General features: G+C 46.0%; 3 protein-coding genes across 5 annotated transcripts in view; 1 reads left to right on the top strand and 2 right to left on the bottom strand.

Moving 5' to 3' along the window:
* Window positions 1-10,870: 10,870 nt before the first annotated feature.
* LOC129380104 (retinaldehyde-binding protein 1-like) lies at window positions 10,871-30,325 on the bottom strand. Of its 2 annotated transcripts, none has more exons than XM_055070910.1 (5): window positions 26,414-30,325; window positions 19,734-19,973; window positions 18,519-18,712; window positions 11,681-11,791; window positions 10,871-11,118 (listed from the first exon to the last, which is right to left on the bottom strand). In XM_055070910.1, the coding sequence occupies exons 1-5, from the start codon at window positions 26,568-26,570 to the stop codon at window positions 10,990-10,992; spliced, it is 831 nt and encodes a 276-aa protein (XP_054926885.1). In that variant the 5' UTR covers window positions 26,571-30,325; the 3' UTR covers window positions 10,871-10,989. The 2 variants fall into 2 exon arrangements, with proteins under 2 accessions (XP_054926885.1, XP_050034338.2); XM_050178381.3 differs by having other exon boundaries at window positions 10,996-11,118; window positions 11,677-11,791.
* Window positions 30,326-30,382: 57 nt separating this feature from the next.
* On the bottom strand, window positions 30,383-37,976 carry LOC126531020 (clavesin-2-like). Of its 2 annotated transcripts, XM_050178383.3 has the most exons (5): window positions 37,732-37,974; window positions 34,800-35,039; window positions 33,740-33,933; window positions 31,175-31,285; window positions 30,383-30,647 (listed from the first exon to the last, which is right to left on the bottom strand). In XM_050178383.3, exons 1-5 carry the CDS (start codon window positions 37,883-37,885, stop codon window positions 30,420-30,422), a joined length of 927 nt encoding a protein of 308 aa, XP_050034340.1. In that variant the 5' UTR covers window positions 37,886-37,974; the 3' UTR covers window positions 30,383-30,419. The 2 variants fall into 2 exon arrangements, with proteins under 2 accessions (XP_050034340.1, XP_054926884.1); XM_055070909.2 differs by lacking the exon at window positions 34,800-35,039 and having other exon boundaries at window positions 37,732-37,976.
* Window positions 37,977-50,664: 12,688 nt separating this feature from the next.
* Window positions 50,665-68,552, top strand: part of LOC126532039 (uncharacterized) — a 20,777-nt gene continuing 2,889 nt past the window's right edge. Inside the window, exons 1-5 of the mRNA XM_050179736.2 lie at window positions 50,665-50,669; window positions 53,085-53,461; window positions 58,458-58,681; window positions 61,097-61,377; window positions 67,237-67,509. Of these exons, the coding sequence (XP_050035693.1) occupies window positions 50,665-50,669; window positions 53,085-53,461; window positions 58,458-58,681; window positions 61,097-61,377; window positions 67,237-67,509 (1,160 nt within the window). The remainder of the gene's footprint in view (window positions 50,670-53,084; window positions 53,462-58,457; window positions 58,682-61,096; window positions 61,378-67,236; window positions 67,510-68,552) is intronic.

The following is a 68,552-nucleotide window of genomic DNA, read 5'->3' as shown; positions in this document are numbered from 1 at the left end:
TTCGATTGAAGTTCACGGAAATGCATAGCGATTTCGAGGTCAGGTGCGTGCTTTGTGACCTCTACAAAGGATACGTCACAGTCTATCACCTGCCACTCCCAGGGCGGTAATAGCTTAACTGGAGGCATTAGGCGATGTTCGAGAACAGGGACATCCATTTCCGTGCTAAGTGCTCTTGCACGCAGTGAGAAAGGAAGTCTCATCGAGGGTTTATTATGAAAAAGTGTTTCACACGTCAAGTCATTGACAGTTTTGAAACACGGATGTTCTTTATTGGAGCGCACATTGAGAAAATAGGTAAAGCTGATGCACGTTCTCTGAAAATGTAGTGACCACTCGTCTGACTCTGCATATAGACTTTCCGCCGGGCTTGTTCTAAATGCGCCAGTGGCCACGCGGATACCCAGATGATGAACGGGGTCTAACATCTTTAGCGCACTCGGTGCAGCAGAGTGATATACTACGGCACCATAACCTAATCGTGATCTAACTAGGCTCATGTTAAGATTTAAGAGGCACCTCCTGTCGCTACCCCATGTAGTGTGGGATAGAACTTTACGTAAGTTCATGGTTTTTAAACATTTTTCTTTAAGATATTTTATGTGTGAAATGAAAGTGAGCCTGGAGTCGAGAATAACACCTAAAAATTTGTGCTCTTTCTTGAAGGGAATTTGTAGTCCACCCAGTTCTATACAGGGATCAGGTACCAGGCCTCTCTTTCTTGGGAAGAGAACACAAGAGCTTTTGTGCGGGTTTATTTTAAATCCATTTTGGTCTGCCCACTTGGACACCTTGTTTAAGCCCTGCTGTACCTGTCTTTCACACACTGTAAGGTTGCAGGATTTGAAACCTATGTGTATGTCATCTACGTAGACGGAATAAAAAATGGCCGGTGGCAGTGAAGAACGAAGTGTGTTCATTTTAACGATAAAGAGAGTGCAACTGAGTACTCCTCCCTGGGGTACACCTGTTTCCTGTATAAAGGGTCGCGACAATACGTTGCCGATTTTCACGCGGAAGCTACGATCCGACAAATAGCTTTCAATTATGTTCAGCATATTTCCACGGATGCGCATCTCCGACAGGTCTCGTAAGATCCCGTAACGCCATGCCGTGTCATACGCTTTTTCCATGTCAAGGAATATCGATAGGAAATACTGTCCATGTATAAATGCATCGCGGATATTTCCTTCAATGCGCACCAGATGATCGGTTGTCGACCGCCCTTCTCTGAAGCCACACTGATAAGGATCGAGCATATTGTTGAGCTCAAGGAAATGTATAAGTCTGCGATTTATCATTTTTTCAAAAATCTTACACATACAATTTGTTAGAGCTATCGGACGATGACTTGTTGCCAAGGAAGGGTCTTTTCCCTCCTTTAGAAGAGGAACCACAATCGCTTCTTTCCATGTGGATGGGAGGTATCCCGAAGCCCAAATAGTTTTGAATAGTGTAAGAAGTGTAACTTGTGCGTCACTATGCAGGTTTCTGATCATGTCATACATGACTCTGTCAGGTCCCGGTGCAGTGCTTTTGCACGTGTTCAAGGCAGCTCTCAACTCGGCAATACCGAAAGGCCGGTTGTACGGTTCATTCTGCCTGGGTTTTCGTATGATTGGCTTACGCTCTACTATTTCTGTTTAAGAAAGGATTGGGAATAGTGCGTTGAGCTCGACACTCGCTCAAAGTGCTCCCCAAGTGAGTCTGCCTGGCCTTTCAGTGTATCGCCCTGTGTGTTTACCAGGGGGAGTGAATATGTTTGTCGCCCTCTCATCCTATTAACCATGTTCCAGACTTTGGCCTCATCTCTATAGGAGTTTATGCTTGATAAAAACTTCTCCCAACTTTCTCTTCTAGCCTGTCGGCGGGTTCTCCTGCCTTAGGACTTTACTTTCTTAAAGTTAATAAGATTCTCCGCAGTGGGAGAGGCGCGTAGCAACCCCCACGCTTTGTTCTGTTTTTTACGAGCGATCCTACAATCGTCATTCCACCACGGGACACGCCGTTTGCATGCCAGGCCATTTACTTCTGATATGCATTTTGATGCGGCATCTATGATAAAGGCTCTAAAATACTCAACAGCAACATCGATTCCTAACGAGGACATGTCATCCCATGATATACTAGTTAGGGTTCGGAATTTCTCCCAGTCAGCTGTGTCAGTCTTCCACCTAGGAGCCTGTGGTGGATATTCGTTTTCTTTAGGTGATCTTAGCAGTATGGGGAAGTGGTCACTTCCGTAAGGATTGTTGTTAACTTCCCATTCAAGTTCAGGCTGTAGTGACGGGGAAACTAGGCTAAGATCAATTGAAGAAAACTTTTTGTTTGCAAGACAGTAATATGTGGGTGCCTTCTTATTAAGCAGACACGCACCGGAAAAAAAAGGAACTGTTCAACGAGACGACCTCACGCATCGATACGAGAGTCTCCCCACAGGCTGCTGTGTGCATTGAAATCACCCAGAACAACATAAGGTTCTGGCAATTGATCTATAAAGGACTGAAATTCATGTTTGCTTAGTTTGTAATGGGTGGGTATATATAGCGAGCAAATATTGATAAGTTTGTTTAGCAGAACAACTCGAACCACCAGTGCTTCAAGGGGCGTTTGTGGCTGTAAACGCTGACAGGAAATACATTTATGAATAAAAATGGCAACACCGCCTGATGATACGACAGCATCATCGCGATCTTTGCGAAACTTGACATACGGTCGGAAAAAGTTTGTGTGTTGTGGTTTTAAGTGTGTTTCCTGTAGACACAGCACTTTTGGATTGTGTTTTTGGATAAGTTCTTGCACGTCATCAAGGTTCCTAAGAAGACCTCTGACGTTCCATTGAATTATTTGTGTATCCATATTTGAAGTAAATAGGTGCTGTGTATACGGAAACAGAAGTATTAATTCCAGAGATTTCAGAGATTAGAATACAGAGTTCTTTGGAGGCCCTGTACCCGGGGTTTTGCCCTTTTTGAAGCGTTCGAGGGAGCCTCGCCGCTCCTTAGGCACTTGGTGCGCCTTCAGGATAGGTGTAGTGTCCATTGCCTCGTGTGAGGCGCCGGACGCGTGCTCTTGCGAGCGAGAAGTTTCCCGAGAGAGTGCCGCCTTGGAGGGCAAGACCCCTGCGCCCACCAGCCCGGAGGTCGATGGTGCTCTTTGAGGTATTTGGCTGCACCTGCTGTTGCCAGCGCTGGAAGAGGCCGGGGAGGTTGGTTGGTTGATACTCCCTTCTGCTCGGTTGGTAGAGCAGCGCTAGCTGCGACCACTGGGGAGAGCAGATGGCGTAACTGCCGACTGACTGCTTGTGGGTCGGACAGCCGCCGGAGGCCGTTGTGACGCTGCCCCCTGACGCGCCACTTCGGCAAAGTTTTTCTTTGGCAGGTATGCTACCCACCTTCGTGCCTCTTTGAACGATATATTCTCTTTTACTTTTATTGTTACAATTTCTTTTTCCTTCTTCCAGGAGGGGCAAGACCGCGAGTACGCGGCGTGATCCCCGTTACAGTTTACACAGTGGAGAGAGTTCTTACAAGCTTCAGTGGCATGTTCAAGGGCACTTCATTTCGCACATGTTTGGCGGCCCCGGCAGCTCTGCGAACTGGGGCCGAAACGCTGGCATTTGAAACATCTTAGGGGATTCGGCACATATGGTTTGACACGGAGCTTGATGTACCCGGCCTCTACAGACTCGGGCAGAATACTTGAGCCAACTGTGAGTATTATGTGCTTCGTTTGAATTTCTTTTCCATCCCTTCTCATCTTAATTCTTCTCACATTGACAACATTCTGCTCGCTGAAGCCCTCCAGGAGCTCGGCCTCTGTCAGCTGGAGCAAATCATCATCCGAGACAACGCCGCGGGTGGTGTTCAGAGTGCAGTGTGGAGTTACTGTCAATGGAACATCCCCAAATGATACTAGACTGGGCAACTTTTCGTATTGTTTCTGATCATGCAGCTCTAACAGGAGATCACCACTTGCCTGCCTTGATACCTTGTAGCCTGGACCAAGGACGTCAGTTAAGGACTTGGAAACTAGAAAAGGGGAAATGTTTCGTACTTGTTTATCGGATTTTTCTTAATGGATCACATGGTACCGTGGGAAGTTCGGGCTTTGGCGTCCAAAGAACTGGAAAATATCTTCGGTGCGCCCTCTTTTCTGAGGGCGATCGGAAAGGCGAGGAACGGAGCTAGCCATACACAAATTTAAATTTCGGCAATAACGCCAGCCACTCACCATGGAGCCCTACAAGGGGACGCTACAGGTACTGTATGTACACGTCCTGTAAACGCCAGCTGTACGTTATCACTATAACCAAATATGAAATAACCTAGGTTGGCTATTCACACGAGGTTAACCCTTGCTGCATAGAAAATTGGAAGTAAAAAGAAGCCAGGAGAAGACAGGAAAGGTGGAAAGTGAGAGAAAGACGAAGGCTGGAGGGAGAGAAAGACAGGAAAAGGCAAATACCGATTTCCCCCGGGTGGGTCAGTCCGGGGCTGCCGTCTATGTGAAGCAGAGGCCAAATGGGTGTGTTGCCTCTGCCGGGGGGCCTTAAAGGTCCAAACACCCAGCATCAGCTCAGCCCCCCGGATCCCCCTTTCCCCAAACACGGCTAAGCAGCGCACGGCTACACGCGGGAGGGTCCAACCCTCGTGTGCTCGGGTACGTGGTGTCGCAACACACCAAGCGCCTGCTGACGCAGACGCCCCTGCGGGGTTCAAACAAACATGGTAATTGCGACAGATGCATCACAATGTGAAGAAAAGTAAAGTGTAGGAATATTTTTCCCCCTTCTTGATAGGACATTTTCTCTTCGGCTGCCAGATTTCATATCGATCTTTTTAGGCGAATTTATGGCAGTGGTGCTGGCATTACGCAAATTAGCACCATCAATTACGTCAGCCGTAATAATCACTTATTCGTTATCTTTGTGCTCATCTCTTACTGCTTCTCGTGATTCTTGCGTGATGAGGCCGTTTCAATCTTTGGTACCTGGGTACTTGAGAAGCGTGCGTTTGATTTGGGTGCCTGGCCATAAAGGACAAATAATAAATTATATTGCAGACTCTCTAGCCACGGCATCGATAATTGGCCTGATTCTCCCTTATTGCCCTTTGACTGCTCATGTTACTGCTGCTATATTTTGCAGGAGTGTCATTATGCAGGCAGTATAAGGCTCCGCAGTTACCAACTCTGTGGAGTACCGACATCGCCTATGCCATTGGCACAGAGATTTTTGCCAAACACGGAAAATTGAAGTGTATATAACGAGGCTGCGCTGCCGTATACCTGCGTTGAACCTCTATCTCCACAAGTCTGGTCTGGTCCCCTCACCATAATGCTCATTCTGTGGCGAAGCGGAGACAGTAGACCATTTCTTGTTCTCTTGCAGGCGTTTTTTCTGTTATAAGAAAACGACTACTCGAAATCTCGTTTCGCAATATTGGCGCAAATTTATCAGTGCCTGTGATCCTACCTTTTGGAGCCTCCATTATTGGATTCAGTCACAGAAATGTTCGCTTGGAAATCTAAAATTACCTAATCGAAACCAATCGATTACCATGTTAGACTGATCGTTCTCCCTCCCCACCTTAGCTTTCTTTTATTTCTTATCTATTACTAAAATTTTCATTGTTTTCTTCCTCTTTTTTGATACCCCATTTTCTTCTCATTTTTTTTCTCCACACACAAAACGTTTACTTTTTTAACTCCAACGTTCAAATAGTTAACTCCCTTGTTCTTACACACCTATTTTCCCCACCCGATTCATGGCCAATCCCCCATTGTGGGTATGTGCCACGGCCAGTCAGGACAAGAACAATAACATGGTTTAAGCTGTCGGCTTGGGCCGTGTGTGTTCGCGCCTGCGCTCATAAACAGCACTTGCCTTGGGCTTGTTTACGCTTCGCAACAATATCATTTATCTTGCTTATCATTATTTGGATCTTACCATTTCATAAAGCTGACATTTCGGTTGCGCACACGAAGCAGTAGCGAGTGCAGTGTTCCGGCTTTTGAGTTTGCCCATAGGAATTAGCGTTTTCTTTCGACTTATTGTTGGCCGTTACGTGGAACGTGCTTTTGAGGTTGAGCGCATGAATAAACAAGCATGTAACAAAGGAACTGTGCGTCGTGTAGAAGTATTTCCCGCCGAACTGTAGGATTTTCCGCGTGTGTCTGTTCGTCGATATTTAGTGGCCGCAAGATAAAAGGAACCTAACTGTCTGTTTTACGGTCACAACCTGTGGGTCGTACAGCCGCAACCACGTATGAAGTGGCAGTCTGTTCGGATCTTCTTACCAAGGCTTATTTTCGTACCAATGCGGGCGGCTAACCACATCATCGAGCGTAATCATACTCAAACTTCACATGAATTTGGCCACCGCGACCGGAATCAAACTGCTGGTCAATAGCATTATCTGATGCCCCGCAGCATCACGTCATATAACCGTTAAGCCACCATCTCAGACACTGTTGCACTACTGTCTCTATCTCACCGCTTTCTCACTCGAAGAGGTATGCTCCTATCTTTTGCTACAGTGGACATCACACAGGGCTCCAGCACTATTTTCGTTTGCAACCCGTTCCCATAACCTGTGATGCTGCTCCAAGGGGAATGCCTTGGCAGTGTAGAAGCAATCGAGGACGTGAAAGTTGTAGACGTGCCCAAAGACCGTTACTGTACTAGTTCCAGTGCACTCAGTGCTGTTCCTTCCTGTGACCTATCGCCCATTGATGTGTTCGGTTCTTCTATTGCCGATGACCTTAAACCGGTCCGGCGGTTTCAGCTTTCCTGCCTCTTAGAACAATTTCGTTGGTTCGATGTAGGGCAACCTTCCCTGGGCCGGACGTCAACTGTTACTCATTGGATTGACACTGACTCGCAACCGCCATTGTGGCAATGTCCGTATCGTGTATATCCTGCAGAACGTCGTCTAATCAACAAACAAGTCGACGACATGCTTCCCCGCCAAGTGATACGACCTTCCAACAGCCCATAGGCATCCCCTGTCATCCTTATTACGATGAAATATGGCTGTGTGTGGTGTGGACTACCGGTACCTCAACAGGATCACCCGCAAGAACATTTACTCTCTCCCGCGTATAGAAGACGCGATTGACTGTCTACAAGGCGCAGAATTCTTTTCATCTCTAAATTTGCACTCACGGTACTGGCAAGTGCCCATGGCAGATGCCGATCGGCCGAAGATAGCTTTAGTCACACCCGACGACTTATACGAATTTAACGTAATGCCATTTGCACTTCGTAATGCACCGGAAACTTTCGAGCGCATGATGAACACAGTTCTACGCGGCTTCAAGTGGTACACATGCTTGTGCTATCTTGACGACGGTGTGGTTTTTGCTCCCGACTTCACCACTAACCTTTAAAGGCGTGCTTTGATGTGTTTAACAAGCGCTGGCCTACAACCAGACCTAAAGAAGGGCCGATCTGCAGCTCGGCAGCTGACAATTCTAGGTTACGTCGTATCCAAGGATGGAATACTCCCCAATCCAGCCACACTTAGCGCCGTCACCGAATTCCCTAAGCCAACGTCCGTGAAATAATTGCGCAGCATCGTAGGTCTCTGCTCTTACTTCAGGCGATCCATCCGCAATTTCGCCGCCATCATATCACCCCTGACAAAGCTACTTAGAAGCGACGAACCCCTCACTGCATGGACGTCCGAGTGCGACGAGGCCTTCACAAAGCTCCGTCGTTGTGAGCTTTGTGAAGGCCTCGTCATAATTTTGCTCCATTATGACCCGACAGCCCCTACCGAGGTGCACAAAGATGGCAGTGGTGTTGGCGTCCGCGCTGTGCTTGCCCAGCGCAAACAAGGGTTTCCTGAGTATGCCGTGGCTTTTGTAAGTCATGCACTTAAGGAAGCTGAAACAAATTACACTGTGACGGAAAAAGAATGCCTGGCCACTATCTGGACTCTTACTAAGTTCCGACCTTATTTGTATGGCCGTCCATTTCATGTAGTCATGGACCACCATGCACTATGTTGGCTGTCGTCGTTGAAAGATTCCTCAGGCCGTCTTGCCCGATGGGCAGTTCGCCTGCAGGTCTGCGATATCCGGGTGCTGTACCGCAGCGGACGGCCGCGTTCTGATGCCGACGCCCTATGGCACTCTCCTTTACTTGACGACAATGCCTGCTGCTCACTGTCCCAATTTACCGTTTCTTCGCTCAACCTTACAACCATCGCTTCTGGTCAGGACCATTGGATCGCCTCCCTTATAGACTTGCTTTCTGGTTCATCAGCCAAGCCAACCACTCATACGTTGGGTCGCCAAGCTCACCATTTCGCCATTCGCGACAACCTGTTTCATCGACGCAATTGTAACCTCGACGGGTGTCAGTGGTTGTTAGCAGTACTTGCTACTAACACGCCAGCTTTCCACGCCGATCTAGTCTGCACGCTCAGGAGTTTTCAAAACATACGAGCGCCTACTACAGCAGTACTACTGGCGAGGGATGTGCAGCTGCGCTCAGAAGTTTGTTCGCTCTTGCTCCAATTGTCAGTGCCGGAAATCTTTATCCTGCCTCTCGCGAGCCATTTTACAACCTTTACCTTGCCCTACCCTGCCGTTTGGGCGCTTCGGCATTGATCTGTGTGGGTCCTTCGCCTGACATTGGCTGGAAACCACTGAGCCATTGTGGCAGTCGACCACCTCACGCGGTACGCCGAAACTGCCGCCCTCGCGGCAGCTACAGCGCGCGGTGTTGCCTCCTTCCTGCTTCGTCGATTCATCCTGCTTCATAGGCCACCTGAAGAACTGCTCAGTAATCGCGGACGTGTCTTGCTGTCCGAAGTAGTTCAATCCATTTTTAAAGAATGCCACGCGGTTCATCGTACAACTATAGCGTACCATCCTCAAGCCAATGGTCTTACTAAGCGCTCGGCGACATGCTTGCCATGTACATCGCCTCCGACCATACAAATTGGGACGTCTTTCTGCCCTTCGTGACCTACGCATACAACACTCCTACTCAGAGCACCACCGGCTTTTCACCCTTTTTCTTACTGTATGGTCGGCACCCGTCGCACACCATTGACACAGTTCTACCATACCGATCGGATACATCTGAATGTGCTCCCATTCCTGCCACGGCAAAACATGCTGAAGAGTGTCGCGATCTCACTCGGACCTTTTGTCTCCAATGACCAAGAGCGCCCGAATAGCACTCACGGCGGCACCACTTCTGCCCCCACCTTCCTTCCTTGAACCGTCTTCGGACATGCCCCGTCGTGGACGAGACATTGTCAACGTCGACCGCCTCAAGACCTACGATGACCCACTCATAGTGACAAGCTGTTAGGACGCCGAGTGGCTCCCTTTTCCTTCCTAGGGGTAACTGTAAAGAAGGGTTAGAACAGTATAGTGGGTTGTTCTCTGCTGCGCTTTCTAGTGTCTCGTTCAACTCAGCGCACTAACTCGGGAAACAGTGCTCGTGCTGGGAGTCCGTGCCCTGCTCTAATGATCGGTCTGAAACAACGGTGACTATTAAACGCCTTCACACTATATATATATATATATAGAGAGAGAGAGAGAGGGCGCTTCAGCGAACACTTTCATGAATCTTTAAAGGTAGCCTGTGGCTCAAATCGCAATTCTAATTGATGAGCTGGTCTACTGGAAGTGGCAGACCATACTTGCACAGCAAATTGAAATGCACAGTCGAAGAATTATAAAAATGCACTAATTACCTTTTTAGTTAATTATTTTATTATCCCTATTGCAATCTACAAATTCTAGCAGTGGACTTCGCAAGGCGGATCCACTTGGAATGAATTCTCAGGACGACACCAGTTTCAAGATATAAATTCCCGAACTTTGAAGAGAAATGCATGGGCGTTGCAGTTAATTTGTTAACAAAACGTCGTTCCTTGCACTGAAGCACACAAGTAACTGGAACGCCAATGCATTTTTCCGCAAAGTTCGGAAATTTATATCTCGAAACTGATGTCGTCCTGAGTAGTTGTTCCAAGTGGATCCGCCTTGCGAAGTCCACTGCTAGAATTTGTAGATTGCAATATGGGTCATAATATAGTTAGCTAAAAAGATAATTAGTGAATTGTTGTAAATCAATTGATTTTGCATTTCAAATTTTTGTGCAAGTAGTGTCCGCCGCTTCGAGTAGACCACCTCATGAACTAGAATTGAGCTATCTGCCACAGCCTTTAAACAATTTTGAAAGAGTTTGGTGAAACACCCTGCCCTGTGTATTGTATATATATATATATATATATATATATATATATATATATATATATGTGAAGGGTCTTGCACATTTCGCAGCGAATGTTCGAAATCAGCTGAGCACAGCGTGCGCGTGATTGCGACATGTCGTCAGCAATCACGCACGCACTAGGCACGCCTGTAGTAAGCCAGATACGTGGAGTAACTTGTAAGAAAAAAAACGAAAGAGCAGCTGTCGCTGCAGAGATACGTGCTTATGTCGCAGTTTAGAGGTCCGGGTCCGATTCCCACCCAGATTGAAAATGTAATAAGCTTTCGTTTTCAAAGCCACAAATTCTGTTTTATTTCTTCTTACAATAACCTCCCTGAGAAGTGTGACGTCAATCCGAGCATTCTTGGCGCGTTGTTACTCTTTGCGGTGTCGGCCCTTTTCCGTCACGGCACAGTTCCGCCAACGTCACCCGCCAACATAAACACCTAAGACTTTATCCTGAAAATTTCACAAGAGAGAAACAGAGTCCGCTTACCTTGGTATTTTTGCGCCGTGACAGTGTCGTCATCCCTAAATGCAGTTTCCAAACACGAATATCTTGATCGCGCTACTTAGCGACCATAGCATCCAAAAAAAAAAAAAAAACGTCTTTCGTATTCTCCATACTCCTGTTTGCTGTATCTTTATTACAGAAACGTGACTTCATTTTGAATTTCCGCATCCGTGACAAAATGGCAGTTATTCGTGATGTAGCCACACTTGCTGTTCTCCTTACACTCGTCCAGCTAGCTCTCAAGCCTGCTCCAGAATTCCGTAAAGTCTAATGGAGGTGCGTCTCCACCGTACTCCTTAGGTAAGACGTGAGGGTCTACATGCTTGTGGAGTTCTTCAAAGTTTTCTCCGTACGGATGAAACTGCACAACAGGGAGAAAGCACGGTAGAATTGTGATATCAATCATATCATCACAACAGGACACCAGACTATGCTAGAAAACAGAGAGATAAATATTTCCGCCCACTACAAGCACTCCCTCTGTTGCAAAAGTGTTAATGTCAAAACTCTTGCATCAAGACTGGAAATACGACCATGCGACTGCGCTGATTCAGCACGCGCGGCTGCTCAAACACCGCATAGCATTTATTTAGCGGCCTTCTGAATGTGTTCAACATGACAAACAGCGCAGACACTGGAACAGGAGACGTAGGAGCAGAACAGATGCACTTTTCTTGCCGTCGTCTCAGCTCACCATGTTGCGCTTAAATCTACTAGTCCAGCTCAGAAAACTACTACATATGGTTAATACCGCTGGCTTTCTGCTCATTGCAGAAATATCATTCGTTCATTGCAATATCGCAATTAATCTTTTACTTGTGTGTAAGTTCTAAAATTAAAATAAATCTATTCTCTTTGATAGCAAAATAAGTTCTTTCACTTTTATTCAGTACCGACGGAAGGCTTCGAGAACACCCACCTACCCTTTCGGTAAGCTTGTTCTTGAGGAATGGCCGCACCAACGCGTAGATCATGTCGAATGCAAACCCCTCTCGTACGGCGTACAGGGCCTTCAGGCGCATGGGCATGCAATCCTGCAGAAAAAGAAAGCTTCAGAGCCCTTCCACTATGTGAAGGTGTTAGACCACCGAAGCACTATTGCTCAATAGATATATTAAGTTCTGTGTTGTGGTTGTGCAGGATTGACTGAATCAAGGTGCAAACACATAACTTCGTTGTTTGTTTCGTCTTCTTATCTTTTCTTTACATTTATTTTCTTATTTTCTGTGTTTCTTATTACTTTTTAACTTTTTTCTTTTTGTTTTGATTTTATGCATATGCCGTGATGTTTCGACACGCATCGTCATAGACTAGCGCTTGGGAAACAGCGTCATTTTTTCCCTGTTCTTATTTTCATTTTTTTTATCTTTTACTTTTCATTTATTTATACATTATTATTATTATTATTATTATTATTATTATTATTATTATTATTATTATTATTATTATTATTATTATTTTACTTTATAGCTATACACTCACGTTTAGACACGCATCGTCCCAGCGTAATGAGCCCACAGGGGTATGGGCCACTGAGCTTGGACCTTTTGAGGACTAGCACCAGGATCGACCAACATGATGGCTTGTTTTTGTCAACATCTTGGACGCATTTTTTTTTTTTCCAGATCGCAGCCATAGACAGCTTCGCTGTTAAAATTGGCTGGGGTACAACGTGGCTTGAATCTAGTTATACGAGCGAAAGCTCTGTTAAGCATGGTTAGACACAGTTCTTCAGTGCTTCTTCCCGGTGAGCTATATCGGCAAGGTGCTCAGACTAAGCCTGGCGCCTGCGGCGAAGAGCTGACGCGCTAACACCGGCGCCTGCTTCATGCATGGCGAGACTGAGCGACCAAGCGCCGGCCAAGCGGCCGCTAAATGCGCGTTTATTAATACAGTCCAACGTTATCAGCGCGCGGGCGAGCGTCGCTCGATGTCGGGCGCGTCGGAGCGCGTTGGCAACGTTCGGTTGCGTTGGCTGCGCAGGTGCGTCGAACCATAGACCATATTGGTCGAACCATAGACGCTGTTGTCGCCAACGTGACGTAACGTGCGCACGCGCTCACCCTACGTCAGGCTATATTTAGTCCTTTAAACCCTGCCCTAGTCACGTGGTACACAGCGGCGAGGCTCGAGCGAGCGCAGCGGCGACACCTCTCCGCAGCGGATCACGTGACGCGACATCACACCTTCACGCGTGCGCGCCGGCTGCTGAAGGTCAAACGCGCGCCGAGTTTGACCTTAGGATTTGTACCTGGAGGACGGATGGAAAAAACTTTAATGGGAAAAGGACCTGCGAGGTTGCCAGCCCAGGCTCAGGCCACCCGGGCATTATGTGCTGTGAGGCATAGCCTTTCCATAGATGCCCGGGCCCGCTGGATAGCCCATAGTTGATCGTCTAGTTCCGACCTAGTCAGAGCGCTTAGCCACCGCTTTTCAAGAAGGTCCGGTTCTATGTTGTCCTCTACATATATTGATCTGATCTCTGCGCATTTCCATAAGATGTTTGCCATGTCTGCGTGTTAGTGCTTGCAGAGCTTGCAGCTCGCCTCTGGGTATTGTGTTGAATTTACTCTGTTTAAGTGTACTGGGTTCGGAACGTTCTGATTTGCAGCCTTCTCCAATCTGTTTCTTGAGACCTGTCGAGTTGTTTGTGGGGTTGTGGGTATGCTTCTCTTTGTTTCGTGTAGTGTGTCAGCATGTCGTGGTACGTGACCAGTCTGTCCCTGTCGTCTTTTATCGCTCTTTCGGAGTAGAGTTATTGCTCTGAAGTAACATGCCACGGATCACTGCGCAAATATAAACTTTTGGCACACACACGCAAAAATTCGAAACGCGGCGAACGCTTATGTGGTAAATATAACGGTGCACGAATTGCTACTGATGCTGGTGATTGAATTACACCATAGGCGAAGCATTCTATAGACCCGCTTTTTTGATGGTATCCGCAGTACTGCGTAAGCACTGGCTCCGTCTATTAGCTGTATGCATTCCGATTTGGGCGACCGCTATGTGTTGCATGCCAGGTGTGCGCTTAGCAGCAGTTGCTTGAGGACGTTTTTTTCTACTCGCGAACATCCACTTGGCGTGACGTAGTGTCTTCTACAATGAAAACGAAATGTGAGATGCACTGCAGTGATTTAACTTGGTATGGCCGTAGTTTTTGTTGCCAGTGAAGCCGACAGAGCACTCAGTTACGATGTGTAGGGCGTTTTATCCTACCTCAGCATGGGATATCAGTTGCGCATTTCTAAAGATTTGTTTCACGAATATAGTCTTACTGAAACATTCTTGCTGCAATTCGAAGCTGTCGGTTAGCAGCAATTAGTAGTTAGGAAACAAGCAACAGTCGTGAAAGCATGGGTACCCGTTCTACGACGGAATAAGTTCTGCCGTTTACATTGAAAAGCGTTCAAACTGTGGTCTATAGATACATTGCGCGGCTACCTCTCTTGCTTATTGCGGTCTACGCCCACGAATAAAATAGTTTTGGTTAGTAATAATATCATACCGTACAGTATGCATCACACTTGTGGGGCCTTGGAGCGGCCTAGAACAAACAGTGCGATAGTACAAGCCGTGAAAGCTGCTGGATTCTATATCGGTTCTAAACCGCATGTGGCAAAAATACGGAATTACCAGGCATGTTCTTATTCAGCGTTAGCCCATTCATATTTTGCGTTTTCTTTTTCGCGAGGAAAGATTCGCTGATTGATCACTCATGCGGGATTTAAACATCAATCACAACCCGCAAGGGAATGGAATCAATTTTTTTTTGTTGGCTCTTCGCCGCGTCTTCTAGGACCAACCCACCTGCTTTGCGGAAATAGTGTCTGCGCAAATAACCCGTGCTTTTCTTTTATTGCGAACAACAAGCGCATTTCTGCCGTCGGCGTCGCCGTGAGGTTAGTATAAAGTTCAAGACCGATGAAATTGTCGCCGGGCGCCGTGTGCTCTATGTGCGAGTGAAGGCGTGCGAGATTGAGCCGGCGAACGCAGCTCGTTCTCGCGTGCGCGAGCGAGGAAGGCATACCGTAAGCGCGTCCTCTCATGTCGCGCGCGAAACACGGGGGTGAGGCGAGGGAGGCAAGCGGTAGTTCTCCGCCGGGTGCTGCTTACGGCGCGCGGTGCGGGTGCCTTATCTTCAAAGCGATCTGCGACGTGGACGATCTGCGACGTGGCCCCATCTTCTAAGCTATCGGCGATGTTTGCAAAGTGCGCGTAGTGCCGGTAGCTTCGTATGCGCTGTGCTGTCGACGTGTCGTTCAAGTTGAAGCGAGAGATGCATAAAGGTCAATTATAGCATTGCTGCCGTCGCGATTCCTCACTCTAGCATTTTGACAGCGAGTTTCCGCGCTCATAGAGCGAGATGTGTTCATGCTTACCTAGCACGCATGGCACCGTGCTTGTTTATTTAGATAAAAGATGTTGGTGGACTAGTTGTTTGAAATCTATGATAGAATGTGTAAGCGCGACGGTACGAGGACGTAGAAAGACACATAGAGGCAGCGCTGTATCTTTGTGTCTGTTTATACGTCCTCGTTCAGTCGCGTTTACAAATTATATCACTGTTAATTATGTTAGTAAGCTAATGTACACAAATTTACGAGGCCGATAAAATTACTATCCTTTCAATGTATAGCTATTGACTAATTTGCTATCGCAATCTGTGCTTCGCCTTTCGGGCAAAACTGGGCCTTTCTTTTCTATAGACTTTGGATATCAGTGGTTTACAGGGTAAAGAGACAATGCCTATCAGCACAAACCTTATGTACCATGCTTGTTCTCCAACCGCAGTGATCGCTTTATTTAGATACATCATCGCCCTCATACAGGAGGCTAACGTTCACATAGCATAGTTGCATGCAGAACGAAGCCGGTCGCTGATGCAAATATTCTTATGCTTGGAACTTATGTATTTCAGGGTTGCGCTGGGTTGGCTGAAAACGAGCACTCTTATATTTTATCTCCCCATGCGAGCAATCAGAGAGCGAGATTATTTTCTCATTCACGCTGGCAACCTACAGGCCCCGCTGCTATACGCCGAGTGGAATGCGATGCGGCCATAATAGTATATACAACAGGTGCACGCACCACAGCTCGTAATTCACGTCGCATGTTTGCAGAGCAATGAGAAACTGTGGTCACTGCTGCACCCAAGGCTACACAATAGTTCCCCGCCGGCCTTGCATCAGTGGACGTCATCTAAAAATTTGCGAAAAACGAGCTAAAACATATCCAAATCGTTCCGGAGCACACGACGGCAACACTAGGGTGCCTCGATGTCCTCCTCGCCCGCCGCTCCGTTCAGGGTGGAGACAAGTGCGTCGTCTGCTACGGCGTCCGCCATGTTCTTGCCCGCTGCGAGCGGCGCGTTGTTGGCGCGCATGTGGATGAGCTTTTTGACGGAAGCAATGCGCTTTTTTGATTACTTCGATTACTTCGATGACGAATTGCTCTACTATTAAGAAATATTTTTGAACCGAAAAAATATGCGCGCATTCCCTAAGGCCCCTCTTTTATGCCTTCGTGTTTCTACTTAGTGTCGTTTTAATGCTGTCGTCTGGAAGTACCCTCGTAAAACGCGTTGCAACCACTGATCAGCGGCCTGGCGTGTTTTGTTTACGAACGGTAAATACAGAAATTAAGTTGCGCGGCAATCGCTTTGTTTCACAGTGGGAAATGATGCGTTTAACACAAGCGTTCACAGAGGAATGCAAAAATTGCTACGCTGCCAGCATTTCTGTTCTTCGCGAAGAGTTACGCCGTGAACCTGTGTTGCTTGTGAGCATGTTGGTATGCAGCCCTGGAAATTCCTATTGCATAAGAAGATACCGGTGGTAAAGAAAAGAGGTGAATAAGTGACGAGTAGATACGTGATTTCGGTCACGACGTTTGGGTCGCCATGCAGGTTTTTATTATGTCAGCTGTCAGGAGGTATGAATTGCCACAGGTCTTTCGTAGATCTCAGACCAACGACCAGAAACTACAAAGAAGCCTTGAATTAACTTGAACAAAATAAATTAGAATGTCAGCTTGCAGCTCTGCTCGATAAGTTGGAAAAAAAAAGCGGATAACTTGTACAGACACAAGGCGAAAAATCAGCACGCACAGCAAAGTAAGAATAAACACATAAATTAAAACTACATTAAAAGAGTAAGACATGCAAATGAAACGAAAGTTTTTGAATTCTGCCGATATGCATTAAAATTTAATTTCAGTGTTCACTATAGGCGCACTCCTGCACACGTCTTGCTTGCATGCCCGTCAAGTCCCGTTGCCGCGGCTTGACGCAGGTGCACACGCAGCCTCAGTCTCGCGTAGTTTGACACAAGGAGCTTTCCCACTGTTTCTTTGTGTTCCTGACAGGCGCCCGTTAAGCCGCATCGCAACATCTTTGTCAAGTATGCGGTTACAGCCTTCATAGGAGATTTCATGGTGAAAACGATTTCTGTCCAGGTGGTGATACCATTAAAATATTCCTCGCAAGATTTGAGAACTCGCATGACTTCATCGCTTGGGTAAGGAAGGTAGCTGCCTTCAGAGACGTATTCCTTGAGGGACGTCAAGTATTCATGCTCACTGCTGCTTGAGCCTAACAATGCAGGCTTGCACTGCTCGCAATGGCCAATCGATTTGAGGATCCCTTTTATAAGAAACCCACCGATATGAAACAAAACCTCGCGTTTCAGCTGATGTTAGCTCTTCGACAAACGGGATCTCCGCGTCCTCGATTGCTTCAATCTCGGCTGCCGCTTCTTCTTGCATACCTGCCGACAGCAGGTCGATCAGGTACTGTGCGTTATCGACATCGTAGCTAGTCGTTGACGGTGTGTGGAAGAATTGGCTGACACAAACACCTTGAGTGATTACTGCACAACGGCACGCAGCAGCCGGGCATTTTGTGCCGACGACACCCAGCGAACTCGTCGCAGCAACGTCCTACCACCTGCACCGTGCAGCGCGCGCGGCGGGCATGAACATGGCGGCGGTGGCTAGAACGAACCGGTTCTGGCGGCACCGGCGCCGTCAAAGAATGTCTCCACCCTGAACGGAGCGGCGGGCGAGGAGGACATCGAGGCACCCTAGGCAACACAGCCGAGCAGCGCCACTCCAGGCTCGCACAAGAAAGAGCGGAGGAAACGCTCGCGGTGCGCCCTTTCTCCTTCGCCCGATGAATAAGTCTATAATGAGATAGACATTACGATAAAATTCTCAGTCACCGGGACGCGTACTGTCAGACATGGGTCACTTAACGTTGCAGCGTTGTCAGGTAAGCTTCAGTGGCGGAGCCGCGCGCTCACGCTGGTTCTTTAATTTGTCAGGCACATATTCTGTCAACGCATGTCATATCATAACTGGCACAAAGGAGAAGAAAAAGAAGAATGGACGAGGGGTGTTGCTAGAGGTGCAGGCGGACCTACAAGCATTCGAGAGCAGCTTGAGTCCAAATTATCAAATGTGAACTAATGCGAACTTAGTTTGTTCGATTTAATTGAAGCCCGTCACAACTAATTCAACACCTACAAACGCATCTCACTTTCCATGCGTGTTAAAAAAGCCCAGATGGTACAAAAAAATTTAAAGCGCCCCGATACGGCGTTTCCCAAATTTCCTGATTTTCATTACAGTGCTAGACCCTATTATTCAGTCGAAGCAATGTTGCGACACCTGACCCTATTCAAGGCAAATGCATACTTCTCGGTTTTAAGCAGAAACATCACGAGTTTTCTTTTTTTCTTTAAGCAACGTTTGCACACGTACCTGAAGGTACTCGAAGCCTCTTCGAATCAAGCCCACATTGATGGAGAGCACTTTTTGTGGCGTCAGGTTAGCGTAGTCGAACAGCATGACCATGCCCAGTGTTTGCGTTGTAGCATCTTTCGCTAAATGCTCAAGGCAGAGCATGACGGCCCGGTGCATTTCGACGTAAGAAGATTCCACGATGTCCCACGATCCTGGAAAGCGACAACGTACTAAAAGGAGTGAAATGAGAGTTCTCTGCATCATGTTGTCTCGCCTTATCTTTTCTTCTAGAATGTCGTGACCTTGACAGAAAGCTTTGGCTAGGGGCAAAATCCAATTTCTCAATTAAAATACACATAAAACGAAGAAACGGTCGGCTGAAACGACAGCTGGACTTATTTGAATGAAATTTGCAACATGAGAGAGAAATTTAATTTCCAGTGGCCCAAGCAAGCAGATGCTTTCAGGGCCTGATATGTTTTAACCATATTTTCCGGAAACTTGTACGTATCTAAACAGTAGCCGCACGAAGTTCACAAATCGGTCATTCGGCACTAAAAGAGATATCGCAATCATGTAAACTGAATCTGTCAAATTACCTAAAGCAGACAGATTTGATATATGAATCTACAGCGTACGTAAACTTGTAACAATGTTTACGAGTGTTTCGCAAAGCAACTCACAAATAAGTGGTATATTTCCAAGTGGCACAGAACATGTCAATCTTGTTCGCTTTAAGTGTGTTATTAAGTGCAGTTTACGGACTTCTGATATCGTTTTCCTTGTTTAGGAACAAAGTTATAAATTTGATGCCTAAGCTTTTTTTTTCAGTTCTGCAATTTTCAGTAATTTTCGCAAGAATGCTCATGGTCTAAAAATTTGCTTCCAAGATTCTTCTAACTTCTTTATAATGCAAAAATCTTGATAGTTAGTCACTTCTTTAGGTAGTTAGCTAGTTAGTTAGTTAGTTAGTTAGTTAGTTGGTTAGTTGGTTAGTTGGTTAGTTGGTTAGTTCGTTAGTTGGTTAGTTAGTTAGTTAGTTAGTTAGTTAGTTAGTTAGTTAGTTAGTTAGTTAGTTAGTTAGTTGGTTAGTTAGTTAGTTAGTTAGTTAGTTAGTTAGTTAGTTAGTTAGTTAGTTAGTTAGTTAGTTAGTTAGTTAGTTAGTTAGTTAGTAGACAGCTTACGATCGGCCATGCAGATAACAACACGTCACTCGTGGTTGGCGTTACCCACCGATCTTGAAAAGAAAGATGGGGCGTCCGCAAACATCCTGTCCCGGCATTATCATCATAATCCGGCGTGTTGCTTCCGATATGCTGGATGGCGTTAAGTCCTCGAAGATGGTCCCACTCGTGTTGCGGTTCCGGTAGTAGTTGCGGATGGTACGCAGCGCCGCCTCCACGTTGTACTTCCGCACGCGTAGGAACCGCAGAAGGAATGCGGCATCTTGTCTCGGACAGAGGCCTTCCTCTTCTGCGCATAGCAGAGACGATGGTGTTAGCGGCGCAAATCTTGTTATTCTCTATGGGCGAGCAAAGAGTGAAGTATTCGCTTCTGTAATCTGTCCTTTGGCGTTGCAGAACGCCGTATGTTACGAAGAAAAGAATTACAGCTCTGGTAAATCCACACGCTACCTAAGAAGAAAAATGTCAATGTAACGGTTTGGTTTAAAGGCGCTCTGCTTTGCTACGAAACTGGCGTGCAAAGGTATCTGCCCGTTCTCAAGCGTGCAGAAGAGCAACGTGACCTGGTTACTGAGAAGGCGAGTTCTTCGTGACGTCCCTAGCAGTGGCGTAGCCAGAAATTTCGTTCGTGGGGGGCTCACTTTGCAGCTCGGCCTCCTCATTATAGAATTAGTCGAGGGATCAATATATATATATATATATATATATATATATATATATATATATATATATATATATATATATATATATATCTGTGATTGAACAACCTTGTTTACATTTTCGTACATATGCAACGACCAGGGGAAAATCTCAATGACGCTGTCCTTTGTTAGAAAGTATTGCGCAGGAGCAGCTGTCACCGGTCGTGTACTGCGAGTAATTGCTCCGAAATTACAGTCGCAACAGAGAGCACATATATAAAGCAGGAGTTCTGCAAAATATACGACGGCGAGTCAAATGAAAGTGAGCCAATGCGAATATATGACAAACGGGGTACTTTATCTAAAAGTAGTCACCATGATTATTTAGACACTTGTCCTACTAACGAGTCGCGTAATTCCCGTCTCATAAAATTCCTTGGGTTGCTGCCTCAAAAATCTGTAAATGACTACACGTCATCTTCCGACACGAATCTGGTTCCCTTGAGCAGTTTTTTTCAAATTTTATGAAATGTGGAAGACGCAAGGCAACAGGTCTGGACTGCATGGGGGATGTTGCAGCGTTTCCCACTTGAACTTTGCCAGTTTTGTATTAACCACAACAGCGACGTGGGAACGGGCAATGCCGTGAAGCAAGGTGTTCCCAATGCTCAATTTTCCACGTCGTTTGTTCTTGATTGCGACACGCAGCCGATCCGACCTTTCACAATATCTGAAACGATTTAGAGTCTCTCGCAGGTTTAGAAAATTCGATCAATAATGGCCCCTAACGACCTAAAAAGAAGTCAACACTTTTCCGGCAGAAATGACGGCCTTTGGTTTCCTTGGGAGTGGTGAATTCAATTGTTTCCACTGTAAGCTTTGCCGTAATGTTTCAGGCTACTAGTAGCGGCACCATGAGTCATTCCCGGTCACAATTGCAGACAAAAAGTCGTCACCCTCATCTGGGGTTCTTTGACGTGCACTTAAATCTAAGTACACGGGTGCTTTCGCATTTCGCCGCCATCGAAATGCAGCCGCCGTGACCGGGATTCGATCCCGCGGCCTCGTTCTCAGCAGCCCAACACCTATAGCCACTGAGCAACCACGGCCTTTTCGATTGTGTTGGGGGGGATTGCACGGTGGCTTTGTTCCGGCCATGGATCGTCGTTGTAACTTTCATGTCCTTTGAACAGTTTGCTACAACGCTTCACAGTGGCCAATGAAACGCAATGTTCAACGCATACGGCAGCCATACGGCGAATAATTTCTTTTTGGGAAACATCTTCATTTGTCAAAAACCTCACGACATCAAGCTGTTCAACTTTTGGAGTGTCCATTATGTCACGCAACCATGTTCAACCTAGTGTATGAGAGCATGAAGGAACATTTAACCTCACCTCTGCATGTCACTTGTAAATGAGATGCATATGTGCTACGCGCATGCCTCGAAAATAATGAACCGAACCATTATTGCGCGGAGCGGGTTGTCTCACTTTCATTTGATTCGCCTTCGTACACTAGAAATGCGAAGATACAATGGAATATACAAATGTGAAGATACAGCTTGATACAGGGCAAAAAATTGGCACTGGAAACAAAGTTCACTGCGCATATACACAAAACCTCGCAACAAGATGTTAAATATACGTATAAGTCTCCAATAAATCTACGTACCTAAGAAAAATTCACTATATATAATGCGTCAAACAAGGCAAATACACAGGTTGCGCAACCACAGATTCACAGATCACAGCACCCCCCCGCCCTCCCTGCACTCCCAAAATGTATCGCGTGCGACGGAAGGCGGCGCGCTTCCTCCCAGCTTTTCTCCCTTGCGCACACATGACAGCCACTATCGTCGGCTCACCCCCTCCCCCTCCCCCCCCCCCCACGCTTTCACTCGCACATAGAGCATGCGGCGCGCGGTCACGATGTTATCGCCCTTGGCCTTTATTTATATGGAACATGAGGGCAACGGCAGGAATGTGCCTGGAGTCTTCATATAGCTACTATTGCAATAATATAATAGTATCCGGCAACTGAAGCGTCCCGTGGCCCATTACTTTCCGCAAAAGCAGTAACAAAATCGAACTTTCACCATGCGACAATTCGCTGCGCCGCAACAATGTCTTCTTTTTTTCTTTTGTGGGGCGGGGGGCAGCGAAATAGAATAACGCAAAGGAAAGCATGTTGGGGCTACAATCGAATGCCTACTTTGGGCACCTAGTGTGGCTACCGAAGGAATATCGAAGAAAACGTGTGACGCTTGGTCCACAGAAAACCATACGCATACTGCTCGGTATCCTACACCGGCGAGACAAAATTTTACGGAGAGGTTGTGCTCAAGCGAACGCGTTGCAATCCGTCGAGTCCCCGCAATGCTGGCGGCGAGCGACTGTGCATTGTTTCTTTTTCTCATCTGCTAGCCAGAAAGCGCCTAAAACTCTGGCAGGCGAAAATGCAGTCGGCCAGACAAAAACGAACGCGCATCCAAGTGCGCCGCGCGGTTGTCGATGCAGCACGAGAAAAACGCATGCGCTCTGGCTGGATCGGCAGCCCGCGGGTTGCGAGAACAAAAATAAATAAATAAATACATAAATACATAAATAAAAAGGCTCAATGTATCGTCGCGAATAAAATTGTAGGTAGAAAAATAAATAAGAACTTAGTTACAATGGTGGCTTTAGTGTCTTGACATGGATGCTTTGGCGCAGGTGAAAAAAAAAAATTCATACTCTTTTCTGTGACCTGACGGCACAAACGAACCACCACAACGCTTTGTCTCATCGGACCTCGCTGCGTGCTTTGTCAACTTGTCTGATAGTATGTTGATTTGGCTCGTCTCGTTGTATGGCCCGATATACGGCTTTAGAAAAGTCGATGCACCTTTGGCGTCAAATGTTTACAACAGCATTAAACCCACAATGTTCCGGAATTGAAAATCTAAAGCACGACTTTAGAAATGTCAACGCACCTTTCGCATCAAGATGTTATGAGAACTTTATACCCACAAAGTTTCAGAATTGAAATCCAAGCGCTCCGTAGATTCCGCGGCCTCTGCGAGATGCCGAGACGAGCCCGCTCGCCATCAAAACGCCCTTGAAATTTTGTGCTCGGTGGGGCTCCTTGCGTTACGATATGTGACTCCCGATGCATGGGCGTTTCTACGAAATCCAGCCCGATTTCGCAATGTTTGCGCTAAAATGTCTTTTCGAGCGTGAATTAAGGACATTCTGGACAAAATCGAGCATGATTTCCAGCGCCGGGAGTTGTTTTGGTCGGCGGCGCATGACAGCACGAAAAAATTTCGGGGGGGGCTGAAGCCCCATAAGCCCCCCCCCCCCCCCCCCCCCCCCCCTGGCTACGCCCCTGGTCCCTAGCTATTACAATCAGAGAGGCTACACCAGTTATATAACAGCGCTGTGCATGTTGCCGACTCGTAAGTATTGAATTACATGTGAGGAATTACTTGTAATCGATTGTCTGCTTCGGAAATATTGTAATTTAAAGATTACCTGGTTTATTCTGTAACGCTCACTGTAATTCAGTTACATTTATTGCTAAGCAATTACAGGAAACCAATTAAGATTTTTACAGAACAAGCTTTAATACGCGATGTCAGCATTTTTTTTTTTTCACTTGAATATATTTGTACGTGCCATAGTACAAAGAAGGAAACCTCTAAGTGCTTTGCTAGGGAACTGAGAACGCGAACTGCGACTGTAGTTTTCGTTCCGTCAGGGATCTACGGATAATGGAGGGATGTTGTGCTGCATGGACCGAGTACAGAAATATCGAACACAAAGGGGACGTTGTTCCTTACTACATGCGGATCTAGCCTTCCGTGACCTGCCTCAATCATCATGAAGACGATTTAATGGCATCTATACCTTTATTGATTTATTGGAAAAGGGGCGGTGACAAATAGTCACCTAGCGGGCTCGAGTTAATCTCGTATGATATATGTGCTTTTCATTCTAACATTTTGTATACATCTTGTTAATAACCTTCACTCTCTTCCTTACAATTTCTTTATCTGGCTTATACCGCTACGGATATCTGTAATGGATCCGGTCGTATGAGTCTCTTCGATGCTTCTCTTTTTTTCAACAATACTCTCAACATCTCTTGTTTATCCCGACAGCTGACTCTTTGATGCTTCCATCCACTTTGCATACAAGCGCTTTGGGAACGTGCACGTTGCCTACGAGTCTCGCTGGGTGAATGCCTTCGCATTCCAGTAGAATGTACTGAGGGGCCTTCACATTTTCACTGCGGTAGACACCTTGCTATACTTGTTGCAAATGTTTCATTCAAAAGACGCCGAAGCTGTGTCCCCCTGCACTGCCTCAGTTCTTGGTTTCACCGTGGGCTCCCAAAACCAACCGGTCTACGAATCGTTCCATTACTTTCTAACCCTAACCAGATATTCGATTTTATGCACAGGATGGCATTTGCGAACGTTAAGCACTGACACCATTACTTCTTTTTCATATTTTCAGATTCCACGCACCGCCTCGCATTTATTGTAGGCCCAAAGTGTTATCTGTTTCCTTATTTATGCATTCTGCTTCCCCTTTGCTTTCACGTTACTTTGACGGGTGTTCGAAATAAGTATTTATTTGTTTATGTATACGCCGAGATTTTTATATTCCCTTTCTATGACTCTGACTTGCTGCTGATTACTCGTCTCTTCGTTATCGATCATAATTCCCGATTTCTCGGTGCTAAACTTAAGGCATAATTCGTCGCTTCGTTACCACACATTTACGCAAGTGCCTGTACATTTCTTGCATGGTCCGCTGCTCCATTCATGATGCACAAGCACTCAGCATACGTCCGCCCAGGGATCTTCTGTTGCACCTTTTGCCCATTATGAATTTAAGATAAATCAAGCGGTAATTTACTGGGCTCCACTCGTCTTTCTATGCCCTTAACATAAAGTGTGAACAATACCAGAGAGATAGGAGACCCTTGCTTCTGTCGTTGGGAAATATTCACCCCATTATTGCATTTCTGGCCTTCCCATACAATTTGTACGCGGTTGTCCCTATATATTTCCATCAGCAGCTCCAGATAACCATCATCTGTTCCTGTTTGCTTGAAAATATCCCATAACAATTCCCTGTCAACGTGTCATAGGCTGCCATAAAATATAAAAATTTTATCAGTCAAAGTCTAGTATGAGCTCTTCAAATCTATGCATTGCGTTAGAATAAACGTGCTGCTACGAAACAATCCTGTAGTTGCCTCATTATATAATTTATCTCCACCCATTTCGACAGTTCTAATTTTATGGCTTGTATTGACATTCGAGATATCACCGACATTACTGTAACTGGCCTGAACGAGCTCATCTTGCCCTTATCACCTTTGCTTTCGTAGATGAGGTTGATCTTGCTTTCAAGCCATCCGCATGGAATTTTCCTCGTTTTAATCACTTGCTCTAAAGCATTAGTAAACAGTGCCTTGCTCTTTGGACTCAGCTGTTTGATTAGCTCTATTGCGACTTCACGGGATTCTGGCGGCCGTCTTGTCAGGGTAACATTCTACGATTGCTGCGTGCCAGCGCCACCTTCCCGCAGAGTTTAAGGGTGAAATTTACAGAGGTATGTTGTCGCGTGCATGGTCATTCAGAAGCGCAGTGCGAGGGACGCGAGCAAGACGTCTCGCACAGTGAGGCGAAATACGACGCAAGCTCTGAGCTTGTGGGCCATCCACTACACGAAGCCGCGCCGGCCCACCCACCCCCTTGCACAACGCCCCGACAAGAGTCTGCTAAACGTTGCCTTTCCAAATCACTGAGCAGCATCAGCAGTGGCCGCGAAAAGCCCGCCTCCTGAATATCCAGCCTCGCCAAAACATCATACCGCTCACGTCGCTCAGACACGAACATCTACGCTCAATTGCCTCAACCAAAGGCAGCTGCTGCGTAGCGAGTCCAGAACACTCAAGGAAATACTGTTCAGCATCAACGAACGCAAGTAGAAGAGGGCGTTAAATGTGCTCACGGAAAATTTCGCGTGCTTTCGATGCTGGCAGCACGCGCACACTCTGCGCTACAAGAACAAGCGTACTGGTTGCTTACCTTCCAACAGTTCAGAAAGCCTCTCCAGGGCTTCTTTCCTCTTCACTGAAGTCTCTCCCAACTCAACTTCAGCTATCCGCTGCAGTTTGAAAGGAAGCGCCCCTTCGGAAACATCCCATACGTCGTCGACACATTTCTTGGTGTAAACTCCTGACATTGCGGAGACAGTGGTGAACGAGAAGGTTCGGCAAGCCGGCAGGCGCGTTGTCCGATAAGTGCTTCGACTGCGAATACAGCGATCGGGGAAAGCGGCGTCTCTGGCAGCCGCAAAGCCGCAGAGGAAAGATTTATGAGCGGCTTGCTAGCGCGGAAACACACCTGCAACGCTTGCGAAGGAAAGTACGTCGAACTGTGCGCGTGGAAGCAATGTTAATGCCGGTATGCTTTCCTCAGCCTCGCCTACGTTGGTTTCTCGTTTGAGCGCTTTTCTGCGTTGGCATAGTTGCCTGTATAAAAACTAAGGCATAATCCATGATTATTAAGAATGAAGACAAATAGCCGCGGTAAACTTCTAAAATATTTGTCCCTGCGTAGCCCTTGTTTATATCATCGCGATGAAGGTGGCTAAAAGGGCCAAACCAAAGACTACTAGGACGCTGTATGTGTTCTTGCTGCTACGCTTCGGTCGCCATGTTTTAAGATGTCGGCTTGAGCCGTCTGTATTTGTGCCTGCGTCATGAACAGCACTTGGGCTTGTTTCGGCATCGCAAAAATACTATTTGTTTTGCTTATCATTACTTTAACCTTACATTTTTATTAGGCTACCCTTTCGGCTGCACACGTCAAGCAGTATATAGGGAGGGCAATGTTCCGTCTTTGGCGTTTGCCCATAGGTATTATCGCTTTCTTCAGACATTGTTGGCCCTTACGCGCAGCTCGCGTTTAGCGACTGAGTCCAGGAACAAACAGTCATGTAATATACGCATTGTGCTTCGTCAGAAAGTATTTTCCTCTCAATCGTAGGTGTTGAACGGCATCACATCATATTGCAAATAGATCACCTCGGCGGGTCACCGGAACACATATGGGCACGATTACAAAGCGAAAAATCACATCCACCCGTTCGTAACAATTGCTACAAGGGAAACCCATACGTGTTCCTCGAAAGAAAAGCCTGACGGTTTAAGAAAAATTCGTCCTGGTCCGGGACTCGAACCCGGGACGACCGCCATTCCGGGGCAGCCGCTCTACCATCTGAGCTAACCAGGCGGCTAACAGGTGGCAGAGCGAAGTCGAATTTGTCAACAACTCAAAGCAAAGGCAAGAGTTTGACGCAATAGTTACTTCTCTCCAGCCGCAATGTGAGGAGAAATAATTATAAAGGGAAAATCAGACACCCACCCTTTCGTAGCAATTGCTACGAAGGAAACCCATACGAGTTCCTCAAAAGGAAAGCCTCACAGTTGAAGAAAAATTCGTCATGGTCCGCGACTCGAACCCGGCACCAAAGCCTTTCCGGGTCACGATGTGCATTCTACAATCGGTAGACGAAAACATTGCATGCAGCGAACTTGTGTCAAATTCAGTAGCGGAGAAGGCAGTCGGCTCAAGGGTCGTCAGACTAAACGCGACAACTTGCATGAGACTCCTAGTAGACCATGTTATCGTACGTTACGGCCACAGTTATTGCTATAGCAAGTCACTAAATCATCATCAGCCTGGATCTGCCGACTGCAGGGCAAAGGCCTCTCCCATACTTCTCCAACTACCACGGTCATGTGCTAATTGTGGCCATGTTGTACCTGCAAACTTCATAATCTCATCGGCCGACTGTTACGGTTGGCGTGTAACACCCCGGGTAAATAGGATGTTCAACCACCATGCCTCATCGAAACGGAGGGTGGATTCCTAGTTTGCTGTGGTTGTCTCGAGTGGTTACCGGTCTGGCAGGTGCACCGCAGTACTTACAGGCCCCCTCGTGTGTTTGCATACCTAAGCGAAACGAAGAATGGATTCCTAATTTGCTATGGTTGTCTCGAGTGGATGCCGGTCTAGCGGATGCCCCGCAGCGTTCAGAGGCCTCTGTGTGTGTGTGCGTGAAAACCATTTCCACGAAAAGCCAACTCTAAGGGAGCACGCTATCCGCGGACCAGACAGGACTCCCGGGCTGCCGCCAGTGGAGGCACGCTCGTGAAGACAACTGGGAGAATGGATAAGCCACCCATCCACAACCAGACACCCTTTCCGCCAACTAAGGACGCGCGAAAGAGAATGGATCAGCTGCCTACGATCCCCAGGACCCGCGGGCTGCCGCCAGTAGAAGGCAAGCTCGGGAAAACATCGTACTGGGAAAGTGGGTGCCGCCGCCAAGCTCCGTGGGACTCTGCATGTCACGTGACGTCGACTTGAGCAAGATCCCGCCTACGATCTTTGTGGGCCCATTCAAAGGTCCCCGCATTGTACACTTTCACTTCATTCTCTTTTTCCTCTCTTTCACCAACCATTGAAAAAACAGTGCAAGTTACGCACTAGAAGTCGTCTTGTCCCTGCTTGAACGCCATGGTCTACCAGACGCCTGTAGCCTGCCTACAACGTCACGCTACCCAACAGTAACGGCTCTCGAGCTGCGAGCAAAAGCCATCGCAACAACTGTCGGCAGCGGTGGAGTACGCTACCCTGGAGACCGCCACACCAGCTAACTTTCTGCCGCCTCCTGCTACGCTTTCCCTTGGAATCCAGTCCATAACCCTTAATGACCGTCGGTTGTCTTCCCTCCTCATCGCATGCCCTGCCCATGCCCATTTCTTTTTCTTGATTTCAACTAAGATGTCATTAACTCGCGGTTTGTTCCCTCACTCAATCTACTCTCTGCTTATCCCTTAAGGTTACACCCATCATTGTTCTTTCCATAGCTCGTTGCGTCGTCCTCAATTTAAGTAGAGCCCTTTTCGTGAGCTTCCACGTTTCTGCCCCGTACGTAAGACACAGCTGCTAAACAGTTTTCTCTTTAGGGATAATGGCAACCTGCTGTTGATGATCTGAGAATGCCTGCCAAACACACCTCAGCCCATTATTTTTCTGATTACTTCAGCCTCATAATCCGTATCCGCGATCACCACCAGCCTTAAGTAGATGCATTCCCTTACCACTTCCAGTGCCTCGCTACCTATCGTAAACTGCTGTTCCCTTCCGAGACTGTTAAACATTACTTTTGTTTTCTGCAGATTAATTTTTAGACCCACCCTTCTACTTTGCTTGTACAGGTCAGTGAGAATGCATTGCAATTGGTCCCCTGAGTTACTAAGCGAATCGCAAGTTACTAAGGTATTCTCTATTAACACTTATCCCCAATTCTTCTCAATCCAGGTGTCTGAATACCTCCTGTAAACACGCTGTGAATAGCATTGGAGAGATCGTATCTCCTTGCCTGACGCCCTTCTTTATTGGGATTTTGTTGCTACACTCAATAGTGATGTTATCATACGTTACGGTCACTATTATTGCTATAGTAAGTCACTAAATAAAGTCAATTGTGCGGTATGCTTTCCGAAACCACGCTATTATGCAAACTGGTGACAAGGCGGTAGTGCTTTCGCCATTAGGCAAGTATCACCTTTGCGGAGTGTTTGACTTTTCTTATTCCTTAGTTCCGTCGAGCTGTCTCTATCGGACCAAGTGAGCACGAAGGTAAACTAAATTTAACGTACATCTGACATTGATATTATGGGCTCAAGTCATTCGAAAAGATATATGAAGAATAGTATAATGACGCTGAAACTTAGGCATGGAGAAAAAAAATTCTACTACACAAACAAAATCAGGAGAGCGGGGAAAAAGAAAGAGGGAAAAAGAAAGAGGGAAAAAGGCAGGAAAGGGAAAGGAAAAATCACGGAAAATAAAACGGAAATGAAGTTCGCTTACCTGAGTATATTTGCACCATGGCAGTGTCGTCATCACTAAATATAGTTTCTAAGCACCAACTTTTTGATCGTGCTGCTTAGCGACAACGACATTTTTAAAAAAATGATGTTTCGTTTTCTACTTACTCTTGCTGGTTTTGTTTTTATTACAAAAACGTGACTTCTTTTTCAATTTCCGCATCTGTGGCAAAACTTTGGTTATTCGTGATGTAGCCATACTTCCTGTCCTCCTTGTAGTCATCGTAGTTGACCTCAAGCTTGCTCCAGAATTCATTAAAGTCTAATGGAGGTGCGTCTCCACCGTACTCTTTAGGTAGGACGTGAGGGTCTATGTGCTTGTGGAGTTCTTCAAAATTTTCTCCGTACGGATGAAACTGCACAACAGGGAGAAAGCACCGCGGAAGTGTGATATCAATCATATCATCAGAACAGGACATCAGACTGTGCTAGAAAACAAAGAGAAAGATATTTCCGCCCACTACAAACACTTCCTCTGTTGCAAAATTGTTAATGTCAAAACTCCTATTGAAGACTGGAAATACGATCATGCGGCTTCGCTGATTCGGCACGCGCGGCTGCTAAAACACAGCATAGCATTTCTTTAGCGATCTTCTGAATGCGTTAAACATGACAAACAGCGCAGACACTGGAACACCAGACATACGAGCAGAACAGATGCACTTTTCTTGCCTTCGTCTGCATTCTCAGCTCGCCATGTTGAACTTAAATCTACTAGTCCAGCTCAGAACACTACTACATAAGCTCAATACAACTGACTTTCAGGTCATTTCAATATCACAATGCATGATTTGCGCGTGTGTAAGTTGCAAAACAAAAAACCTGTTCGCTTCGATAGCAAAATAAGCTTCGAGAGCAAAACGCTTCGAGAGCAGATACATACCCTGTCGGCAAGCTTCTTCTTAAGGAATGGCCTAACCAGCGCGTAGACCATGTCAAATGCAAACCCCTCTCGTACGGCGTACATGGCTTTCATGCGCATGGGCATGCAATCCTGGAGAGAAAAAAAATAACGTGCCACGGATAACTGAGCAAATAATAAAGACCCTTTTGGTACGCACATGCAAAAAATCGAAACGCAGCGAACTTTTATGTGGTAAATATTAGGGTGCAGGAAATGCCACTGATGATGGTGATTGAATTACGGCAGAGGTGATGCATTCTATAGGGCTGTTTTGTTATGGTAGGGCCGCTCTGCGTAAGCAAGGGCGCCATCTAGGATCTGTGTGCTTTCTGGCTCAGGCGTACGCTATGCGTTATATGTCAGGTGTACGCTAGCTTAACGCGCCAGTTGCTTGAGGATGTTTTTCCGCTCTCGAAGGTCTGCTGGCACGACGTGGTGTCTTCTACACTGCGAACGAACATGTGAGATGTACCGAAGTCATTCACCTTGGCATGGCTGGAGTTTCTGCTGCCGGTGAGGCGGACGGAGCATTCAGTGCGATTAGTGCACCCATGTTTAAGCCTACATGAGCCTCGGAGATCGGATGTGCATTCTTTTAAATTTATTTCCCGAATACATTCTTACTGCAGCATTCTCGCTGTAGTTCTAAGCTGTGGTTGAGAAGCAATTAGCAGCTAGGGAACACAAGCGACAATTGTAAAAGTGTGGGTACCCGTTCTACCACGGAATAAGTTCGGCTGTTTATACATACTTTGACAAGCGTTCAAATTGTCAGATGTAGACGTACTGCGCCGTTACCTAGTTTCTTGAATGCGGTGTCCACCCACGAATAATATAGTTTTGGTGAGTAATAGTAGCATATCGTACAGTACGAATCACACTTTTCGATTGTTCGAGTGGACGACTGCGGACTGCGGGATAGTCCAAAGCAGTGACAGCTGCTGGGTTCTATATCGGTTTGTTCTATATAGCGCACGGGCCAATCATTCGGAATGAGCACGCATGGTGTTATTTGGCGTTCACCTGTTTTTTTTTTTTTTTCACGAAGAAAAATTGGTTGATTGATCACTCAAGAGGAATTTAAGCTTTACAACCCTGAAAGGGATGAAATCAGTTTTTTTGTTTCGTCTTCAGCCGATCCTCTACGACCCACTCAACTCTTTTACAGAAATTGTGTTCTCTCATATAGCCCGCGCATTCCTTTTATTCTATCGCCTTTAATATCAATGGTTTAAAGGGAAAAGAGACAATGCCTAGCAGCACAAACCTGATGTATCATGCTTGTCACCCAACCGCAGTTATCGCTTTACTTAGCTACATCATGGGCCTCATACAGGAGGCTAACCTAGTCATAGCATAGTTGTGTGCAGAACGAAGCCGGTTACTAACGCAAATATTCTAATGCGTGGCGCCTAAATGTTTCGGGGTTGCGCTGCATGGGTTGACCGAAAACGATGCAAAGCAATGCAAAGCAATGAGATTGCGATACTATCTTGCTATTACTACGTATCTGCAATTACGTCTGGAAATCGACAGGCCCCGCTTCTATTCGTCGAGCGGGATGCCATGCAGCCAAAATAGATTATACAACACATGCCACACCGCGCGGCTCGTGATTCACGCCGCATATGTTTGCGGAGCAAAGAGAAATCTTCGCATACTGTGGTCACTGCTGCACCGAAGACTACGCAATGCCCCCCCCCCCCCCTCCCCCCGCCGGCATTGTATGAATCGACATCGTGTAGATTTTGAGAAAAAGGAGCTACAACATCTCCAAATTGTTCCGCAGCACACGACGACAACACATCCAAGCAGCGTCACTCCGGGCTCGCACAAGACAGAGCGGAGGAAACGCTCGCGGCGCGCTCTTTCTCCTTCGCCCGATGATTAAGTCTGTAGTGAGATAGACATTACGATAATGTTCTCAGTGACCGGGACGCATACTGTCAGACATGGCTCACTCAACGACGCAGTTTTGACATGTAAACTTCAGTGGCCGAGCCTCGCGCACACGCTGGCGGTTTAGTTTGTTGGCAGGCACGTATTCTGTCAACGCATGTCATATCATAAGTACAGCACAAAGGACAAGAAAAAAGGAGAATGGAGCAGGGGTCTTGCTAAAGAGGTATCGTCTTTTGAAAGCTGCTATTGTTCGAATTATGAGATGCCGTAGAGTGTGAGGCCAATATGCAAACTGGCATCATTCGATTAGCAAGGTAAAGTGGTAGGCCCAGTGTGTCCTCGTCTTCCTCCGCCCTGTGTCTGTAGCGGCTTTTATTCACAAGGGCTTCATTCGATTTCGCTGAAGCCCGTCCCAACGAATACAACACTACAATCGCACCGCGCTTTGGGGGGACGTTGAAGAAAGCCCAGATGGTAAAAAAAAAAAAAAACAAGCCCATACAGTGTTTCTCATAACCCCTGAGTGGCATTACAAAAAAAACAACGTGGTGACTCCTGACGCTAATTAAGGCAAATACATATTTTTCAGTTTTCATCACCAACATAATGTGCATTAAAACAAGTCAACGTTTGCACACGTACCTGAAGGTACTCGAAGCCTCTTCTAATCAAGCCCACATTGATGGAGAGCACTTTTTCTGGCGTCAGCTTAGCGTAGTCGAACAGCATGACCATGCCCAGTGTTTGCGTTGTAGGATCTTTCGCTAAATGCTCAAGGCAGAGCATGGCGGCCCGGTGCATTTCGACGTAAGAAGATTCCACGATGTCCCACGAGCCTGGAAAGCGACAATGTACTGCAAGGAGTGAAGTCAGAGTTCTCTGCATGAAGCTATCTCGCCTCATCTTTGCCTCTCAAATGTCGTGGCCTTGAGAGAAAGCTTTGGCTCCGGGCAAATTACAATTCCTCAATTCAAATAGATGCAGAACCTCAGAAATGGTCGGATGAAACAAGCGTGGGACTGCTTTGAATGAAATGTGCTTCATGAGAGACAAAGTAAAATTCTAGTGGCCCAAGGAAGCAGATGTCTGTAGGGCTTAGAATGATTTACCCACATTTGCGAAAACTCGTCTCTAAACAATCTGTGCATGAAGTTCACAAATCGGTAGATAACGCGGTCATATCAACCGTATCTGTTACAGTATCTAAAGCGAACAGATTGGATGCATGAATTACCAGCGTACCTAAAATTTTAACAACGTTTCGAGTGTTTTGCAAAACCCCTACTCACAAATAAGTGGTATATTTCCAAGTGGTGTAGAATACATTTACCTTGTTCGCTTTAAGTGTATTAAAGTGCATTTTGCGGACTTTTGATATCACTTTTTATTGTTTAGGCAGAGAGTTCTAAACTTAGTACTAGAGGATCTTTTTTCAATTTTATAATTTTCACCAATTTTCACCAGAATGCTTATGGTCTAAATAAAACGTTTGCTTCCAAGATTCACTAGATTCTAACTCCTGTTTAATGCAAAAATATTGCCAGTTAGTCAGTTAGTTAGTTAGTTAGTTAGTTAGTTAGTTAGTTAGTTAGTTAGTTAGTTAGTTAGTTAGTTAGTTAGTTAGTTAGTTAGTTAGTTAGTTAGTTCACAGCTTACGATCCGCCATGCAATTAACACGTCACTCGTGGTTGGCGTTACACACCGATCTTGAAAAGAAAGATGGGGCGTCCGCAAACATCCTTTCCCGGCATTATCATCATAATCCGTCGCGTTGCTTCGGATATGCTGGATGGCGTTAAGTCCTCGAAGATGGTCCGACTCGTGTTGCGGTTCCGGTAGTAGTTGCGGATGGTACGCAGCGCCGCCTCCACGTTGTACTTCCGCACGCGTAGGAACCGCAGAAGGAATGCGGCATCTTGTCTCGGATGGAGGCCTTCCTCTTCTGCGCATTGCGGAGGCAATGATGTTACCGACGCAAATCTTCAGTTATTCTCTATGGGCGAGTAAAGAGTGAAATATTCGCTTCTGTAATCTGTCCTTGGGCGTTACAGAACGTCACATACTACGAGAAAAAGAATTACAGCTGTCGTAAATCCACCCGCTACTTAAAAAAAAAATGTCAACGTAGCGGTTTGGTTTAAAGGCACTCTGCTTTGCTACGAAACTGGCATGCAAAGGTATCTGCCCGTTCTCAAGCGCACAGAAGGGCAACGTGACCTGGTTACTGAGTGAAGCGAGTTCTTCGTGGCGTCCCTAGCTATTACAATCAGAGAGGCTACACCAGTTACATAACAGCGCTGTGCGTGTAGTCGACCCGTACGTATCGAATTACATGTGAGGAGCTACTTGTGATCGATTACCTGTTTAGGTAATCTTGTAAATTAAAGATTACCTGTTTTATTCTGTAACGCTCACTGTAATTCAGTTATATTTATTAGCAAGCAATTACACGAAGTCAATTGGAGTTTTTACAGAACAAGTTTTAACAGGTGACGCAGCTTCGTGCTCTCAAATGGCAGAGCTGCGCTGGCCGCACCTCGAAAGCCATCTGCGATACCGATAGCTTCGCGCGCTATGATCTCGCCGCCTGCTCAGTGTTGAAGAGATACGCGCGGGCCCGTATCTTGAAAGTGATCTGCGAAAGTGGCAGACGGAGGCATGCGCTGAGAGCTCCGTAAGAGCGTGTTCTCGCCGCTTCGTTGGCGTTGAGGCTACAGAGGCAGCGCAAGGGGGAATTTGCTCGCTGCTGTGGGCGCTATCTTGAAAAGGGTCGTCTCACAGGATTGGCGGCGGAGGTACGGTTTTCTCGTTGGCTAAGCACAGAAATGCTTACGCATATTTATAAGCCACAATCTTGTGAGCAAGGATTCCGTACGTTACAGCACATGCCCTTCTCTCCAGCGCGTACATCTAGCAAGTTTTCAGTGTCGCTACCAGATGTCTTCACAAGAAAATTATGGAAAATTACAGATGAAAATTTTGAAAATCAGTTCTTAGAGAACATAAACAAATTGTGAAGGACTGCAGAGGACGCATCGAAACAACTAGGCCCACTCATTCTATTTAATGAATTTGTGCAATGTTAATAAATTAAAGAGAAAAATAGCGTTTAAGTAGCCGATTACATTTTAGTAATTGCTCAGTTATTTTCATGGGACAGTAATTGGTAACTATAATCAATGATAATTTTCGAAGTAATTGTAATCAGTAACATACTTTTTTTATTTAATGTGTACAAGCCTGGCTTGTTGGTGGCAGTGTGGCGCACATCCTAATTTCATATAAGGTTACACATCATTCCAGGTTCTCCAGTTGTAATTTTCACATTTTTGTGAGCAAGCTCCGGACGCGGTAATTAGTGCGAAATTACGAGGAGTGCAATCACAAGAATGCACGTCATGTTGCTGTCCCTTGTCGCTCAACATCGAAGTGTCGTGAGCTCAGTCACAGGTGCAATCCAATGCACTTTTTCTAGTGCTAGGTTTCCGTCATACTCGCGCACACCACGTAAACCCATTTATCCAATTCCGCATTCCATCTACTCTGCCAAATCGAGACAACTGTCCTCTGCCGACTGTGGCTTGGAGTAGCTCTCCCGAATGCATTTGCGAGCCGCATCGCAATGGCTAACAGTGCTGCCTGTCCCAGTTGCCACAGCGAGGAAATCATGGAAATACCCTCTGTCATTGTCTTCGCTACGGTTCCCAGAGACAGTTGTTCGTGACGTCGTTGGCACGCCTCGATGACCGGCTGCTTTCTGATCACACCATCTTGGAGTGTACATCAGAAGGCGACGAAGGCACTACTGAAGTTACTCCGGTCAAGCGACCTACCTCAACTACTATGACACTATTCTGTGTGACACTACTCTGTGTGTCTTCGTATATTTTTTTATCTCCGTCTCTTGTAAATGTTGCAACAATAACCTACGGACAGCGCATATCCGACCACCAACAGAAGACCAATGGGGGGCCCAGATGACAACCCCAAGTTTTGAGGACCAGCTACGGCTGCTTCACAGGGCTAAGCTATTAGAACAAGACCAAAGCTACCTCGAGTAATGTAGCCACCCACCTGCGGCCACCATCAGCTTGGTTTCTTAAATAAAGTTTATTCACTCACTATCTCCATCTCTTTCTCTCTGTGTGTTTTCTTTATCGTTCTGTCTCGCCTTACCCCTTCTCCAGTACAGGGTAGCAAACTGGATATCTAGCGGTTAACCTCCCTGAGTTTCGCATCTCATTTATCTCTCTCTCTCCCTCTCTATTTCTAGTGCCAGAGAGTACCTGGGATTTTCCACTCCAGTGCCCCGATATTGGTAAACAGAAGAATAGGCAAGAGCATTTCATGCACTGTAATGCCACCAGCATGAACAATGCATGACAGCACTGAAAATCAAATAACGATGACTGACGGCCAAGGAGCACAATACAGGAATTAATGTGCCTCTGTATTCAGTTCGCAACGCACGGCGAACGACTGCACGTTTCCGTATATTCTACAACACTTCATATACTAAGTTAAACCGCCTAGATCATTTTTCCCACCTTGGTTACCTTGTAAAGCATGGGCAATGCTATTATGCGAAGCTGAGTTTCCCCTAAAAAAATGCTTTTTTTTTCAGGCTTTCTTACTTGATAACGACTGCAGTAGTTTTTCGAGGGATTCCTTTCTCCGTGCAGGAGTTTCTCCGAGCTCGTCTTCGGCGACTCGTTGCAGGTTGAACGGCAGCGCCCCTTCGGATGTGTCAATCTCATCCAATGGCTTTCTGGTGTAGACGCCGCTCATGGTGGGCGGCCAGCTACAGCGACCGAAACGAGCAGAATCAAGGCTCGTAAACAGTCCTCTTTCCTGCACCCGTCCTTCGATAAAGAAGCAAGAGCGCGCGCCCGGAGGAGGGCTGACCGCGATAATGGAGGCGCCACGTGACGAGGTTCCGCTCACAGCCACTCACGAGCACAAAGACGCGCGTCACGTATAGCGAATTGACAGCTGGCCCGCGGTCCCGGCGTGTAAACAGCGAGTCATTTTTCATTTGAACAGACTGCCAGAATGCGGACGAATTTCGCGATTCTTTCTTTTTTTGCGGAGCCTGTCATTTTGTCTGCGATTTAAAGGTTAGAGAAAAAAAAGAACTTAGATAACACGGAGAACTGACAGGTTTTGCAAAGCGCTTTAGAAAGCTCTGCCAACCGCACGGTAAATTGCCTACCCTCCAATGTCCGATTGATCTAGTGTTACGTGTCGAGGCTGCGCTTTAGACCTTGAGAAACGCTGCGCCGTGAAGGGCGCACAGTCATTTTGGACTGCCTGCTGTATCTTTTTAGTATGTGCCCTCGCTTGAGAACTCGGGCGTTTCTTCCGCCTTCTGTCCTTCTCGGTATGTGGAACATGCAAACGTTGCCGTTATCGTTTACACGGGCAATGCGCAGAGTATAGATTTTTAAAAAAAAATTAGAGAAAACGCACATATTGAACTGGGGAAGTACTCCATAAACATTTAAATTAAGCTCGTGGGTTGGCACATAGAAGCGACAGTATACAGCCTTCGAAGAGCTGACGACTTCCAATGGGCAGTAAGTTCACGACGCATTGTAACAGCGCTTTTCACAATCACTCATGAAATCACGCCAGCCAGCTGGTCTTACCTTTCACCACACAAAAAGTAACGTAGTAGGCTGCTGAGCAAATTTCCCACGTTCACCTGGGCTGGCCTGCCAGCACATCGTTTGTTTTGTTTTTTTTTCAATTTACAAAAGTTGTTAAAATCGCTTGTGACAGAGAGCACAATTGTAGTCCTTCAACTGGACTACTCCAGCAGGCAGACATTGGTTGTACAAAAACTGAAAGTTCATGATCAACTAATTAACAAGATTGCTCTGTTTGAGTTTTAACTTCTATCTTTGCGGCACATATTACAGTTTACGGCTTGTGGACCACGAGTTTGCGAGACGTACATACTTGAGACACATTCTCAGGATCACGCCAGTTTCGAGACGTTCATTTCCAAAGTGCGAGATCAAATACATTAGCGTTCCAATTACTTCGCGCACAACGGCATATTTTTGAAAAGTAAGTGGAACAACGGGGCATTTTTACCCCAGGTGTAAAGCTGCATATTTAAGAACTGATGCCATCTTGAGAATTCCTTTCAATTCGATATGCCTTGCAACCACACCGGCAATATAATGCGTCAAATGCAACATGTGTCGCAAAGTAATTAGTGACACAGAAATTTTGTTGATTACTTGATTACGCATGTTGGTGTCTCGTGGAAGTAACGTTCACCTCTTCGAGTTATCCAGTTCAACGATTAGAATTGGGCTATCTGCCAAGACACTAAGACATTAAATAATTACTTATAGTGTAAAAACCAACCAATATATGGGGTTTTGTTGCTTTAATGTTGATTAATTACGTGAGGCATGTCGCACAATTATATTTCTTGAGGTAGATTACTCTGAAATGCAGACATTATTTGCACGACAAATCAAAATGAATATTTGACTTATTGACCATTCATCGCTAAATACTTTTTAAACAAATTACATTACGAAAAATTTTTTTAATTTACGAATAGTAGCAGCTGACTTCGAAAGTGATATTCGCTTAGAACAAATTTAGGGTATGACGCCAATTTCAAAGTTTGCGTCCCCAAAGCTTGCAATGAAATGAATTGGTGCTTGAATGTATCAAAATGCCTTTTGTTAAAAAAGTAAGTGGTACAGTGCATTTTTGCCGGTCGTTTCGCTTCGCTTATCTCAAGACTGGTGAAAGTTTCAAACTTCGTTCCAAGTGGATGCGCCTTTTGGATGCACTCCAAAGCATCCAAAGTGGATGCACTTTGGACTGAATGCTTCTTTGAAGACGTAGGATACTTAGGTTCAAACGTAGAACCTTCGAATCTTCAGGGCGCATCTATTCCCTGCCTGTGGTTTGTGCATTAGGATGCTAGGGTATCTTGAACACGAAAGGTACTCAACAGGCTTGTACACATTGGAACTCGTCATGCTATTTGACGACTTCGACTAGCTTCAAATAAAAGCTTCCTAAGCTTATGCCAACTTTTGTCTGTCCGTCCAATAACCTATCAGTGTTTATGATTGATTGACTGATGGCTCGATTTCTTTATTTATTTACCTATTGTTATTCAAATACAAATAATGCAAGGAGGCGCAGCCATCCTATATTGGTGACGACTTTTTCTTACGGTAGCAATGAAATAATATTTTAGATGAGACGAAACAATGCTGTAGGGTCGAAAAAAGTTATAGGGTACTGTTTTATAACCACGCAAACATGTATAGCGAAAAGTCGGGGTTACACTGAGTCCCTACATAAAGAGCCCGCGACGCAGTCTGAGATGAACAGGTGCACAGGTCTCTCTCTCTCTCTCTCTCTCTCTCATCATATATATGATGTTGTAAACGCCGGCCAAGGTCCGACAAAACGTGGGATGATATCGGCTGTCAGAATGAAAGAAAACAGTCGCTGCTGTGAAGTACTAGTGACTTGGCTAAAATCCGTGCACTTACACGTATGATAAAGTAGTTGCTCCTACAAGTACGATGAGCACCACCGGCCTTGATGAATAAAAATAAACATTGTCGATAACAGGACGCACCAAGCGATAAAAGGAAACGACATTGACAAGGAAATACGTCAAGAGGGAAGCACTACGAGCCGTTATTCCTCCAATAAATAGCTAACAGTGCGTGCATGCACCGACAGCATGTACAACGATTTCTCATGCAAAGCGTATACGTTTCAACAGACGGCAAGCAGTTAAACGAGTTTCTGCAGCGCACGCTTTAATGGTTTGTACTTTGAGATTCGATGGCATATATGGGAATGCGCGTTGGAGATAAAGAGCAGCTGGGAGAACCAGCAACCTTGAGCAATGAAATAGCAGATAAACTGGCTCATACGGCTCGTACTTTAGACATGATAGTACCTGTTGCCTTCTCGCCAGCAGGTGCGAAGAGTCTCCACTGCAGTTTTTGAGAGACTGTATGCCAGGCGACGTGGTTTGATTACGATGCGAAGTCGTCTCATATAATGTCCTTGGCCTTCTGATTTGCTTCTCTGCAAACTTCAATAATTGATCGCGCGCTAGTGAGGCTCTTACTGCTCTTTCCGTGCCCATATAGATGCGAGGGCGCGGAAAAAATTTTTGGAGGAACCTGTTTATTATCGTTTCTTTCTCGGGCAATAAAAAGCGGGGGAAAATGAAAAGTCCAAATCAATGCAAGAAAATGAAGTTTATTGATGCAAATCTCACGCAAGTTATTTTGGTGAGACTATGTTAGTATAAACATTCAGGCTGCATATGGCTACGGAAGGATGAAAGAAGAGAGGAAGAAGATCGCGAGACACTGGCTGCTGCGTGTTGTTGATGTTGTCATACGGCATTTGCAGCATATTTTCAAGACCTGTGCTTGATTTCGGACAAGAGATTGAGACAACGACGTCAGTGAAGGCTGCCGCAATTAGCGCGGATTCACTGCATATGATTCCGCTCAGAAGAACACCATCCATTACTGTAGGTACTTCCAAATTTTTGGGCGAGAATGACTCATGCAGTCGGTCAGCACAGTGGAAAAGAAATGCGTCCTAGAATCTTTCAATCCACATCGCACCTGCGCACTGGAAGCAGCAGTACTCGCTGCGTGATTTGTAATTTCGTTGTAACGTGCGACATGGCCTTCGTTTTCATCGGGTAAGGTCGCAGGTTATCCGCGGGCTGCGTTTTCCACGGCGCTTATCTATTTTGCGCACAAACCCTGATTAACAGTCACGTACGGTATTTCCAAAGCTTATCGACGTCGTCCTCCTGCGGTATCTTGTTTAAGGTGATTTCTAGGCAATGAAGAATTGAAACGTTGTCAGCTCGGTTGATATTGTAAACTTGCACGGCTTTACTTCTGTCCAAGCATTTCTTGTTAACTTTATGACTTGCTACTACTATTTTGTCATCCGATATTCTTTTGTCGATATCAACGTTATAATGAAATGTTGCGTCGCTCACAAGCCACAAATCGAGGACAGCGCAGACTGGTCCCTGTAAACACGTGGCTTCGTTAACCACGTGTATCATACCCTGATTTCTCATTGTTTCGAACATTACTCTTTTGGGCTGCGTGTCCATTGGGCCCGCTATCCGCGAGTGTCTATCTGCACCAGGTAAGTTTAAATGTCCGTTGAATATGATTTTAGTTTGGTCAGTGGCAAGGGTCGCTAAATAAGTGTCGACATCCTGAAGGCACTGAACTGGTCTACAACATAGACCGCACATATTCATTTCCACTGATAGAAAATTCCTACTTTAGTGGTTTCTTAACTAACAACGCCACGCCACCTGCTCCTGTCAATCTATCGCTCTTAAATGCAGAGTACGAGCCACGAAAGATTTCGTCATTTGTAATTTCTTGATGCATGCATGTTTCAGTAATACTAATAATGTCCGCACCATGGAGTAGGGATAGACCTTCCAGCTGTTCACACTTGTTTACAACGCTTCGGGCGTTCGCATGTCGTAGTCGAATTTCTTAGCTGCTGTCCTGTCGACCAGTATGACGGGAATCGGTGTTTAGGTGACTGTGCAGTTGTCTCGATTTGGAAATATAATTCCACGTATAGACATTGGCATTAATTGGCGTGAAGCTTATCGTGAACAAGCTTGAATTTGGCTCTTTCGTCCTTCTCACTTCGCGCTGATTGCCACAGGTGCCTCCTCTTTTCTAGCGCTTGATGCGAATAGTCGTCAGAAATGATAACCTTTGTTCCCTGTAATTTCCGGCAGTTCCTACATATGGACACTTTTTTCATTGTAGTTTTATAGCTTCATAATTATTTGTCGGTCTCCTTTACCTCTTCTTTTTCCTGGTCGACGAATCCTCTCCACTGACCACACAGACACCAAGGCGATCTGCAGTTGTTAAAGTTTATATGGTTGTTAGCCGTGTTTGTTCGGTCCGCGTCGTCTTCCTGTGGTACCGTATATTAAGGTGTAAGGCTTTAGTGGCTCGTGAGGGTCCGGGCGCAGTCCGTGGTGGACGCAGGAAAGCGGTGATCACCGGCAAGGGGAGCAAGGAGAGGAGGTGCCATGTCAGTAACGCTGTGCGAGTGGGCGCGTGGGAGAGCGCGGATATGCGCGTGGGGGTGGCTGTGATTGCATCCAATGCTCGTGGCCACGGCGCCGTCCGTTCGCAGAACAGTTCCGACAACAGCAACAGAGGCAGTTACAGATAGGCTTTCGCCTATCGCAGTTTAGCTCAAAGTGCCCATAGATCTTGCTCTTCATTGTTGTAAAGTTAAGAAAGCTAGCCTGCTCTTCATTTTTTGTCAATTAGTTGCCAAAGCTTTCTCAAAAGGAATGAAAAAGGTCGGTGAAAGAATACTACCATTGTGAATTGTTTCAGGTGGGTCGTCTGCTTATGACTGTCCCTCGCTCCCCATTCCGCGCGTTTAAAGGCGTCCGCATATTTCACCTTTGTTTGTGCCATAGTGAACCCGCGATATGTAATTCACCACGTAGCAAATACACTGCATCCGCAATCGTCATCCGTATCATCATCAGCAGCAGCAGCAGTAGCAGCCCATTTTTATGTCAACTGCAGGACGAAGGCTTCTCCAAGCCATCTACAATTTTCTTATTGCATCCGCAATACGAAAAGCTAAATTACGTTCCGAAAGGCTGGCAGGACAGTGCACGCCAACCTGGCCCTCTATGTGAGCGAAAAAGCTACTTTTTTTTTTACTGTTCAAGAGAATTCCAAAAGCTACCGAGACTCTCAGCACAAATAAAAATGGCTGCAAGAACTAAAAGTTTGGCGAGTTTGTAGGAATTTATACCTGACTTTAAGCGCAATAAATGAGGACACAGGAAGGAAAACCAGAGCGCTCGTCCTGTCTTGGTTTTTTTTTTCTTGTGTCCTCATTTTTAGAGCTTTAAGTCAAGTACAAAAAAGGTCGATTATTTGTAGCGTTCCGTGTTTTCGGTATTAATTCCCCTTCAATTTCGGGGGCTATTTATTGGTGTTTATGTTCTTCATTTTCAGTTGGTGTTTTTGGGTGTCTAATTTCATTGCCAGCGAGAAATCTATGTTTAGTGGGGCTTGAACACCGAAGGCCGAAGAGGGACTCACCTCCACTCCTCCGTACGCTCTGCTCAAGCGGAAAGAGTAGAGGGCTTTGTGGGGGAGCTTGTCATGGGTACTCCCGTGCCATATTTTCTTCCTTGTTCAAGGAAACCTGGGCTTGGCCTAAATACTTGGAAATCGACATGCTGGTAAAGGTAAGACAAGGGAACGGGGCAACGAATTTCAAGGCAATTCAAGCCAATGAAACTTGGTGTTTTCTTCATCGCCAGCTACACCACCGCCATATGGCGAGCATAAGTGAAACATCGTCCCGAACCACCACCACTGGCAGTCGAGCCCACGTCACTGCAGAAAATTGACATTTCTCTACTTAGCCGCACTAACATCTGAGTTATCGCGCAACAACAGCGCCGATTGTCGAGTTCCAAACAGGTTATATCGGGCCTCAAGGATAGCGCGCTACATGCAAATTTCTGGCAGTAAAAAAGAGAAGAGGAAAAGAATGGAAGGAACGCCTAGACTTAAAAAAAAGTAGCCATATAAAAGTCGCAATAACTTTTTTTACACAGACAAATTGCTTTTACACAGGCTTCCCAGTTACCTAAAGAGACCATTCGTGTGTTTCACAGGAATTATGAGTTGACTCGAAGCGAAGATTCCTCAAACTACGATAAAATGTTAAGAAGCACAAGCGCATTGCTAAATACGACAACTACATGTACAGTTTTTTTTTTTTTTTTTTGTGATTTATGACGTTTAGAGGCGAATTATAAAGATTTCTTCAGTCTTTTCTATCATTTAACACTGCATCATTGCTAAAAAAGAAAGCAAATGACTTGCGAACTCGCCCTCTTTATGGGAACGAGTGCGCCGCAGCCGCTTGGCCTTGTGGCGCCATCTGAGTTTATTAGTGAAAGGCACAACCGCGCCAGCTCAGGCATCCAAGATTTGGCAGCCCAGACATCACAACCCAGGAGGCACGATGGCCTCCGAAAGTGCGCGTTTGGTTATTTGTTCACGTGGATGTTTCCAACCGGATGTGCTCAAAAGACTTTCGCGCATGGAATATAGGTTGAAGTAGTCGGGACGAAGGTTGCAATTTGTGGACGATGCTTGCTTACCCGCCGCATTAATTGTATGTTGCAATAAATAATTCGGCAGTTTTGTGGCACGTATTTCTGCTATCGTTTTATTGTGCCACTAAATTTGGCAGGCACCTAATTACTCAAGTGGGTGCGCTTGTCTTAAATCTTCACAGTGATGCATAGAAGACGGCTGCACTTCTTCATTAGGTACATTTTGCTCCTGTAAACTCGTCTATAATGAAAATCTACAGTGCAGTAGAAATCGGCTCATGCTTTGTTGTTCTATACCGCAAAGCATATTGGGCAGTCCACAGTATTTCTGTAACGCTTGCCATTTCCCGGCATTTCATCCTAATCTTTTCGTTGACCACATTGCTCGCTTAAATAGGCTATTCGGTTTTGATAGCGACATTATTGTGAGTAGTCACCTTAACTTTCTCAAAGGCCGCTACGCGACCTCGCTTGTTTCGAAAGACCTCATCTCAAGAGTGGTATGAGCCAGGGACATTGAATGTGGGGCCGGGGTGAGTTGAATAGATGTCGCTGCGAATACTCGTCCAGGCAGGTCAGCCATGTATTCTTGCGAAATTAAGCACGTGAAAGTCACGAGTGTTCGAAATGAAGTGACGCACAGTAACAGGAGCGCTGCTTATAACCTGCGCCAACTCGACCAACTCTCGAATCTAGGGAAGTTTCAGGCAGCTGACCATCTGAGCATGGCAAGATATGTACAACTTACGATGACCTCGTTGTTACCATTTCCAGGACCACCTCTGTTCACAATTGTTGGCTTGCACGGGAATATGGGTCTTCCTCAGTTGCATTGACATTTTACATAGTCAGTTCCTTCTTCCGCATAAGCGGCCACATCAAGGCTTATCGTTTAATTTGGGAATACCGACATTTTATTGCCTTAGTCAGTATTACACCTGGCGCTTCAAACATTGAGTTCTGCCATACTCTATGTAAAACTTTAAAAAATAGACAAATCTGGACACTCAGGTTGTAAACAAAAGACGAAAGAAAATTGGAATGTTTTATTTTGTACAAGCATAAGTTCTGCTCAAATGAAGAAAGAAAAATGATAAATTAAGAATAGGGGCATGGTAAAATGCCAAGATTTCTTTTGCTCGATTCTAATTCACTTTTATCGTCCACCGCTTACGATCGACAGATGCCGTGGTGATAATTCAGGAGGATCATCGCTTTCACCACTGACGAAGTACGAAAAGGAGAAAGGCTGGAATAAAATCCTTATAATATCCTGGCTATGATTCGGTTGACTGATCAAAGAGCGCTGTAACATTTCCTGTCTTTAATTTTTCAATAATATATTGAGGAGAAGCGTAGGGCTTATCGACTGGCCGTCCGCACGCATATATTTCTGCATGTTGTTAGGTAGTGGCCACCGTGGATCGCTCATTCGCAAGGCATGCGAGACTCGCCCAGTCGATGGACTCAGCGACACTTTACCAGAATTTTGAAAGCCTGCTGCTGTTCAGCTTATACCTGCTTTTAAGTATTTGGTGCTCACAAGTGCGAGAAAAAATAGATACCATATTCAGCGGGACTTGGATTACTGGTTTGAGAGTGTGTTGCTCAGCTGTTTTGTATTGCTTTACCGCCAGATGACCACGTGGTTTGACGAGGATGCAAAAACTTTAATTTTGTATGCCGTAGACCATCGACTCAGATTCTTCGTGTCTGTGAAGCTGCCGCAATGCGTGAGAACGTATTTTCCTACTTGAGCCTTGGTGCGGCCTACACTAAGCACTTCTTTTAGATCCCGCAGTGTGCCTATTTTAGAGCAATGTGTGTACTTTTGTTTAGATCTATCCGTTTGCTATGTGTGCGCATAGTAAACACACTATAGTCGGATACAACTATAGAAAAAAGGGGTGGCCCCGCCCAGATGACCGAAGCGCGATGTCCGGTTGACTCCGCGATTAAAATAATCTCGCTCAAAAAATCGTGCTTCTGAAACGCGCAATTCTCGGTATAAATGAAGACTTTTGTATTTTGATGACTGGTTTAGTAGACCTGTCATGTGCAACAGCACATGCCGGATCTCGACGGAAAAATAACCCCGTGCCCTCCACAACGCTGCCCGTCGTCTGCTCTTTAGCTTCATTGCAAGTGACAAAAGTAGAAAGAGCATCTCTGCGTAGCATTTGCGCTTGTTTACATGTACACGGCACATTTACTACTCCTGTTGCGAGCTTCAAATGAATTAGTTGCTATTGAACAAGTACTTATATAAAATAATGCATTTGTCGCAACCATTACAAACTCAAGAAGCTCGGTGTCTGCGAAAGAACAGTGTTCAAGGTGAGGAGGGAGGTCAAAGCTTCGCATATTTCGGGTGGCAAACTGTCGACGCCTTCGCGAAAGCGGCCACGAAATGTGGAGAAAAGAAGACGTAGCACGAAGTATGACTCGTTGTGCGCGCCGAGGTCGTGTGCACGATTTCTTTCGCCGCAACGAGATACCGACGGTCGAGAAGATCACTAAAGAGTTCTCGAAGCGTACATGGGGTTACGTTTGTGCCCTGGGATTTGCTTGACGGAAGGCCAGTGCTATGGTGTGTCGACTATGGAGGCAGCATTCATTCCCGCATGGTGCCTTCTTCGGGCACACGACTACGTGCACGGCTCGGGTTTCCTCGTGGCTGCACGGCATCCAGGACGGAAGCGGCCACCGCATCACGGACTGCTATTCCGCCCCTCCCCGTGCCCGCAGCAATGCAACACCCCCTCCTTCGTCCGGCGGCGGCCGCACCACGAACGACTCCCGCTGTGTTTGGGACAGTTTCCAAAGGAGCGTTGTGTTTCTACCCCGTGCCTTGCAATTGGTTCCCTTTGTCCTATGCGGGCCATAAAACTTCCCCGGCGCACCATTCTGGCCGACCACCAGATCGGCCCGACGCCTCAGCGCGGTTCGAGGAAGCGCCGGCCACCGAGAGCGGCGTTAGGACCACGGAGGCTGCCCGGACTCTCTCTCTCTCTCTCGACCTCGTTTCGTCCTTAGGGACTGTCTGGGGAATCTGGGGACTGAGGGGCGTTATTTAAGCAGCTTGCAGCTGCTCTGTTGGTCTCTCTCCTGATAACGACGACAACATGTAAACATTGTATAAAGAATATTTCGCCGAGAAAGCTCTCCTCGTCTCTGACTCTGCGCGAAGTGGGGTCCAGACCTACTGCCGGCCGCACATACCTCGGCTCACGCAACAATGGACCTCCCATCACTGAAGCGGTGTACTGTGCTTCAAGCACAGCAGCCAAGCAGTACAGCAGCCAAACATTCTCCCATGACCTCTCAACTAAATAAGCAGTTCATTTGGTGATATATTCCTTTTAATGGAAACCCAATTCTGAAAAAGCAACGTCCTGCACAAATCTTGCTCAATTTAAGTATATATATATATATATATATATATATATATATATATATATATATATATATATATATATATATATATATATATATATATATATATATATATAAGTATTGGCATGGAAACGCGCTGACATGCTGGAAGATCTGAATGCAAATACGGTTATTAACCCTGAATAACTATGAGGAGCCCAAAATGCTCATTCGGGCAGCCACTGTCCAGCTTCACACGAAAAAGCAGTATTCGACGTGAAATTGACAGCCACTCTTAGCAGCCTGCACGCCAAAGCACATTGTTCTTTGCGTGCAGTTGTGCTGCCCCTACTGTTTTTTCCAGCCCGTTGAGATGAATAATGCCAATATCAGAAGGCCCAAAACACTCTATTAGACAGAATCCTACGAACATGACGGGCCCTGTGATGAAATAACAGTCGTCAGGGCACGCTTGAAATGTACCTTTAGCATCTGCGCTTCACAGCGCAGCCATGTCGTAGCCATTGTAGGTGAAACAGCAGTAGTCAACGCGAAATTGACCGCCACTTTTAGCAGTTTGCATGCTAAAGCACATTCATGTGGCCGCATTCTTTATTTTGGTTACCTGGCCCAGGCAAGTAATGCGAATAAGAGAACAATTATAAAACATCATTAGCTTAGTTAAGCCCAAAATACTCATTCGGGTAGCTATTAATAGCAGTAGTGGAGGGCACGCTTGAAAAGCACCATTAGCAGTCTGCACGTCAAACCGCAGTCAAGCGGTCGCCGCTGTTGGTGAAACGGAAGCAATCAACGCGAAAATGACAGCCACTGTTGGCACCTTGCATGCAAACACACATTCATGTGGTGGCATTGTTTATTTTGATTACCTGGCCCAGGTAAGTAACGTGAATAAGAGAACAATTATCAAACATCATTAGCTTAGGCCCAAAATACCCAGTCGGGTAGCAGGTCTCCAGCGTAGTCACGTAGTTACTGCAGCCGCCGCGCGGTGCCGCGAGGAGTCTGCTCGCTGAAGTTTGGTGCGTCATAGGCGCCAATATTTGAAGTATCAGCGTCTATGTGAACGTCCAAAATCAAATTTTAACTACGTGCCAAGGTGACCTTTAGTAGGCAAATCATTACCGGGTGTAACCGCTCCACCGGAGCCTTCGCAGCGCAAGGCATTAAAGGAGCGGAGGCAACGCTATGGTGACCAAAGCCGTCCTTTGACTGCCAATACCTCCGCTTCTGCTGAAACTCATTGAAGTACATTTTGCTGCAAAGTATTGATAAAATAGTATATTTAAATTTCAAATGCATTTCTCCACTTCCATAAAAAGCGTTTCGGGGACCCGTTTAAACAGCCTGTAGTCATTCGGACATACGGTCGTGGCTACCGCAGCCTGCAAAGTCTTTTACAAAATGTGCACATCTGAGTATGCCAAGAACCCTGGGTGGTAAAATTTAATGCGGAGAACTACAGCACGGTAAGTGTCGTAGTCAAACCGGACTTTGGAATTAGTAAACGCATCAATTAATACTGTATGTGCAACGTCCATGCTGGATTAGCGTCGAGTAATCACTGTCAAATGGAACATAGCTCTCTTTCTTTTTCCCTATCATTATCATACTAACAGCTTGACATGCTTAAAATGTGTGCGAAAGACAGAACATTTTTGTTTTCGCCTTTCGGCTGTTTTTGCGGCGTTTTACTATCCAGTTGAATTGAGAAAAAACTGTAGTAATAATGCTTCCAATAAAGCAGTGTGATTAAGAATGATTTTGGCTGTATAGCTCACGGTAGCCATCTAGACATCCAAAGGCTTAATTTGCTTTGCCATCATTTTGCGCACTGTAAACGCTCATTCCGTCATTAATGGCACAAACCGGCTGTGGAGGATACGCCAGAGACCGGGTCGCGTTATAAGCGAAACAAATGAAAATCCGAAAGAAACGGATTATAAATAAAATAAAATAATGCGCATTAAGGTATATTCAACTTCCCCGATACATGACGTAAGAAGAAGAAGATTTGAAAAGCGTGATAGGCGTAGCGAGGTCTCGCGACAGAAGAAGACGAAGAAGCAATTCTTAGGGTGGCTACCTCTTACACCGCAATCCTGGCGCGTCGGAAGAAATCTAACGCTACGCAAGTACCTCTGTCCTTTCCATCTTAAAGCGATGCTTTCCTTCGTTCTTCCCTTTGTTTGCTTGAATAACTGTCCGGTCGAGCAAACTGTGTCGATTGCGGAGACAGTGTTATCAAAGCTGGGCCGACACGGGAAGCAGTGTAATTAAATTGGTGCATTTGTGGGCTAATCCTGATACAAGTGCACTAGACTGTATACTGTACTGTACTATACCATACTATACTATACTATACTATACGTAAAATACCATAATTTAATTTATTAGTGGGATATTTGGATGGGGGTGACGTTACGAAGATGTGTTGTGACTACCGTAGGTTTCACTGCACACCAAGCGAAATTTCAAGGAAGCGTTGCGACGTAAGGCTAACTAATCCTGATACAAGTGCACTAGACTGTATACTGTACTGTACTATACTATACTATACTATATTATACTATACTATACTATACTATACTATACTCTATTATACTTCACTGTTGTAATGTGGTTTTAGGATGGCAAGATCCTGGAGACACTGCAGCGTCACAGTTCCCACACGCATCAAAGCAATAGCGATAAATGACAAGTTTCCTCCACAGCATTCTTGTAGGCTTACTAGAAGGTAGCTGTTTCTCCACTTCGTCTTTTTTTTTTCTTACTTGTTGTCAAAGCTCTGCCCGCCCAAAACACCGCACTATGCGCTCAGAATTAGCCTGGTGTTTGTAGTAATTTTAAAACGGGGCAAAAGGGATTAGCGCCGTTGCCCTGCACTAACAATATGGCGATTCCCAAAACACACATGGAGGCGAGCAAAACTGACGAATCTAATTATGCCCGCTTTCTTTGGTTTTTACCCCGTTGAACAAAGACCTTCAAAAAAGATTTCGAATCTTACCCGCCTAAAACAAGGTTTAACGGTAGTAGCCTTACGTCGCAACGCTTCCTTGAAATTTCGCTTGGTGTGCAGTGAAACCGACGGTAGTCACAACGCATCTTCGTAACGTCACCCCCATCCAAATATCCCACTAATAAATTAAATTATGGTGTTTTACGTTCCAAAACCGCGATATGATTATGAAACATGCCGCAAGTAGGGACCCCTGATTAATTCTGACCACCTGGGTTCCTTTAACGTGCACCCGACCCACCGTACACGAAAATTTTTGCATTTCGGTCCCACCGAGATACGGCTGCCGCGGCCGGGGTTCGGTTCTGCGCCATCGCGCTTAGCAGCGGAACGCGAAAGCCACTACGCAACCACGGCGGGTATCCTAAATATACCATGAACTTCGGGCCATCCCCTGACGTCAACGTCACCGCGATCGGCGTGCGTAATTAAAACAGCACTTTCCTTTTATAATAAATGTTTTATCGCAACCTTGCGCAAATAATCAACAAGCTTAACAAAATCTCGCGTTTCACCTAGCACCTTCGGTCAGGAAATAATTTTGGCAATTCTGTTCATTAGTAGCAGGGAAAATATCACGGAAACTGATGTGCTCGTCAATTGATCCCTCGGCTTGCCCAATGTTACATACAGTTCCCTTCAGACTACGGAGTATTGCTACACATGATAACTTAACACAGTACCATATTTGACGGAATCGAAGTGCTAGGTGCTGTGAGAAAGGGTAAAGTAGCAACTTTTCATTCACCTTGATGCCCGCAGACAATATTTTACCGATACGTATGGTTCGCGCCGCTGATTGATGACCTTTCAAAAAAATTTCGGCATTTATTTATTTTTATTTAGTTATTTCAAGATTACTGCCAGCCTCTGGTTAGAGGCCTTAAGCAGGAGTTGTTACATACATGACGAACAAGACTGAGTACAAGGTGTGAAGCATGAGCAAAATGAGATAGCACTGAATTTGAAAATATAAGCAGCGTGTCATTTGCGAAAACGTAGCAATTAGCGCTAACTATGTGAAATTATTCCAGAAGAAAATGTAAACTGCTCTTAGCGCCAAGTTGACAAACACTTAAGAGCCAGAAAAACTAAACTAGAATGATATATGCATACCACGCGTAGCAAACGATTACACAACATACATCCTGTCGTCGGCTCCAACGGGCAGCAACGGACGCGATCGGAGATCGTTGTTTAGCTTGTATTTAGAAGGACTCACTAGAAATTGCGGAAAGAATATTTCTGCCGCCGCTGCTTTTCTCCAATAGAATCTGCAGAACCTTAGAAAAAGAAAACTATGTCAATTTGCACAGTTTCTTACAGTCGACGTCAATTCGTGGCTGAAAGGATTCATTCACCTCTAAGTAACGCGAGCGGCACTCCCGCAGGTCTCAGAGCGAGTTGCGATCGTCGGCCTCGGCGGCGTCTGCGGCGTCGGCGGCGTCCACGGTCGGCCGGGCCTCCGAGCTGACCGAGAATGCGAGCAACCGGGCCATGGAAGCGCTGCGCAACGCGAAGCCGCCGGCCAAGGGCGGCTCTCCGGTCGCCGACATCGACAGGAGCCTGATGCACGGGGTGCACGTGCGCGCCATGCTGACCGCCTGCCTGGGCTCGTGCGTTGCCGGCACGACGCTGGGTTTCGCGTCGGTCGCCATGTCTTCCATCGAGCGCGAGCCCTGGTACAACCTGGCAGACAGCGAGCCCGGCAACCATTGGCTCGCCGACTCCCTGATGCTGGGCGCCGCCGGTGGCGCCCTCTTCTCGGGTAAGATGAAGCCCGTCAATAAGACAGGTGCGGCAGGCCAACGAAGACCGCATTGCAATCATTTTACTGAAACACAGGTGTGCCAAACACAATACATTTACGCCTTTATGTGCGTATAAAGGTTACTTGGTTGCCTCATGGCTAACACCGTCACGCTTAAGAGGTAAGATCGTTTTCTGGGTGGGGACTAACGAATGTATCTTGTTTGCCGACTTTTTCTGGCAAATGAAAATGATGATCGCTGCAACATACGACAAGAAAACTGCGTGAAATAGACCTTCCAAGCATCGCTGTCAAATTCGCGTGTTACCCGTGGGGCAAGCCAGCACTCTTGAGGGTGTAAAATTTTTTGGAGTGTAGGGACACAAGTATGATCGAACGACAACGACACAAGTGCTCTCTATCAACTGTGACAACGACACAAGTGCTCTCTATCAGAAAAAAAAGGAAGGCTTAATTTACTCATCAGCACAAGCTCAAGGGAAGGCAGCTGGCGCCAACCCCTAAATCATATACATGTACCGGCATTTTGCGAAAGATAACCGCCTAGACATTGGGCATTGTCATGCCTAAACAGTTATCTCTGGATAACAGTTAAGCTCGTACAAAACACTACTAAACAGCGCTGTCTAGACACAAGAAATAAATGGCGACACAACAGACACAGTAGAAATAGCTACACATACACAAGAAATTGAACGGAGGGACTACCACCACCGCAGCATAACTGGTAAAATGCCGTAATCGACCGTCATAAAAAAGTTTTATGTCCGGCTCTAACGGGCACCAACGGACGCGATCGCAGATCGTTGTTCGGAACACGCGTTGAGTTTTTGCCTTACGCGATTGGCCTAGGTCGCGCGAAAGTCGTCAGCCGCGGGGTGTGGCCACGTTTCTGGTGACGTCAAAGTTACGACCCACTACTGTCAATGACGTTGAAACCGAGCACTTCGTCTGCTAGGAGGAGAACGCTACGAGAGGTGTTCCGTTCGAACGATCACGCGCTCGCTACAGTACAGGCTTAGCATGGCACGCCTCGTGGATTGAATTGGATCAAAACTGTGGTTTCTGCTACGAAATGGTATGTCCGGATCCAATCCACAGCCTAATTCGAGAAAACGGAGCTTGAAATGATGCCTTCGGTTGTTGCGTTGGCGTTGCTCGAGGAGGAAGCAGAGTGATTGTAGGTGCGAAATGCATTTGAAGAAATGGCAGGAGGCAAATTCCGGCGTCACTTTCATTTCTCGAAACGAACAGTGCGTTGAACAGCTCCCTCTGTTGCTCCAAGGCTCGGAGGCCCAGTCGGACATTGCGGTGCGACATGTTGTTGCCTCTTAAAAGCGCGCCGCTGTTCTCGTCATTTTTTATTTAGAGCGCAGCTCTCCCGTTCTTGCGTTTAGCGTTTAGCGTCAGCGTCCCTTGGCGTTGTTCCTCGGCGTAACCGAGTGAACGAGCCAGCGAAGGATGAAAAACAGAACACGGAGCACAGCGAGAGATGAAAGATGGCGATAGCGAAGAGAGCGCGATGAGGAAAACGGAGGAGGAGGATGCAGCGGAACCATGAGGCGGAAAGCAGAGGCATATATTGCTCGTCAACAGCATATTGACGAGCAAGATAGGCTCCGCGGTGACGACCGCTAAAAATGACGCCAGAGTAGCGTGCCGTCGTCTGTTCACCGATGGCATGCGACGAGCGCGTCCACCGATACCATATATGGAAACAAAACACTGAAGGAGCGGAGGTCTGTCTGCGGCGGCTGCTGCGAACCACGCCCACGCGTCACCCACGCGCTGCCTCTCACGATCTCTTGATTATCGGGGCAGTCGCGCCACATTTCGCTCCGTTTGCGATGTGCCGCAGGATACAGGTTGTCCGCGCCAGCCAATATATCGCGAAATGAAAACATGTATAGAGCTGCGCCCAGATTTCGTATTTGGGAGTATCGTAATCGTCAGTGAATATTTTTTTTCGCTGTGCATGATGCCACCTAGCGAGCATGCAGAGAAACTAACAGTAATAAATTGTAGTAGTCACAGTATTCCTACTTGAGAACGTGTTTGAGAAGAAAAAATACATTTATTGTCAGGTAAAATTTTATTCATTAGAAGGCCTGAAAATTTTCGGTTTGCAGCATATTGTCCCCAATCAGACAACAAAAAATGAGGCATATAAACTACCCGGAGAATTCATCGCTTGACGAATGGCTACACTCCCTCCCGTTCTGACAACTTTTGCGGACAGCCCACTTTGTGACGTTGCGGTGACGGAACGCATTCTGCTCAGAACAAACATCTACGATTTCCCCCACTGTCTTTTCTGTCACTCTCATTTCCTTTTTCATTATTATATCTGCGTTACAGTTAAACAGACCTAATTTCCGTATGCTTTACTTGGCTCCAATGCCTGTTGGCTTCTTTGGTTGTTACAAACACAATATGTACTTCTGATTGCGGCTTTCAGTCCTAGCTCTAGTTTCGCCGTCTTTGTTCCTCCATTTCTTCATTAGAATACGTCATTCATCTTAAGTTAGAATATTGTCTAGCTTCACGTTTATTTTCATACCTCTTGGTTTGTTCCTTTTGCCTTTTTGCGGATGAACCTGTAGCCGGTTGCTGGTTCTGAAAACTCAGGTAATATATATGAGATGATATCACTTTGGTTTTTATGTGTGCCGTGTGGCAATTTTCGTACCCACTTTTAAACACATTTCTTATTAGGATATGTGTACATATGCTATGGTGTGCATGCAAGTTAGCTGTATGACTATTATTTTCCATCTTTTCCTGCACACTAAAGAACATTACACCTTCGTGGGTGGATTGGATATCGAAACACCCTTTTTGCACGATTTTACGAGGGATGTGCTTGTTAGTAGAAGACCCTTAGCGCATCCTCTTATTCAGCGTGATAAAACGCTGTTTTGCGCGCAACATACACCTTTCAGAATTTAAGGGTGTTCTGGCACTTCAACATTTCAAGAAAGCAAAAAGCCTTACGGGCTTTGTTTCCAGTGGTTTGCATCATTTGGCTACTCGTGCACATCATATGAGCACAGTAGGCTAGAGATGTCATGCTGCAACTTCATGTATATAGCGTCCCCTGTGGTGAAGAGGAGAGACAGGTATATGATAGCAGCTAGAGACACCCAGGCGCTCTAAAGACACTGCATTATTATCTGCAGTAGCGTCGCTGGAGTGTCCGAAAAGGGCTACTTCCGAGTGGCAACGTCGAATGCCACCGTTGAAATTTGGCCGCACTGCTGCATGGTTTATTTTTTTTCTTTCTTTTTAGATACATCTCTCGGAAGTCACTTCGGGATTACTTCAGCGGGCATAAAAACACTATGGTACTGATAGAATAACGTATATCGCTGTAAAAAAGCTTAATGTGCATTCCGGCAAGGACACTCATTGGGGGAAAGGGCGCAATTCCAACAAATCACCCTTCCATACGGATGTATTAGTTCATACAAGCAACCTGTTTTAGGAGTGTAAGTGGGTGAGTTATCGACACAAAACACCTTCAAGGTTGCAAACCTGAAGGCAGCTGCGGGGCAGAATCATTTTTCAAGTCGATTTTTGTTACACGTTATTGTGTTACGAAGTTGAAAACCTAATTTTTTTACTTGAGTTCCAGAGCATACGCTGAAAGCAACATTGTCATGTATACTACATAGTAGTACATGGCGGAACGTAGACGTGTTTGTTATATTGAAAACCCAATTTTCATTGCTTTAGCAGATATGAACACGCATCATTGGATGAGGTGATGCTGCAACCTGTGATTTTCATATCTCACAGAATTCGAAACGTACTTCACGGGTGCTCATTAGGGTCTCTCACGACACAACGGCCTGTGCAAAATGAGTGTCAATTTTCTCTAAAGCCGAGGGCAAAAACATGGTTCAAACACTTGCACACAGTACCACATTTATTTGATTTTGTGCAATGGTAATTGCTATGGGAATGAACGCAATGTGCAGTACAATGTACAGGTTCTCATGAGGGTCATGTAAGCGTCTTCGGTTGCTCAATACAGTAAACTTTTATGCGGCAGCTTCCTCCTTGCATTAAACAAATATATGCCAATCTAACTCACCTCTTTGAGTCTATGTGAAGTGAACCTTTGATAAAGCGCTTAATCAAATGCTATAACTTTGGCCCTTTTACTTCTCCTTCTTTAGTTTAAAGGAAACACTCACTCAAAGATAACCTCATAGAGCTAGTCAGCATTGGCACAATAGAAGCTTACGTACGAATGACGCATTATGGTTAGAATATCGCGTTGCTGCGGTTTGATCCCACCATCAACGATTTAATTCAAACTTCCTTAGGTATGAACTATTCGGCTACACAGCAGCAGAACCCAGAAGCCACGGTCGCGGAAGTACCGTCCCGTGCCCACCGCGGCGGCTTAGGCGATATGCCGTTGCGCTTCAAAGCCCGAGCGCATGGGATCGAATCGGGGCCGCGGCGTTTGCATATCGTAGGGGACAAAATGCGAGATGAGCCCGCGTACCGTGCCTTTGGAGCACGTCCAAAATCTCAGAAGGTCAAAATTGTCCCACACTGCAACTTGCCTCGTAATCATATCGTGGTTTTGGCACCTAAAAGCCCCAGATATCTTTAGGATAGTCCGGAAGAGTTCGCAAAAAAATCTTCGCTTTCATAAAATGAACTTGAATTTGATTTCATTGAAGAGAGAGAGAGAGAGAGAGAAATAAACTGTATTGCTAGACCAGGCTTCTTGAGCCCAAAAGTGGGTGGCCTCCTCAGGCCAAGTAGCTATGGCTCGCTGCCGCCGCCTGAGCCTTGTTCACCAACCGTAGCTGGTTGTCAGGGTCTTGCGTCACCAGCAGAGCCTCCCACTGGTCTTCCGATTCTTCCTCTGAATCCGCTTCTTCCTGTATGTTATCGCCTGGTGGTGATGATGAATTTAATTGAAGAAATCCATCTTTCTTGTTTTCTCTGATTCCTCTCGGCCTTCGGTATGCAGGATTTCCGCTCTGGAGCGTGGGAAGCCGGAAGACGATACTGGCATGCGCCGTGGGGCTGTCCGTTTCGTGGATCGTGCTGGCAGCGTCCTTCAACCTGGTCATGCTGTTCTTAGCGAGGGTATCGTGCGGTCTGTGGCTCGGCGTCATCACCATCGGCGTGAGCCTGTACGTGGCCGAGGTGGCACCCGTCAAGAAGCGGGCCTTCTACACGGGACTCACTGAGGTGTGAACGAAACTCCTTGACCGTCACTTCCGTCAGACTCACAAAAAAAATATTTCGAGCTAGATTATAATAATACTGCACTTGTGGAATACCAGATATATTAGTCTTGCCACAGACAGACAGACGGGCAGACGGACAGACGGACGGACAGACGGACGGACGGACGGACGGACGGACGGACGGACGGACGGACGGACGGACGGATGGACGGACGGACGGACGGACGGACGGACGGACGCGAAAATACAAATTTGCGTGAACACAACAATCACGGAAGTTAAAACGTTCACATCATAAAAAAGAAAGAACAAGTCATAGATCGGAAGCAAAGAAATAACAAAAAACCTTTCAAGGACAAAACATATTGAAATATAAAGACCAGGCACACTACAAATATCAATACAAAAAGAAATTGCGCGTCTTGAAAGTCGCGCACGAAGTTAGATCAATGTCATTTATTACCACATTATTTAAAAGTGTAGTTTGTCCGAGGAGGTGGTACTTGGTAGTATTAGTGTACGCTAGTGGAGTCGTGAGGCATGCTTTTGCGTAGGTCTGCTATTTTTGAAAGTGAAGGGCAAACGCAGTCGAAGGCAGCTGAGGTAGTCTGGTGTAACTTGGCCTGAAGGGGGCAGAAGACCGGTATAATTGGTGATAGCTGAGCGAGGTTTTCGTGCTTTGTTACCAGAACTAAATAAAGATGGGTGGCAATGCACCACTGCTTCCTGTGACGTAATAGCTTTCGATACTCTCAGCCCGGGGCTAGCTCACTGAACAAAGTAGGATTACACTGTTTCAAAACGTCAAGACATCAGTAACTGAATGTGCTGCATATATAGGTAATCAAAACGAACATTTAGATAGGCTCTGTGATAGAATAAAAAAGTACAGCACCACTGCGCTGTACTGCAGTGCACTTCAGAACTCAAACGGCTTGGGCCCGAACACCATGTCTCCGCGTTGGTTCCGCGTGCCGTGTCAGTAGAAGTTTCATTCTCGATAATATTTACACCAGGAACGCAGTAAAGGAGGAGGTCCTAAGCTTAAATACATGTCGTTAGGGCTTCCTTGATAGCAATAAAATCTCCTTACTAACAGCTCTTTAAGTTTATAACGCCTTGCACCTCTCTGTACTCCGATCATTCACAGTATATTTTGTAAGGTTTAGATCTCAATTGACCCTTCATTCGAAGAGAAAAAGGTCAAGTCGAAATTGTCATGTACTAACTCATTTCAGAGAAACCTCGTTTTCTTTTTCGCAGTAACGCACCATGTAGGTTCGTTAAATTTAACCGCAGAAAGTCCATAGTTGTCTTTGGTATACTGGAGGGAGTTTGGAGCAGCGGGTAGTTCAGCACACCAAGGACTAAAGAATTACCATCCTTGTTAGCTGTTACTCAATTTTTATTTCGTACTTTTCTACAAAATCACTCTCCTCCACTAGAAACAAATGGGAGCAAGTATTTTTAATTTTGTTTCATGTGTAATAGTGTCTGGGATTGACTTGGAGATTAGTGTACAGTGTACAGCCTCCATCAACGCCAAAACCCAATTTTCTGACCGAACCAAATTTCTATTACTCTTTCTGTCATGCTGTCTTTATACTGAGACGCAACTTATGCTCGAACTAGTCACGATAAGATAATTTTTTTAACATTTAGAACTAAATGTAAACAATTCTGCTACTTTAGACGCCCATGCTAGCCAAAAAACCGTGTCATTTGTACGTAGAGGGATGTAAAGCAATATCGTTATAAAAGACGCACTACCTGGGTATTGACGAGAATTTCAGCATGTTGCTTTGTAACACTGCTGTTAATTAGTGCTATTTCTTGCGTGAAAAAGCCTTCTACTTTACAACATACAGGACATCTACTTGTCACAAACACTTTAATCATTTTTTATATGTAAGGCGTCTTCGATAAAAGATGCAGATCCGTAATCAATATATTTTCGTAGTGATGGCAACTGGCCTATTGGGGTTTAAATATTCGATCTACGGGTCCACATTTTTTTAGTGGCACTGCCTGCGCCCATGTTTCCAATAACTGTATATATTTTCAGGCCTCAAGAACGTCCAGTCCCAAATCGTGACTGGAGGGGGCATGACTTTTACAGCAAATAATTGTCTAAATTAATTCTCGGGCTTTACGCGCAACAACGGCGACCTGATTACGGGGCACGCCGTAGTGTGGCACTCCGGATTAATGTTGGGCCACCGTGGGGTTCCTTAACGTGTTCCCCAGTGCACGCAGTAGAAGAGCGTTCGTGCATTTTCTTTTGGCCCCATTCTAAATGTGGCCGGCGCCGCTGCCGCGAAACGAACCCGCGACCTCGTGCGAAGCAGCCAAACGCCGTTAGCCGCGAGCCACCGCGGAGTGCAAATGACCGTTTCAAACCTCTTTTGCACGCCAGGCGGCCACCTGTTTCGGCATCGCGATGACGTACATGCTGGAGGGCATGTCGTGGCGACTGCAGGCCACGCTGTGGGCCACGGTGTCCCTGTCTCTGTTCGGCGTCGAGAGGTACCTGATCGAGTGCCCGCTCTGGCTTCGCGCCCGAGGACGCCACCAGGAGTCGGACGCTGCTGCCGCTCGCCTCTACGGCATGGTCCGGCCGCCGGAGCTCAGGCGCGGCAGCAAGGTCGACATAGGCGAGGCCGCGAAGGCTCCCGTGCAGAACCGCGCGTTAGCCAGGCTAGTATAGTATACGCATTTTGAAAACTAGGGTCGTGTGCGCAGTAATTTTTTTTTTTCACATTGCGTAGAATGGGAGTCGAATGCGCCAGAAAGGGAATCGAATCGAATATCGAATGCTTTTCGAATAGTTTTCAACAAGGAAAAGTTCTTTCCTCGGTTACTACAAAAATATGACAATATCCTAGTACTCGCAATATTGGCAAGTTTCTTTCATAAGAATCATAACGTTGGAAGTTATAGAACGTTTTTATTAAAAGCCCGACTGGAGCATTCAGAACAATGGGTAGTCTGTTTGTCTAAACGGAATTGTTCGCATTGATGGCGGTTTAGAAGGAAAACTCTTGCTGCCTTTCCCTGAATAACGTGTAGCGTGTTCCCCTACCTAACTTCTCGCATTTCGCGTTTACCTTGGCCGCCAAGATGTAATTTTGCGCGCTTTTGCTCCAGTTTTATGGTGGATTGCGTACACTAGAGGGTTTAGAGTATTTAAAAAGGTATTGAAAATATACTTTTATTTGGTTGTTCGTTATTCCAAATTTCCAAATTTATTCAGAGCCCCTACAGAAAACAAGTGAAAGGGTCAGCGTCAGGGTACGAAAACTCAAGCCTAATGTTCAAGATGACTATAACAGCTGGATATGCAACAAAGCGGTGAAGTCAGTGTTGCAGTACCTGCATTGAAAAAGTGTACATGCGTTTATTTGATGTACCCTTTCAAAATGTTTCTGCAACATAAGCCTTGCGACAAGTCCCCTGAAAAACAAGACCTACTAGTCTGGCGCTTGAACGTTTTCAAGGGTAAGAGCGTGTCCTGTCTCGAGGAAGAAGCTATTTAGGCCAGTTGGTAGGAAGTTTTCAAGTTTCTCGATGTGATGAATTTATTGCACGCTAACAACGACCTCAACACACTAGCGTTGCAATGTGGGCTTGTTGCTATGACATTTCGGAATGCCAGCGCATACATGGCGAGAACACGAGAATAGCCGTGTTCTGTGTTCGCGAGTTCTCGTGTCACCGTCGTCTTCATTGCGCTCGTCGTCTTAAAGATGCCTGCACGCCAGGGGCGTAGCCGGAAGAGGGGGGGGGGGGGGGGCTTATGGGGCTTCAGCTCCCCCCCCCCCCTCGAAATTTCTTCGAGCTGTGATGCACCGCCAACCAAAACAACCCACGGCGGCGGAAATCATTCTGGATTTTCTTTAGAATGTATTTTTCGCGCCCGAAAGAACACTTCGGCGCGAAGATTGTGAACTCGAGCTGAATTTCGTGGCGACGCCCATGCACCTGGAGTCATATAACTTAAATATCCCCATCCGAGCACAAAGTTTCAAGGGCGCTTTGATGGCGAGCGGGCCCGCCGCGTCATCTCGCAAAGGCCGCAGAATCTACGGAGCGCATGGATTTCAATTAAGAAACTTTAGAGGTATAAAGATCACATAATGTTTTGATGCGAAAGGTGCATTGACATTTCCAAAGTCGTGCATTGCATTTTCATTTCCGTATCTTTGTGGGTTTATTGTTCTTATTAACATTTGATGCCAAAGCTGCATTTACTTTTCTAAAGTCGTACATCGGACCATACAACGAAACAAGCCAAATCAATACACTATCAGACAAGTTGGCAAAGCACGCAGCGAGGTCCGATGAGACGAAGAGTTGTGATGGTTCATATTTGCCATGATGTCACAGAAAACAATATCAACATCTTTTTCACCTGCGCCAAAACATCCATGCATGTCAAGACACTAAAGCCAGCAAAGCTAACTGCGTTCTTATTTATGTTTTCTACTTTGAATTTTATTCGCGAGGACACATTTAGCCTCTCCAATTTTTTGTGCTCGCTACCCGCGGGCCACCAGAGCCAGCCAGAGGTCATGCGTTTTTCATGTATTGCCCTGACAACCGCGCGGCGCACTGCGGTGCGCGTTCGTTTTTCTCTGGCCGAGCGGATTTTGGCCTCGGAGAGTTTTGGACGCTTTCTGGCTAGCAGACGAGAAAAAGAAGCAATGGTCGCTTGCCGTCACCATTGTGGGGACTCGACAGATTGCAACGCGTTCGCTTGAGGGCATCACCATCGTTTCGATGTATTGCAACGTCTACGGAGTCTTATCTTGCCAGTGTAGGATAACGAGCAGCATGCATATGGTTCTCTGTGGACCATGCGTCTCACGTTTTCTTGGATATTCCTTAGGTACCTACATTAGGTGCCCCAAGTAGCCATTCGATTGTGGCCAAGATGCTTTCCTTTGCGTTTCTTCATTTCGGTGCCCCCCCCCCCCCCCCCCCCCACACACACACAAAAAAAAGACATTGTTGCCGCGCAGCGAATTGTCGCGTGCTGAAAGTTCGATTTTGTTACTACTTTTGTGAAAAGTAATGGGCCATGGGACTCTTCACTAGCCGGATACTCTTACTATATTATTGCGATAGCAATTAGGTGGACACTCAAGGCGCATTCCTGTCGTCACCGTCATGTTCCGTATGAAGTCCAAGGGCGATAACATCGTCAAGCCGCGCCGCATGCTGTATGTGCGAATGAAAGCGTAGCGGGGATGGGGGGTGGAGAGGGAGCCGGTGAAGGTGGGTCAGTCTTGTATGCGCAACGGAGAAAAGCGGGAAGGAAGCGCGCCGCCTTCCGTCGCGCGCGATGCATCGGGCGAGTGGAGGGAGAGGGGTGCGGGCCTTAGGATTCTGTGATCTGTGAATCTGTGATTGCGCAACATGTTCATTTTCCGTGTTTGACGCATCATACAGGGTTTTTTTAGCTAACTTTAGCCAGAGTTTCAAGATATGCCGATGCACTCTAAGACGACGCGACCAAATGCACGTTGCTCACTTTTGTATGCATTGCGTAGCTATTTTGTATTTTGTTTAATTAGATAATTAGTCAAGATTAAGTAACTAACTTCTGAAGCAACGAAGCTAGGAAAAGAAATCCAATTAGAAAGTTTCAGAGCGCTTTGCAAAGCGTCCGAATAAACAGTTTCTGTCTTTCTATCTATTAAGTATTAGTGTTTTTCAGCTCACTGCGGATTCCCGCGAAATACAAAAAAAAAAACACAACGTGACATGCCCGCTTGCGCGTCGTGATTGCTCTTCTCCCAAGCTTTCCGCGCACAAACAGCCACAGGTGCACTAGCTTCCACTTAAAAAGCGACAGAGCAGCGACGCAAGCGTTGGCTGTTCGATTTAAGCTAGCAACCGTTATCTCCTGTGCTGTGTAAAGCGACTGATGGACGCGGTTGTAGTGATAGGTGGTAATTCCAGACAGCAATGAACAGACTATCGTGCATCGGCCGCTAAAGCGCGAGCAGTTTCGAGATGCCTTTTTCCAACGAGGAAAAATCAAACATGATCCTTGCCCTAGTAGGTGCAAGCAGACAGAGACGGCAGGCTGCAAGAATATTTCGAAGCTGGCACCCGGGTACGCGACTGAGCCCGATGACAATATTCAACACCTACGAGTCGCTGAAGCAAACCGACAGCTTCACAAGAAAGAGGCAGAGAGCTTGAGTCGTAAATAATGAGGTTCGCTCCAACGTTTTGTCTTTCATGGCGGCTAATCCACACGCTAGCACGCCCAGCGTGAGCGCCCAGCTCGGTGTGTCCAACTCAACTGCCTGGATGATTTTGAAAACAGCTGGACTGCGCCCTTATCACCTGCAGTTGCATCAATGCCTGGAGACAAGGGATCTTCAAAAGAGACTCAACTTTGCGAATTGTATTTTGATTCAGGAAGAGCAGGATTCTGACTTTCTCACCAAGGTATCCCGACTGACGAGATGAACTTTTCCTGATATTGCCAAGTAATTATCCACAACGCACACAATAGAAGTGAGCAAAATCCCCACTGGCTAGGAATGTCCCGCCGCCAATATCAGTGGTCTTTCAACGTTTGGTGCGGAATATATGACAGCACAGTCATTGGCCCAATGTTTTTAACAACACTCTGACCGGCAAGAGGTATGTCAGTTCCTCAAACGGCAGGTTGAAGACTTCTGCTGCAACATGCCACTAGCCCACCTTGACGCAATATGGTGCCAGCACGACGGGGCCAGTCAAGCACGACCGTCAAGGACGAGCAAGCCTTGATGTTGCTTTCCCAGGGCAATGGATAGAAAGAAACGGGCCTGTGCTGTGGCCGGCAATGTCATCCGACTCAACCCTCTTGACTTTTTCTTCTGGGGCTATATTAATCATCACGTACACACGACGGAAACGACTCCAGAAGCCTTGCAGGAGAAGATAATTGAAGTCTGCCACAGCATTCCACCGACGGTGCTCAAGGCAGCGACAGCAAGCGTTCTCAGAAGGTCCCAGTGTTGTATCGCTGCAGAAGGTGACCTCTTAGAGCGCTTGCTGTGAAAGCGCATGAAAAATCAACGTAAATTCAGCAAAAGACTGCGTCTGGTCATTAATGATACTCTTATTCCAGCATTTTCAACCTTCTCAAAACTGAGTTTTTTTTTTATTTAGGGATGTTTTAATTTGCCTACAGCTATCGCGAAATGACGGACCTGTTACTTCCGGCAGCACAAGCGATAACCGCTGCGTCTGCTTATCGCTATAACTAACTTTTGCGAGGGGAGCACATCGCTGGCGTAAAAGGCACAGCCGACGCCTACGTGGTTGCCCTGTCGCCTTTTAAGTGGTAGCACGCCTATGGCTGTTTGTGCGATGAACGTTGGGGAGCAGTGCAATCACCACGCGCAAGCGGGCATGTCACTAGTTTTGTAGTTGGCGGCATCATCAGTAAGCTGAAATACACTAATACCTAATTATATATATATATATATATATATATAGAAACTGTTTATTCGGAGGCTTTGCAAACCGCTCTGCAATTTTCTAAATGGAATTTTTTTCCTAACTTCGTTACTTCAGAAGTTGTTTTATTAATCTTCACTAAAAATCTAAGCAAAATACAAAATATAGCGTGACACACTGCGTAAAAAAGTGAGCAAAATGCACTTGGTCGCGTCGTCTTAGCGTGTATCGGCATATTTTAAACTCTGGCTGAAATTAGCTGAAACACGCTGTATAAAGTGACTTTTGCTTAGATACGTAGATTTATTGGTTACTTATATTTATATTTAAATATCTTGTTGCGAGGTTTTGTGGATACATGCAGTGCATGTTGTTTCCAGAGACACCTTTTTTTGTTTTTTAACAATCTTTGTCTTGGCATTTGTGTATTCCATTAAACTTCGAATTTCTCATCTATATTTTGCAGAACTGCTGCTTTTTATATGTGATCTCTGTTGCGACTACGGTGCAATTACAGTACGCAACCGATGGCAGCTGCTCCTGCGCAGTGCATTGGAATGAAGGACAGCGTCACTGAGATCTTTCCCTCGCCGTTGCATATGTACAAAAAATGTAAACAAGGCTCTCGAATGACAAAGTACCATTAACATATTTCTCCACAACTTGTTCATTTCACGGCCTTTACATTTATCATATCAGCGGCATGCACTGCTTTGCTGGTTTCGCACTGATATAGTTCTAAAGTTCGTGTGATATTTTGTTTATTAATAAATAGAGAAACAACATGGAAGCATTGATATCAGTTATTTTTGGCAGAATTTTTAGGACCTAAGAATATATTCTTTTATGAAAAAATGCATATTTTACTTGTCTTGACAGTGCGTAGCGTTCAGGAATTTGTTTGCAGCATCTTTGGCAATTGCAATGCAGTTATTATTCATCTATTTGATCCCTCGACAAATTCTGTAAGGAGGCCAAGCTCCAACGTGACCCCCCCCCCCTCCCCGAACGAAATTTCTGGCTACGCCACTGCTGCACGCGTACACAAGACGGACACCGTCTAATCCAACACCCTTTCCCGTGCACTCGCAGGCGTCTATCCACGTGCCTTGCGCTGCACCTGCTGCAGGGGGCGTCGTTGATGCAGCTTTTCCTGTGCCGCGGGATGCAGACCATGGCGAGCGTGGTGGATGAGGTAGCGGTGCCATTGGCTGCCTTGCTCATGACGAGCATGCAGGCCGTTTTCGTCGTCGTATTCGCCTCCCTGACGCGCATTACGGGACGCCGACACCTGTTGTTCGTTTCCACCGCGCTGATTGCCATCTGCTTCGCCGGCTTCCAACCCTTCGATCATTTGATATTCCGGTGCGTACTACGTACAGGCGATCAGCGATGCTGTATAGTGAGCGCCATGCAGACTAATTGGCAAGAACCTTCTTGTGGGCTAATTACTACATATATATTAACAATACTCTGTTAACATAAAAAATCGCCCCAGTCACGAAAGGACATATTGACAGGACGTCCATCTGTCCTGTTAGCGTGACCTTGTATGGACAGTGTGGTCCTGTTTTTCTTTTGTGTACATTTGAGTCATTTGATAGAATGTGGCAGGACGGAATGCTACTCGCTACGACACGGTACCTATGGGTCAGGAAATGGGTTTGCGTTGACCTGTCCGTAAGTTGACGGTAGCTGTACCTTAGTGCGCGAGCTCCTTGAAGACAGAATCGCGCACACCCAACCTTTCAGTTGTCTCAAAAAAGGCCATCATTGGCAGGCGTGTGACTTGCTTATAATTTAGCTCGTGTTATATATGCTTTTTATAAAGTTACGAAACATGAAGTAACACAAAGCACCAAGTACGAGAGATAGCGCAGAGAATGTCCAAATCTTTTTAATATCAAGGAAATGGAATTATTAGTATCATAGAATTGAACAAAAACATTATAGTTGGGGGAAAAGTTAGCCCCAAGATTCTCTTGACTCGGACCACATTTCAAGTCTGCCGCGGTAGCCCAGTGTATATGGCATTGCGCTGCTAGACTCGAGGTCATGGGTTCAACACCAGCTGCGTCGGCCATGTTTCTGTGGGAAAGATATGCAAGAACGCTCGTGTACTTAGATTTGGGTGCACGTTACAGAACCTCTTGCGTCCAAAATTATTCCGGAGTACCCCACTGCGGCGTGACTCATAATCAGATCGTTGTTTTGGCGCGTAAAAATCCCGGTATTTAAATACCACTTTGCAAAAAAACGTGGGTGCGCATCTGCACAACATTTTTGCGACATTGTGGAGATAATGGGTACAACGGGCTTTCTATATTTGTTGTATCGCAGTAAATGTGTTGTAAAAGCAATGAGAATTATTTTAGTCGCTGTGCTTCTTTTTCCCCGGCTAATGCAAG

The sequence above is a fragment of the Dermacentor andersoni genome, chromosome 5 (genome assembly GCF_023375885.2).
Source record: "Dermacentor andersoni chromosome 5, qqDerAnde1_hic_scaffold, whole genome shotgun sequence".
NCBI classification, from domain to species: Eukaryota; Metazoa; Arthropoda; class Arachnida; order Ixodida; family Ixodidae; genus Dermacentor; species Dermacentor andersoni.
The sequence above is the reverse complement of the archived record's forward strand: the minus strand, read 5'-3'. Positions and strand labels throughout refer to the sequence as shown.

Excerpts from the sequence above, each read along its gene's own strand:
- LOC129380104 (XM_055070910.1), bottom strand. The coding sequence starts at position 26,570 with ATGTCAGGAGTTTACACCAAGAAATGTGTCGACGACGTATGGGATGTT. Across the intron at positions 19,974-26,413 it reads GCTTTCTGAACTGTTGGAAG|AAGAGGAAGGCCTCTGTCCG; the intron begins GTAAGCAACCAG and ends TGCTATGCGCAG. Across the intron at positions 18,713-19,733 it reads CATCTTTCTTTTCAAGATCG|GATCGTGGGACATCGTGGAA; the intron begins GTGGGTAACGCC and ends GTCGCTTTCCAG.
- LOC126531020 (XM_050178383.3), bottom strand. The coding sequence starts at position 37,885 with ATGAGCGGCGTCTACACCAGAAAGCCATTGGATGAGATTGACACATCC. Across the intron at positions 31,286-33,739 it reads GAGGCTTCGAGTACCTTCAG|GATTGCATGCCCATGCGCAT; the intron begins GTACGTGTGCAA and ends TTTTCTCTCCAG. Across the intron at positions 30,648-31,174 it reads AGAAGAAGCTTGCCGACAGG|TTTCATCCGTACGGAGAAAA; the intron begins GTATGTATCTGC and ends CCTGTTGTGCAG.